Source organism: Gigantopelta aegis, chromosome 6, assembly GCF_016097555.1.
Source record: "Gigantopelta aegis isolate Gae_Host chromosome 6, Gae_host_genome, whole genome shotgun sequence".
Classification (NCBI taxonomy): Eukaryota; Metazoa; Mollusca; class Gastropoda; order Neomphalida; family Peltospiridae; genus Gigantopelta; species Gigantopelta aegis.
The window spans coordinates 38,150,418-38,210,417 of NC_054704.1; the positions used below are offsets into that span (position 1 = coordinate 38,150,418).

A 60,000-nucleotide genomic window follows, 5' to 3' on the forward strand; every position below is an offset into this window, starting at 1 on the left:
GACATTTGCACACCATTAGTGTACGAACAAACTGATTTTCAGCCTATAATTCCAATATGAACATTAATGTACGAATATAACTTAAGGAACTCTACAACAACTCTACGGAACTCGAACAAATGCAGTTGCAATCGTACATCTGAAACATCCCATCCACAAACTCCCTTCACACACAGTATTTACACAACGTCGGACCAATGCGGTGCTGACAGCAACAAACCAGTCTAGTGTCTACCAATTAACGTCTAGTGGCTCTTTAATTATTCCTAGATATTTATCTCACTCAATGAGAGTTAAATTCACGTGAAAAACATCTAACATGATTTGCAAAGTGTTGATTTACTCTGTATATGTAATAGTTATACCCACACTTTACGACGTATATCGGTGAATATCCCTACAGTTTTGGTCGTGGGGCCTCCGAGACGAAGCCGAGGATGTTCTCACAACCCAAACTGTGGGGATATTCACCGATACACCGAGTAAGAGTGGGTATAACTGACTTAAGGTCGAGTGAATTATTATATTAGTTCTATGGCTAATAAAATCAATAATGAAATGAAAATAACGTGGGCCAGACATCGTGAGCCTCACATTTTGTTCAGAAGCAGTGAAACCGTCTATTTCAGTTGTTCGCGTCGCACGTGCAAATGCAGTTTGGTGTAGTTTTATCAGTGTGTGTGTTAGGGCTGTTATGGTATCGGAATAATATATTAAAACTCAGGGAGGTAGTTTATATTTCTCGAGATGGGAATAGTATGGAGAATTAAGTAGTCAAATGCTATTTCCGAGAAGATTTTTATACTTAGATCGTCTAAAAGAAACCGTTTATGATATGTAGAACTGGAAATAATATTTAATGATTTTTTGTTTTTGAAGTTTGGGGAATTTGCTGGATATGGGGTGGTTGACACCCTTACCACACTAACTACAGCTCCGCACATTGCATGATTTTAATAGACGTATTGTGCTGTAAATATCTCAAGGGAACTATTGTGAATAAGTGCGCATATGTAATTAGATGGCTCTTTCTATTGGTTGAAATATTACGAAAAGATAATTTGAACTTTGGTATATGCAAATGATGTCGGCCAGCAAACTAATTGCTGTAGATGGCTTGTTCTATTGTTTGAAATATTACGAAAACGTAGTTTGAACTTTGTTATATGCAAATGATAAGTGTTCCCAACCAAAACCATTTTTTGTCTTATTTTGTAACGGCGAATTGTGAAAGACGGTCGTGGGTGTGAAAATAAACCAGCGAGAAAAAACAAAACATTTTGAACGCCAGAATGGAGACTTGTTTTGTTTAGTTAAATGGACTTCATTTTCGGTGTATTTTAATTTGGACAATCGAGAAGATTTTAAATTCTAACTGCAGGAGGAAAAATGTTTTTGGAGACAGTTACGCTACTGATTCCCACAAACAGGTCTAAGAACACGTGGTATTGTATAATACAGGTTATGACAACTGGACTTGTACCACATGGGGAAAATTCGCCTGCATTCCCCCAATATGGATACCTAAAGGTTTTAGTCAAGTGTTGACGGATTAAAAAGACAATGCGTTGCAACCGAACATCGCAAGTGTGAACATGACGGAAAGTGTTGGTAACGATCACGCAGTCGTGCTCTTCTCCAAATGCGAACACGTGCTCAACTAATATAAGAGAAACAACGGAAATACCGTCCGGATTTCAGTTAAGTTATGGCAATAAAAGTTCATTGTATTATTCATAACGTTTGTTTGTTTTTCTTGTTTTATGTTATATACAGGTGTAGTTAAATGAAAAGTGTAGGTGCATCGTGATACACCTGCACTATTAACAAAAAAAAACCATGGCAACGAGACCTGAAGTGGGGTATACCGATAAACATACGACAGGCGAACAAGGTGGAATATGTATTCTAGAAAAGGCCCGTAATGGGAAAATAAAACACCTGTAACACAACACGTAGATGGCTCCTAAATAGCTGTAGTCCGTTTGACATATAACTATACGCTAACAAATGCTAAAATTCACGTAAAAAATACTATCGAGTTTTAAACCCATGCAAAATACAGTATACTATATGGAATGGCCACATAAAACACCCGTAAATAATGTCTATGTAAATCAAAACTGTTTCTTAACAAATTGCCATCAATTTATACTAATATAGAGATTAAATTGTGGATGTTGTAGGCGGGGCGGGGGGGGTGGGGGGGGTGGCAACCCATATTGTATATGTATGTATATATATTAAAAAAATTAATAATACAGAAAAAAGGTTTGATTAGAGCGAGGGGCACTGTCCCCGTGCGCCCCCCCCCCCCCCCCCCCCCTGTTCGCTACGCCACTGTGAACAGCCAAGGTATCCAGTTTCACATACAAATCACGTTTGGTGTTACCTAGCCCTGAGCTATCTTGATCTTATAGGTTTTATTTATAGAAATCGCCAAACATGTTTAGCCAGGATTTATTTTATACAAATAAGACTCTGTACGTGCGACAAGCATACCTACTAGTAATGTGATGTTGAGTTTGAAAACAAATATTACTAAAATGTACTTTTATAACTTACCGAATGCAGCCAACGTCTGTTCAAATTTTAAAATACAACAACACACCAGAAAACAAGTAAATATGCCACTGGGAGCCATAGCTACCTTCTTGTACGAATCATAATCAACCAGGAAGTGTATTACCGAAATAGGGTTATCTTTTGTGAGAGAAAAAACAGACACCTATTTTAAGTTTCATTTAAATAAGGACGCTAAAACATTCTATGCATAGCAAATATTAGGCCAACTGGTAATACGTTTTGTCAATAAATACATGATACACATATTAATATAGTTCCTGAGGTATATTTGCGTTAGGTCTCCTGTCAAGAAATACCTTCAAGAACATCAAATAGTTCTATACTATAGCGAATGTTCTTGTTTATATAATCGTGCTTCTTCAGAAATCTACTTATATCATCTTTGTGAGAATTTGGTCGCCAAATGTAGTTACAAAAGCCCCACTAAACACTAGCCATGGTCCGTATATGCGCGATCCGACTTATATAGCTTCACTCTGCCTTCGATGTGTACATACGATTGTTCACCCGGCATGTACAGTAGCTTGAAACCAACGGAATTGGGGAAACTTGCTAACATTTGTTAGGTTGCCTGTTTATTTGTATGACACTGTTTTAATATGAATATAGTTTAGTTATTGCAACATTAAAAATATGGTAATGAAGGATTGTGTAATAACGAGGCCTATTGACCGCCAACATGGTTGGTAGAAATTAATTTTTTCGAATTTTTGAATTACTGACCGTCTTGATGATGATACGACTTACCATTTTTTTATGTTTAAATAAATGTTTAAATAGTGGATTTGTTTCTCTCTTTTTCTGTTATTGGGACAAGAATGTGTATCTGACCATGACCTACAACTGTGCAAAAGTTCATCTGTGACGACAGCAGGTTTCCCTTGTCAGTTTAGGTCGTTGTCTTTGTACTGATAGGGAAACGGAACGTAGCCTAGTGGTAAAGCGTTCGCTTGGTTCGCGGTCGGTCTAGGATCGATCCCCGTCAGTGGACCCATTGGGCTATATCTCGTTCCAGCCAGTGCTCCACAACTGGTGTAACAAAGGCCGTGGTATGTCTGTCGGATGGTGCATGTCAAATATCCCTTGGTGCTAATCTAAAAGAGTAGCCCATGGTGTAGCGACAGAAAGTTTAGTCTCTCAATATCTGTGTGGTCCTTATCGCCATATCCGTAAATAAAATGTGTTGAGTGCGTCGTTAAATAAAACATTGCCTTCCTTCCTTGTACTGATAGGTAATCTAGCGAGGAGCAGTGGCGTAGTGAGGGGTGGGGGTGGGGGTGGGGAAACGGGGTCATGGCCCCCAATCAAATTTTTAAAGAAATGTATTAATGTTTATAAAATCATGCCTACCTACCTACCTACCTACTCCCCACCCCCCACCCCACACACACATACATATTGTGGGTTGCCTTTCCCCCAATATCTGTTGGCCCCAAATATACTCTTCAAAAAAAGAAACGCAAAAGGGTACAAATGGGTTATAACTCCGATTTTATGTTTCCTACCGGTTCATGCTTTGTGAATATAAGGTCATTGCATGTCCCAAACACATTCCCACGGTTACATTCAATAAAACGCAGCTACTGTACAATAAAGTTCCAAAATGTGAATATTCGCAAAAACGCAGCCACGTGCAAACCATGTCACCACTGCACGTGCGTTGTCTGCACGTGCAACATGAACACCGACAGTATAAAAGTGCAGGGTGTTCGCTTGCCTGGCCTCTGTATCTGGCCGACAGTTGACAATCCAGGACATGCCACGTCTCAGTGAACCGCAGAGAAACAATGCCATCGGCCGACTAGACGCAGGCGAATCCAGAACGGCCGTTGCCAGGGCATTCCATGTGTCCCCAAGCACCATCTCCAGACTGTGGGACCGTTACCAGCAACATGGACCAACACGTGACCTCCCTAGATCCGGTCGACCACGGGTCACTACCCCCGGGCAGGACCGCTACATCCGGGTACGCCACCTTCGGGAACGATTGACTACTGCCACCTCCACAGCCGCAGCAATACCAGGTTTGCGCAGGATATCCGACCAGACCGTACGGAACCGCCTACGTGAGGTAGGAATTCGTGCCAGACGTCCAGTTCGAGGTGTCATCTTAACACCACAACACCGTCGACTCCGACTGCAGTGGTCCCAGATTCATCTACAATGGCCTCAACTGCGATGGAGACGGGTGTGGTTCAGTGACGAGTCCCGATTTCTGCTCCGACGTCATGATGGAAGATGTCGCGTGTATAGGCGTCGTGGTGAACGTTATGCGGCAAACTGCGTGCAGGAAGTGGACAGATTCGGCGGGGGTAGTGTCATGGTGTGGGCAGCCATCTCACACACTGGCAGAACTGACCTGGTCCACGTGCAGGGCAACCTGAATGCACACGGCTACATTGACCAGATCCTCCGGCCACACATCGTTCCAGTTATGGCCAACGCCAACGCAGTGTTCCAACATGACAACGCCAGGCCTCACACAGCACGTCTCACAACGGCTTTCCTACAGAACAACAACATTAATGTCCTTCCTTGGCCATCGATATCACCGGATTTGAACCCAATTGAGCATCTATGGGAAGAGTTGGACCGACGCCTCCGACAGCGACAATCGCAGCCCCAGACCCTGCCCGAGCTGGCAGCAGCCTTGCAGGCCGAGTGGGCCACCATCCCCCGGGACGTCATCCGTACTCTGGTTGCTTCAATGGGCAGGCGGTGCCAGGCAGTTGTCAACACACGCGGAGGCCACACCCGGTATTGACTCCAGATGACCTTGACCTTGGTGGTGTGTCCTATCACTTACTCACAATGGACTAGAGTGAATTGTGAACAATCCTGCAACATTTGGTAATTATCGGACTCACCATTCAATAATTAAATCAATTCTCCAAATTTTACGACAATGTGGTTTTGCGTTTCTTCTTTTGAAGAGTATATAACATTCTGGCTATACCTGTGGCGAGCGGAGTCGTCAAACAGAACAACTGTCCTGTATCTTAGCTAGATTAAAGTACGAAAATGGATTATATTATCACCATGATATCGGTACGGGCTGCACTCTCGACTATATGTTTTTAATATGTAAGGATTTAGAATCGATTAGAGACTTTATGCTTGTAACACCAAACACGTAGTTAATGATCTATAGTCCGTTTAGGTTAAAAAGAAACCGATGAAATGGCATATAACTTACACTAAATAATGCTAGAACTCATATAAAACATATTATTGTGTTTCAAACCCATGCGAAATACAATATACTATACAGAATGATAAGTTGGTTTGCGAAAATGACTCTCATAACGTGTTTACAAAAAACTAATTATATGTAAATCCAACATGTTTCTTAACAAATTGCCATCAATTTATACTAGATCAAATCTCATTTTGAATACAGGGGTAAAGACAAACTGGTAGAACAGCCAAGGTATTCAGTCTCACCTACAAAACACTTTTGTTTTGTTACCCAGCCCTGGGCTCTCAGGTTATAACGACCGGTCTTAAATTAACGCATAGGTTTTATTTATAGAAATCGCCAAACTGGTTTACCCAGGATTTATTTTATACAAATACAACTCGGTACATGAGACAAGGCTACCTACTAGGAATGTGATGTTGATTTTGGAGAAAAAAAAAAGACTATTAATAAAATGTACTTCTATAACTTACCGAAGGCAGCAAACGTCTGTTCAAATTTTAAAATACAAAAACACACCAGAAAACCAGTAAATATCCAACTGGGAACCATAACTAACTTCTTGTACACATCACAATCAACCAGGAAGTGTATTGCCCAAACCGGATTATCTTTTATGAGAGAGAGGAAAAAAACAGACACCTATTTTAACTTTCATTTAAATAAGGACGCTAAAACATTCTATGCATAGCAAATATTAGGCCAACTGGTAATTTATGTTGAATACGTTTTGTCAATAAATACATGATACACATATTAATATAGTTCCTGAGGTATATTTGCCTTAGGTCTCCAGCTAAGAAATACCTTCAAGAACATCAAATATTTCTATACTATAGCGAATGTTCTTCTTTATATAATTGTGCTTCTTCAGAAATCTATTTATATCATCTTTGTGAGAATTTGTTCGCCAAATGTAGTTATTAAAGCCCCACTAAACACTAGCCATGGTCCGTATATGCGCAGTCCGACTTATATAGCTTCACTCTGCCTTCGATGTGTACATACGATTGTTCACCCGGCATGTACAGGAGATTGAAACCAATGGAATTGAGGAAACTAGCTAACATTATTTTGTTAAGTTGCCTATTCATTTGTTTTACACTGTTTTGATACGAATATAGTTTAGTTATTGCGACATTAAAATTATGGTAATGAAGGATTGTGTAATAATATTTAATTGACAATGAGGCCTGTTGACCTGCAACATAGTTGGTAGAAATTTAAACAGCAGTTCCTCCTGTGACGACAGCAGGTTTCCCTTGTCAGTTTAGCTCGTTGTCTTTGTACTGATAGGGAGACGGAACGTAGCCCAGTGGTAAAGTGTTCGCTTGGTTCGCGGTCGGTCTGGGATCGATCCCCGTCAGTGGACCCATTGGGCTATATCTCCATCCAGCCAGTGCTCCACAACTGGTGTAACAAAGGCCGTGGCATGTACTATTCTGTCTGTCGGATGGTGCATATAAAATATCCCTTGCTGCTAATCGAAAAGAGTAGCCCATGAAGTGGCGACAGCGAGTTTCCTCTCTCAATATCTTTGTGGTCCTTAACGCCATATAACCGTAAATGAAATGTGTTGAGTGCGTCGTTAAATAAAACCTTTCCTTCCTTGTACTGATAGGTAATTTAGCGACCGGCAGTGGCGTCGTGAGGTGTGGGGTGGGGGGGGGGGGGGGGTGGGGTGGTGAAACGGCCCCAACGGTCATGGCCCCCAATTAAATCTTTAAAAAAATGTATTAACTTTTATAAAATCATAAAATACCATACAAACCTACCACACACACACACACCCCCCCCCCCCCCCCACACACACACACATATATTGTGGTTTGTCCCTCCCCCAATATTCGTTGGCCCCAAATATAACATTCTGGCTACACCCGTGGCGAGCGGAGTCGTCAAACAGAACAACTGTCCTGTATCTTAGCTAGATTAAAATACGAAAATAGATTACATTATTACCATGATACAAGTATTTAGAATCGATCAGAGACTTTATGCGTGTATATTTCGTATTAGGATAGTTCTCTCTCTCTCTCTCTCTCTCTCTCTCTCTCTCTCTCTCTCTCTCTCTCTCTCTCTCTCTCTCTCTCTCTCTCTCTCTCTCTCTCTCTCTCTCTCTCTAAACTGGACACCACAGGTACCAAGTCAAATGTCCGGTCATGAGAGATTATTAATGAATTATAATTACGTGTAATATTTGTATTGTCACTCATATTTTACTGTCTTTAATTTAAATGTTATCACCGATGTCATTTATTCATTCATTCGTTCATTCATTCATTCATTCATTCATTCATTCATTCATTCATTCATTCATACATTTGACACCCAGTAGCAGATTTGGTTTTCGTAAAATTGTATCGTTAAACATTCTTCTTCTTTTTTTTTGTCACGAGTTAAACAGAACGTAAAGAAAACTGGGTCACAGAGCTAACCTTGGGTAAACCCGTTGGGCGACATTTCTGCCGCTAGGTACAATAACAAATACAGCGCATTTACACAATGTTTGTACACGACTGAAAAATCAAGCTGTCAGGCTGCTATTGTGCGGTATTACCGATTTCACTTCCGGGTCTCGAAATCAGTGGACAACTCCAACAAAGAATACGTAACATAATGACAGTCTGGATGATACGGAAAGGAAACATTGCGGCTAATTCTGCAGCCTTGCCTCACCATAAAAGCATTACGGTAACATCGTGGACTAAAGGAGACACCCCACAATATGAGCGCTTCATACGAGAATAACTCATTGCATATATTATGTAGCAAGTCGCAATCGGCTATTCTCGTGGTTATTCTAATACGAGGCAGTCGTTTAGTGTGACGTCGCTTTAATGCAAACTACGAACACAAGAACACTTAATAAACCGGCCTGGGTGGTTTGGTGATTAAGTCATCGGACTTCAGGCTGGCTGGTACTAGGTTCGCATCACGATGCCGGATCCCATCCAGAGCGAATTTTATCGACTCAATACGGTGGCGTATCGTGGAGTGGCACGGGGGCCATGTCCCCCCACCCCCAATCGAAACCTTTTTTTTACTGTATTAAACTTAATAAAATCATGCATACATAGTGTGGGTTGGCCCCTCAATAGTGGGTTGCCCCCCCCCCCCCCCCCAATCTAAAATCCTAGTTACGCCAGTGACTCAATGGGTAGGTGTAAAACCATCATGATGATTTGGACGGTTAGTCCACCGAGAGCGATCGATTCTGCTAACTATGGCAACTTGGACAACTGGCGCACATCCCGCCCCGCATAAAAATAAATTAAATATTAAACTGAAATGAACGGGGAAAAAATAATCGTGAATGTCTTCATGTAAAATACACGTCAGTGAACCAAACAACATGGAAGATATTATCAATGGTACAAATGTACTTTTATTTATTTATTTTATTTGTTTTTGAGATTGCAGCTTTAAACAGTAAACCGATCTCCATGACACTGTGGCTAGGATATCGGTTCATATACATGTACGGCTCCATTCTAGAATGGGTACACGGGTCAACTGGGTGGGGTGAGGAACCGGGTGAGGCTTCTACATCGACTACAATCTAACTAATAACAACGGGATTCGTTTTCAGGGTTAGAGATGTTTTATGGCTGAGGAAAGTTCCAAATACAGCGTGCTTGAACCATAATTGGGTAGAAGTACAAGTATCTTGAAATAAATGAATGGATAATTGATTTTGCGTTCGCGGTAGATCGACAGGTAACGGATTTTATTTATTTATTTTCTTCAGTTCAACTGATTAGTTTATCTCACTCTAATTTTATTGTATATTATGCACTTTTACTATAACATACACTCCTTCACACCCACCCCCAAACAAAAGAAAAAGAAAAAAAAGAAAAAACCCACACACACACCCGAAAATGAAACAAAACAAAACAAGAACAACCACCAGAGTAGTTTCGCTACTAACAACAACCCAACAAAGGAATGGGTTTATATAAAATATTTACTTTTTCAGTGCTACATACTACGTATTACTACGTGTATATGATTTACTATTAATGTACATGTAGTAATATTAAAATCATGACTTACCGAACTCAGACAATGCAACTTCTGAATATATAAATAAGTAGATAGAAACAAGAAACGTAAAAAACGTCCACTTTCGAGCCATGTTGTGTGCTGTATGAACCAGGAAGAATATTCATTCAGAAACTATAGATGCTATCTTGCTTTAAACGAGGTAATAAAGAATGACTGATACTCGTTTAACAACATATTATTGAAGCCAAAACACACACAGTTCACAAGTACTAAAAGGCCCGTTACTTATTTAGGACATTCTTTGCGTTGTTTTTTATGACCAGGAATAAAATCCCATTTCAGCGCTTTACATTAGAAAGAGGGTACATAACAATTCGTTATTCACACAACACAAACATTTGACTATTTTTCATCCGTACATACACATGGTCAATTACTATCCATTATCCGGCACACGCACGCAAACAAACACACACACACACACGCGCACGCGCGCGCACGCGCCTGATATAATATTTGTTAGGAACGTTTTATTACCTACACCACTGACATTTCATTTATTTTAAAAGTAATGAATGAATAAATGAATGAACGAATGAATGAAAGAACAAAGTAAATCAGTATTTTATCTAACGACGTACTCAACATATTTTATTTACGTTAAGGATCACATAGATAATGATAGAACAAACTTACGCTAATCGCTTACCAGAAAGGGATACAAAACATCCCATATACAGGACAGTGCATACCAGGGCCTTTGTTACACCTGTTATGTATGTATATATATTTGTGTGTGTGTGTGTGTGTGTGTATACGTACATACATACATTAATANTCTTTATTATATATATATACGTGTGTGTGTGTGTGTGTGTGTGTGTTTGTGTGTGTGTGTGTGTGTGTGTGTGTAATAGTAATCCATGGAGCGTGTAGGTAGATAGAAACTTGAAACTCATAATGCTTCCTCTTTAGGGTTAAGTTGTAACCATGAACAATATTCATCGAGAAACAAGATATGCTATCTTTGAACAAGGTAGTAAATAATGACTAATATTCATTTGAAAACAGATTACTGACGCGAGAACAGACATACATATATATGTATATTACACGAGCTTCCATTGCGTATCATGATTATGTCCTGATAAATTTTCTTGTCAGCGAGAAACAATGAAAATCATTTGACGAGGGACATAAATTTTGAGAATGTGTTAATTATACCAACACATAGACCTATCTCCCAGCTAACTTTAGGGTACTTCTGTGCAAGTCGAATTTACCCCCCTCGAATACCCGAGTATAGATGTATAAATAGCATCAGTGTATACGCAGCACAGCTTGAACCTTAATAAACACGACACTGTTGAGCAGAATACTTGTGTTGATACAGTGTAGTATTACTCATCACGCAATCTTCCTGGTCACCAAAACACACTGATCATATAGAAACAGGACGCATTAAAACATAATGGGAGATCCTGTGCAACCAAGCATCACTTACATCTACATGCACTGCACTATGTTTTCCGGGTACGATTCGAACAGCTGCTGTTGATATTAATCAGTGACGCCGGTTTTTGTTGCACAATATGGATATCGGGTACCAGACTAGTAAGTACTGAGTTCGTATCCCAGTATTGGTTACCTCCAGCGCAGCTCTGAAGAATGATGGAAGGCTACAACGACCATTTCTCGTTCAGTCCACGACTAACGACTAGTCTCTCTCCTGGGAAAACATACCAGGCAGTTATGACACGTGCCCAAGGAAATGCTTGAATCGCATCCGAGCAGAAACACAAACAATACATTAAAACAGATACAATAGCGCATACATGGCATTGTAATCTGAACGAGAAAACTTTTATTGTAATCGGATTTGTGGGTTTTAATCTTCCAAAAGACGGTGTAAGTAAGTAGTCCCGTGAAGTGGCAGTCTCCTGTAGATGAAGCGCCTGGTGGGTTCGTGGAAACAATCATAACTTTGTCAATGTCCCTTCAACTTTGCCTTGCCCGGAAATACGATTTTGATCACCATAACGGTTTTCTTGTTCAAAGCCAGATCTACAATAGTTTATACCTACATATACAAACAATCCTTCCTGTTACTCTAAGAAGCAGACTATGTAACACATAATTATTCACAAACAAGAAACATCTGTTTTATTAAAGTGTATTTATTTGAATTTGTGCACATTAAAAAGCAACAGGCAGTGCATAAAATACAAAACATCCGAACATTTCAAAATGGAGAGTTTTACTAATCATCGCAGACAGTAAACTAACATTACATGAACACTGGCAGATAGACAATCATATAAAAATAAATGACTGATAAAATATATTAATGTGTGGATGAATGAATGGATGGAGTAGACATCGGGATCCTGTTCATAAGTGTCTGAAGTAAGCAGACCGCAACCGAGTAATGTATATCATACAATGAAGTACGCATTGTTCGCTCTATGGGTGAATGGGTCTGCATATCCTGTAACTCCATTCAACTCTAGGAGTCAGATTACAGATCCGCACCATGACGCAACACTGTGAAATACGCAACTAGCCGACGATATATCGGATCTCCTGTCGACTAATTTAAACAAGAAATTCGTTGTATTTCTGAAAATATTCACAACATTGGTGATTAATTTGACAGGTCCATATCCACTAAAATACGCCAGAAATGGTGCACATTCATTAACTGCGAGCAAGTGAAGATTTAATGTTTACAATAAAAGAATGATAACAACAAAATAATAATAATAATAATAATAATAATAACAGTCAAGATAACAAAAAACAAAACCCCCCAAATCATTTAACAATATATCTAGAAACAACAGGTTATGTCGCATATGGTTTAAAACATTATATACAATTATATATGTCAGGTCAATATAGTCCACCTGTTTTAATGTGTACATTTCTTGTGAAATATCAGCTGTTGATATTTGGCTATACTTTGCTAAACTTGGTTACATAGTGTATCTTAGACCTCTATCTTACTGTACGGAGATCCTTCACCATTAACATCAACATCCAGCCTGTCATAATTATTGTCATTCTCCTCGCTGCGTTCTGCCGGATGGGACGAGTTTTTCGTAATCATGTTGCGCACCATTGGTCTGGGCATTTTGTGTGTTAATAACACGTTCAGCTGGCGGAGAACGGACATTGGTTTCACCGTCAACAACTTCATAGACCGAGGACGTTGTGGCCGTAATTCTAGTGCTAGGTTTATTTGAAAACGTGACACTAGGTCCACTAGAATATATCTGATAAGAAGAATTGCGATTCATTTAATGGCAGAAAAACATATATGAATGCATTATTATTCTCAAATAGGAAACGTGTATCTAGTAGCCTGGTACTACTCATATAATCAAGGAACAGTAGTAATGTAAAATTATATTTTTCAGTTTTCAACGGTGAATGGGTGCATTTGTACGGACACTGTGATGATCACACACAGAGACACACACGCACATTACATCAAATGGAGTCAATTTTATAACATAATTGTCACCTTTTAGTATCTGCATTAAGGCTTTGTATTGGAATAACACAGATAAGTTATGTTTTTGCTTCTAACCCAGAGTTAACCAACGTTAAACACGATAACTGATTGTGAAATTCAGAAGAAACAAATCTATATGCTGCACGAACGTACAAAACTATTAATTAATTAATTTGTATTAGTTTAGTTTATTAGTTTAGCATGCCTTTCACATTTTTAAACATGCTAAATTATTCAACTAGGCCTTTATGTGGATATAATATATCAACATTTCTGAATTGTGCATACATATTAAAAGACAAAAGGTCCTACCCACTAGAATAGAATATTGAAACACCACTACAGCTGGACACAATTTAACAAAGGAGAAACATCCTACTAGTTACTAGCCATCCTCTCACCGCTTTGTTTGTACATCTGTATGTTAGGGTGGGGTATGCATTATTGGTAGAACACTCGCCTGAAGAGCACTGAGTCTCACTATGGAGTCTGAGTTTCACGTTCCCTGACTATGGGTAAGTAGATATCGAAGGACCATTGTTGCTGGTTCTTCCCTCTCCTCTCTTTATCACGAACAGAAACGAAAACAGTATTATGTTGTTTAACAAATAGTCATTCTATGTTACATTGCTATGCCTATGTTTTATAGTTAATGTTGAGTGCATTGATGTTTTGTGTACATGTTTTGTTATATTTGGCATATGCTACCTGGCATCCAGAGTTTCATTTGATACATGGTTTCAGACTATAGCAACATCTTTCTCTTGTTTCATTTTATGTGTTAAGGAATGATTACGCTGACATGGTCATTATAATTATTTACTTAATAATAACGATAAACTGTATAATCACAATTACGGATAGTACTCCCATAACCGCTGAGGAAACTACGGTTGTCGAATCGCTGGCTTTTTGTGGTGAAACTGAAAATATATTCCCGGAGTAAAAAATAAAGATTGTTCACTATATGATGATTATGTTGCTGTAATATTTCGTTTATAGAATTCCGTATTCATTTGGCTCTTTTTCGTGGTAGATAACCGCTTTTGAATGCCCATTGTAGCAGAAATCCACGATGGGGGCATAAATTACGATTTGGCGGACACAAGTAAGCAAATTTGAAAAAAACATATAGCTTGTAATATAACACTGTTTATGCGTTTAGGGTACCTAAATATATTACTGGAGGAACATTTTGACATTTCCCTGCACCATAATCCAAGACGGCTGCCCAATATCACTAGCTGTCTTCGGCAACAGATTGACAAAATCATGAATTACTTGAAATATAAGCAGACTCATTCATTTATTTAAACGAGTACAACAAATGTTTCGCAATTTGCATCCTAACGTTATCATAGTCCATTTTGAAATAGGCAGAGTAAGTGTCCACATGTAGTTTTCTATAGTCTTTCTTTAGATGGAAAATGTGACTTACGTTATGGACTGAACGCCCGATGTCCCTGGCATATCACACTTCTAGTTCAGTTTTCTACCTATTTGTCTACTTATTCGCTGGATATGAATCGAACAAGCACTAGACTGCACCACCGAGCTTATAAATCATTACCCTAAAATCTGGATCAAGCCAAAGGAATGTGATGCCCACATTTCTCCTAAACAGAATAAGTCTGTGAATCTGAAGGACGAAAGATTATGTCGTCATTACGCTATGACATATAAATTACCATTCACATTTTTTTTTTGACACGTCAATAATCAGATAACTCTTTTTGAAAACCTTGTAAGATGTTTTCTTCATCAAAATATTATATATTGCCGAAGCTCACATTGGTCTTCACTTATATATCTCGTTCAAGCCAGTGCTCCACGACTGATATGTAAAAGACCGTGGTATGTGGTATCTTTTCTGTGGGATGGTGCATATAAAAGATCCTTTGCTACTAATGAACATATAGCGGGTTTCCTATCTAAGACTACAGGTCAAAATTACCAAACGTTTGACATCCAATTGCTGATGATTAATAAATCAATGTGTTCTAGTGGTGTCGTTAAACAAAACAAACGTTTGTTCTTCACTTATCTGAGCCTTTTTCTGTAGTGACTACATCAACGAGTACCACATATTCAAAATGTATGCTGGTGTTCCAGCAATAATCTTACTCAAAATAAAGCTAAATAAAGTTGATATGCTGGACTTTAAATTTGTATCATTGGAAAGATTCCAACACACTAGTTAACTTGACGATAAATGCGAGAGACTATGGTTACGGTAATATGTTCTAAACTTTATGATATGTTATGATAAAGTTCTTTCCATTATAATAAACTATAAACATAGTAGGAAAAGTATAAAACAGTTATCATGTGATTCCTCATCCCAGCTGATCTAATAAGTCGTATGCCGGGCTCATTCATAATTTTAAAACCAATAGGCAGAATAACTGAAATAATGGAAGCGTTGAATAAACAACAAAAGGTTTGTGCAAGAAGGTCTTCAAGAGAAGAAACACTAACCTAGAGATACTGAAAACCATGGAAAGGTGTCCATTAACATTAAGCAAAGAAGCAAACAAATAGGTAGAGGACTCAGGTATAGACAGAAAGTGTCTGGATGTGCTTTATGCCAGAAATATCACACGTTCAGTTTCCCAGACAAGTCACATTTTCCCCTGACGAACATCTATAGAAAACTGCATGTGTGCACTTGCATTGCTAATCTCAAAGTGTATTTTCATAATGTTGCAAAGTTAATGTCAATCTATGTGAATTATTTAATCAAAACACGTATCTTCCTTGCACAGGTGCCCTTCAAATCCATCACTACAATCGTCTGTGCAATTCCCAGTACATTCTGAACAACACGAAAACAAACAATAAATAAACCCAAAAACAACAACGACAAGAAAGCAACCCCCATCCAAAGAAAAACAAAACAAAATACAAAAACAAAAAACACGAACAAAATAAAACAAATCGTGTACAGTACGGCGTTGACGATAGTGGTGACATTGAGTATGTCTATGAAATAAGAAACACATCATGTCATATTAAAACGTTGCACACTAAGAATGGATAAAGGTGTGTATGCCTACTCACCAATAGTGCATGATTGTCCTTGCCACCCAGCTTGGCATCCACTAAAACACTGGCGTGTTTGAAAACAACACGTTTCATTAGAATAGCATTGTCTGGCTTTACATTGATTTGACACACACACACACACACACACACACACACACACACACACACACACACAAACACACTGTATTAGAAATGTTGTAATATTGCCATTAAAAATATATTTTATGAAAACCAAAACATGTTACTCAACCTGTTTACACTAGGACCAGTTCTGTTATCAATCTTAGAATAATAATTTTGCCTAACAGTGGAATGATATTGGCATTCTAATAGTCTGGAGGCAGAGTCCACATTGTTAAGATTTTGGCCTATCCTTGAGTGTCAAAGCGACTCCATATCGGACGATGCGCTGCATCATATTCCAGTGGAGGGTACCCATGACAATTGTGTCTGGGTTCATCAGAGGTCATTAAAGATCAAGTGGGTACAAATTTGAAGACCCCCCGTCCCCCGTTAATTTTAATTTTCTTCATAAATATTATCTTCAAAGTCATACTTTGTATATGTAATTAGTTATAAACACACACAACTCACTAAATTAGCCAAACTGTTGCATTAAAATTTCAATTTGCTTAGTATTCAATACCAAATATGAACCAAATATGAACTTTAACCTCACTTTTCTCAGTTCAGCTAACGTTTCGAACCAAAAACGTCGTTTCAAATAGGATATCGTTATATCATTGAGAGACAAAGCTAGCACCATGGTTATTCCACGTAATGATGTGCTCTAGTGGAGGTCGCCTTGAAAAGTATGTGCGTCTCACCAGTGGTCATTGCATGTTAAGGGGTTACAGATTTGAAGAAAACAGTAAATTTTAATTTTCTTTATAAATATTATCTGCACAGACACACCTTTTATATGGGACTACTTATAAACACAAACAACACATTGAATTAGCCAAAGTGACTAAGATGATTTTCCATTTAGGATGACGTGTTGCATCATATTCCAGTGGAGGTCAGCTTTGAAAATTGTGTGTGTGTGTGTGTGTGTGTGTGTGTATGTGTGTGTATGTGTGTATGTGTGTGTGTGTGTGTGTTTAGCTAATGCTATGTGTTTTCTGTGTCTGTAGATGATCCCACAAAGTATAACTGTAGAGATAATATTTATGAACAATTGAAAATTTATTTGTTTCTTCAAATTTGTATCCCAAATTTGTATCCCCTTAACTCTTTTTTTTTTTTTTTTTTTTTTTTAAATTTTTATTGTCCCCAGAATTATTTGGCAGTGTCAGGGTTGAGGTGCCCTGAGCTCACTGAGGTACACATATTTTAATTATATTTCATATATATATATATATATATATATATATATATATATATATATATATATATATATATATATATACACACTGTATATACAGACTATTTACATATACACAATGTTCATGTTTAAAACATATACTGCATTAAAAAAAACTCTCTCTCATCCACTCACCTACTCACCACCACCGCCCTCCCCCACCCCCCACCCACCCACACACACACACACACACACACACACAGACACACACACACAAACATCCATGTACATCAGTTTTCATACATATCGGTAATTAGTGTTAATTATTTCTGGGAGCAAGAAAGAAGAGAAAGAAGAAAGGGGAAAAACGAAATATCACAAGTGAAAGAAAAGAATAACTGGTTGCAAATTTTATCTTTTAATGTTTGTCTCTAAACTACAGTTGAAAAATTTCATGTAAAATTGTCAATAAATAAATTATACCATTTCTTCCAATATGTTTCAAAATATTCGTATTCACAGTTTTTAAGCAGAATACACCTTTGAATTTCTAATTTGTTTTTAATTGTCCATTGTAATAATCGTAATCCCCTTAACTCTTAATAACCTATGGTGACACCTCACAATTTTTGTTTTCAAGTATATCTCCACCAGAAAGAACATGGTGGTCGCTTTGACTCTGTCGGGAAAACCCCTGCGTGTGCTGTAACCTCACCGTGGTGCAGGGGTGTAACATTCTCTTTGAGAATGGCCAATACAGCACAAAATAGAAGTGTTGAGTAAAATTCAGTATCCGTAAAATTCTGTGATATTTGTGTTTTTGCACAGTTCTTTACACTGTTTTTGTTTAAGTCTTGAATTTTTATATTGATGTTGATCATCACTTTATTTATTTGCATTACCATAGTTTGACACCCAATAGCCGATGTATTTTTCGTGCTGGGGTGTCGTTAAACGCACTCATTCATTCATTACTGTCGGGAAGAAGGCAAGTCTATTTGAAGCCTCGTTTTTATTCTGTCTCCAGAGTTAAAAGGACCTAATCATACTGACAAAGGAACTGGCATCAGAAAAAAACATTTAGTGGCGATTTATATCATACTAATATTTAATATAACTGAAGCTGTTACAAGAAAATTAAACCGTATACTACGGCAGATGTGTATACACGTTCTAGGTCAAGTATTATGACGTCACATGGAACCGTTGTCATAGCGTCGCTATGTTTTGACTGTTTTATTTTTTTTACAAATGAAAATGTTAATGGATAATAGGTGCATAAAATCCTCAAAGATATAGACAACTGACAGCTGAGAATCGGTGTTTATTGCACATTTTAAAAAAAACCCATAATACTAAAGATGCGTTTGTTTTTAATCTATGATGTTGCGGTTTTTATTCCATTGATCTAAATATCTTCTAATCTTTGAGCTTTTTTTAAAAACTTCTTTCCTGACCTTTTTATTAACAAGTAGTCTGTGTTCGATTTCTTTTAGATCGACAGCTGCTGCTTGCCCATTTCTTATCTCCTCTTTGGTTTTAGCTTGAAACCATTTTCGAACTGTTTTCCATAATGGAAGATAGTCTAGAGGTTGTGCCAGGTGTTGATCCTGGTCTTTCGTCCCAAGCACAAGCGAGGACGTTCCTGGGCTATCATTCCCAGAACGTACTATGCTTGAGGATAGGCCTCCGAGCGAATCGCCCAGGATTCTTCTCTCTGACGAGCACGGACCAGCCGCACGTCCCAGGTGTTCATCCCAGGATTTACCTGAGGTAATATTTTTAAAAGGGGAACGTGCACTTATTTTATTTGGCGACTTCATTTCAGTCTCATCCACACCATCCGGACTAATGCAGGATATTGACCCATTCCCATCTGGAACTCTTCTATTTTCAGTCTTTTCTGTGGTTCTTTTCATTCCTTTTCCATTTTGTCTGGTAATAGCAAATATCACTTATATTTCAACTCTGTTTCTTCATCTGTACATTTAGTATGGTTAGAAAATTATTTTCTTTCTTCATCTTCCTGACGTTCAAAATGTTTACATTCTAAGCATGGTCGTCGTGAGAATTCATCCGCATTTCCATGTTGCCGTCCTGGTCGGTGCTGTATCGCAAAATTATATGTTCCGAGGACCTCAAGCTAGCGAACTATTTGTCCTACAGGAATTTTAAAATTAAACAGCCATCGCAGAGACCCATGATCGGTGCGGATTACAAACTTCACTCCATACAGGTAATGGTGAAAGTGTTTTATAGCTAATACTATAGCTAGTGGTTAGTGACGCAATAATTACGTTTACCTTTACTCAATATTTTACTGTAGTAGACAACAACTTTCTCTTTATCACTTTCCATCTTGTTGCACTTGCATCTGTGTCTAAGATGAATGGTTTCTCTGTGCATGTGTATGTTAAGACAGGAGATGTGACTAGTGAATCCTTCAACTTTATAAAGGCTTCTTCACATTGCTGCGTCCACTCCAGCTTAACTTCTTTTACTGTTAAATGTTGTAATGGTTTGGCTATGTCCGCAAACCCTCTTATGAATTGCCGGTAGTACGAACAAGTTCCCAGAAAGCTTCTTATTTCTGTTACAGTCTTGGGTTGTGGCCAGTCTTTTACTGCTTGAATTTTTGATGGATCTGTCGCTATTCCTTCTGCGAAAACTATGTTACCCAAATATTGTACCTTCTTCTGAGAGACATAGCACTTTTTAGATGGAAGTTTCAATCCAGCTTGTCCGATTCTTTGTAATACTTCATTAAGTCGGTCAAACGTGCTTCCAAACACTATGATATCGTCAATATATATAAAACATGTATTCCAGTGAAGACCTCTTAATACTGTCTCCATTAAACGTTCGAATGTTGAAGGCCCGATGACGATCCCGAATGGCAGAACTCGAAACTCATATAACATTTGTAGTAGTGAAAGCTGTCTTTTGTATGACTACTGGTTTCATTTCTACTTGCCAGAATCATGACTGAAAGACGGCTGTGGAAAACCACTGAGATCCACTGTGGTGATATACCTGGAGTTGTGTGATTCGTGTCGAGCGGTGGCCACTGTGACTTACAAACTCTTTCCCCAATATTTGTACTCTCTTTATTCTATATAATTTATCTCTTTCCTGTACTATATATCTTTAATCTGTATCTCTTTCCTGTACATTACTTCTCTTCTCTAATCTGTATTTCTTTACTGTACTATATCTCTTTAATCTGTAATCCATATCTCTTTCCTGCACATTACCTCTCTACACTAATCTATATTTCTTTCCTGTACTATATCTCTTTAGTCTGTACTATGCATTTCTTTCCTGTACATTACCTCTCTACTCTAAGATCTATATTTCTTTCATGTACTACATGAATGTAATGTGTTTACTTACAGTGGCCTTAATTAATAACAGGTTGTCAACAGAAAATAATTTAATAAATTTGAGAAATGTATTCTCAAATTGGTAGATGGGAGGCACTCAAGATTGCAAGGAGTGCAAGATAAATCAAGAGTAATTATTACAGTAAATGTCCTGTAATATGAAGAAATTAAATGAAAGAAGAACAAAGTCAGGTGGAGTTAAACTCAAGAAATTTATTCTTGTAAATAATTAATAATATTAACAAGAGTATAATAGTCACAACATATTAACTACACAAAATACATCAATTTAGTATTTAGAATTAAATTATGATTTCATTAATAAACTTTCTAATACCTTATATGGTTCATTTATTTATACTTATTTACACAATTCTAAGTTTTATCCTACCCCGTCAGTCAGTTCATCAACCGTCACTACGTCAAGGAGAGGGACGTAACTTTAACGTGAACCTAACGCTGTGAAAATCTGTAATCTATGTCTGTAATCTTTAAATACTTTTTCTTTATCTGTTCTGTGTGTATGTGCTGTATCTGTGTGATAATATTTCTGTATTTCTTTATTTTCTGTTACCTTTGGAGCTCTAATCTTTATTTCTTTACAATCTGTATGGTCCGAGAAAATGAACGCCAACGGTCATGAAGTCGCGCTTTTTATACCCCGTACCAACCCCTTATTTGAGCAAAAAGGTCGGATAAAAATAGGAATATCCCATATAAGGTAATACAGGTCACGATAAAAATAACGATCCCTCCAATATGGCGAAGAAGGTCATGTTATAAATAGCGCACACTATATAAGGCAAATAATGTCAAGTTAAAAATAGCACTAAGTCGTAAATGCTTTCCACCAGATATATCTGCTTAAAAAAGTATGAAATTCAACAATGTGGTGATGTTCAAAAGATAATCCGAAAACGCAAAGATCAGGAAATGTCATTATGCTTCGTTAGTATCGAGGACACATCGCTACAGGCCATGGATGACGAGACAAGGTGATCATGGAGCTGAACAAAAGGAAGCTACCTCCGTATTTAATTTTATCTGCCAGAGAAAACAGAAGACGACAATTACCAAGGGTGTTGTAGTGAAGACCATCCTGTCATATCAGTTGCTGGACATCTACCTTTTGCACTACTGCAAAGTGACAATGAATCTCAATTTACTGTGCAAGATATCTTTGAGCTGAAGGAGTTGTGGCTTGGCTTCGTCATCATTAACGGGAAGCCGAGACACCCCCAGACTATTGACATTTTACTACACAATGACTGCAATGCAATAGTGATTAATATGAGTATTTCGGTGAATAAATGGCAATACAATCAGATTGTTTTGTCTTTGGAAGTGTCAGGCAATATGTATTAAGTAGAGGGATACATGTACACTGGATTAGTTGGATACGTGTAAGTTGCCTTTGCCATGTTAAACGACAACCTCGTTAATAGCATTCTGAAAGTTTCAGGCAATCTGTATGAAATGTTGGGACATATTTCAGGTAAAATGTATATTATCTTATTTTTTACGTAATATGCTCATTAACTGAGTGAATCAGGTAATACACATATTACCTGAGAAAACCAGGTAATATACATAATACCTGATTATACAGATTAACTGTAGCATATATACTAGTAAACCATGTAGTATGTAGGTAGGTTGAAAAAGGAAACTCATAACGCTTCTCTTCAGGGTTAAGTTGTATGCGGTATGAACCGTGAACAATATTCATCGAGAAACAAGATATGTTATCTTTGAACAAAGTAGTAAATAACGACTGATATTCATTTGAAAACAGATAACTGAAGCGGGAACAGACTTACATGTACATGTATATTACACAGGCTTCCATTGCGTATCAGTTTATGTCCTGATAAATTACAATTGTTAGCATTAGCGAGCAGCAATGAAAAGCATTTCACAAAATAGATAGATATATTTTGACATTTTATTAAATTATACAAACACATAGACCTATCTCTCATCCATCTTTAGGGTACTTCAATCCTAGTATACCCCCTCGAATACCCGAGTCTGCATTTATAGATAGCATTAGTGTATGCGCAGCACAGCTTGAACCTTAATAAACACGACACTGTTGTGCAGAATACTTGTGTTGATATTTTAGGATTACTCATCACGCAATCTTCCTGGTCACCAAAATACATTATCACATTGAAACAAGATGCATTAAAACATAATGAGAGTTCCTGTGCAACCAAGCATCACGTACATCTACATGCACTGCACTATATTCTTCCGGGTGCGATTCTAACAGCTGCTGTTGATGTTTTTGTGGCAGTGTATGGATATCGCGTACCAAGTTTACAAGTTTATTTATTGCCTTAAGTTTTACAACTCAGCTCTGAAGAATAATGGAAGGCTATTACGACCATTTCTCTTTCAGTCCACAACCACTAACCATTAGTCCCTCTCCTGGCCAAACATATCAGTCAGTTATGACACATGCCGAAATAAATGCTTGAATCGCACCTGAGCAGAAGCACACATAATAGGTTACATTACAATAGCACATGGCGTTGTTATCTGAGTGACAAAACATTTATAGTAATCAGATTTGTGAGATTTAGTCTTCCAAAAGACGGTGTAAGGAAGTAGTCATGAGACGTGGCAGTCCTCCTGTATATGAAACGCCTGATGATTCGTGGAAACAATCATAACCTCGCCAATGACCTTCAACTTTGCCTTATTCGGAGATACGGTTATGATCACCATAACGGTTTTGTCGTTCAAAGCCAGATCACACAATAGTTTATACCTACATAAAAAAAGCAATCCTTCCTGTTACTCTAAGAAGTAGACTATGTAGCACATAATTATTCACAAACAAGAAACACCTGTTTTATTAAACTCTATTTATTAAAAAGTGTGCACATTAAAAAGTAATAGGCAATATATATAATACAATATACCCTAAAATTTCAAAAATGGAGTTTTACTAATCATCGCAGACAGTAAACTAACATTACATGAACACTGGCAGATAGACAAACAGGCAGATATAAACATAAATGACTGATAAAATATATTAATGTGTGGATGAATGACTGGATGGCGTAGACTGATCATAAGTGTCTGGTGTAAGTAGACAGCAACCGAGTATTACCGTATATCATACAACGAAGTACGCATTTTTCGCTCCATAAGCGTACGGGCTCCCATTTTTGTAGGGAGGGGGGGGGGGGGGGGGGGGGACAGGCTGGGTTTTGCCAAAAATACAAGAACATTCCAGAACATTGGTTTCACCATCAGCAGCTTCATAGACTGAGGAAGGCGTGGTAGTCTTTCTGCTCTGGTTTCCAGAATTGTACGGTTTATTCGAGAAAGAGACACTAGGCCCACTCGATCCGCGTGATCTTCTCAAAACCAGAACTAACCTGAAAATAAAGATAACGAATCATTTGCAAGCAGACATATAAAGATATGTACGTATAAATAATATAATTGTTTGCAAAAAGCATATATAAGTAGTGGCTTGGGTCTACTCATATAAAAAATAAACGGTAATATTGTCATAACATATTTTTGTTTTAAATTTTGAAAGGAAAGTGGGAGTGTGTTTAAGAAGACGACGGCACCCGCATGTCAAACGCCAGCACACATAATGCTAATATATGTCTGTCCGTTGATGTACGTTACACCAAATGGAGTCAACTTTAGAACAAGGGTAGACGGGATATCACTTTCCAGTATCTCCTCTAACATGTTGTGTTCAATTATAATTTCACAATATGCACAAACTTGTGTCGCTTCTATTACATAATTAGACAGTTAAACACGTTTATTCGTTATGAAGTTCAGAAAAAGAATCAGTATACTGTGTTAACCACACGAGCTTGCGACCGTTCAGCTAGTCCAACTAAATGTATACAATATTATATTAAACTGAAAGTGGTCGTTATAGAGTCCACCCTGATGTTATTTTAAAACAAACATTTGTTTTCACCATTGTTGATAAAAGGTTTTCATCGGTGGTTATATAAATAACAGAGGAGCTTCATTCTGTTGGACCCCGGTTTTGTTTTTATACATATTGTATACATGTAGATATACTTGCTGAACTGCCGTGGAGATCGTTAAAAGTTCAAACGTACGTTCAGACAGACAAATTATTTTTATACGTCTCACCTTGTGTGTGTATGCACATAAGTATTAAATTATTTTAAAGTTAATTGTTTGTAACAACCACTTTTAAACTCCACTTCATCTAGGTAACTATGTATCTAAATGCATTCTGTATTGTCTAAAATTGCAAATACCTATCCGCTAGAATAACTAGATAGTTCACCTCTAAATGCCGTTCCTCAATGCTTATATGGGGTGGGATAACGCCAAATAGCTGTAGTTTATAAATGTTCTGATGTGTGGTTAAAATATACGTTTCCTTTCCTTACATGCTATGTTTTATAGGCCATTTTGAATACACTATTTTTGTGTACCTATATGTGTTTGATTTGGTATGCGCTAAAATAACAGCTAATTTTATCCCCAATTCAGACATATTGTATGTTGGTACCTATGTGCTCACCTGATATTCACGATAACCTGTATAATCACAAATAGGATGAGTACTCCAATAACCGTTGACAACGCAACTATTGTCGACTCGCTGTCCTTTTGTGGAGACACTGAAAATATATTTTATTTGGAGTAGTAAATTAACATACAGTTTACAGGGAAACATCCATTAGTGCTACAATTTTGATTATGAAATAGATGTTTGACAACTCATTACTAACATTAACTTTAAATATTTTGAGTAAACTAATTCACGAACGTATGCTCATAACTCGGTTCCAAGGTATTTAAACTAAAACATCATTGCCATGTAGACTTCAACGCTGAAGGTGTATAAATGATGACAAAAACCCACACTACAACTGTTACCAGTAGCCGTTAGAGTTTTAAACTGACAAAACGCTACCTGTCGTTAGATCAGTAGTTTTAACTTCGCTGCAGGACACTCCTTGCCATCCAGCAATACATCCATCCACACACTGTCCTGTTACTGGATCACACCGTTGTCCACCATAGCAATGTCTATCTATACATTCTTGAAGGCATCTCTCGCCGTATTTGCCGAATGAACATTCTAAAATGAAAAGTGATTCAAATTGTTGAAACTACATCAATCCAATAAGCTATTCTTATGATTTAGTTAGACAAATCACTGTACATGTTAGTTCTCTTCAATTTGAATAAAGAGCAACATTATAGTATTTTAGTAAAATTTAATGAATATAGCTTTAGTTTTAGCATATATTAATGTTATAGACACTTGTATACATGCACTCATTTTGTATTTACATTAGCAATATTACATTTTGTTACGACTAATTTACAGACTATGGCACACTATGTCACTCAATTTTCCATGGAAATATAAACTATGGTATATATATATATATATTTTCTTTCTGTTCGGTGATTGGGGGGGGGGGGGGGTATGTGTGTCAATTCCCTGTTATACACTGTGAATAAGTAGATTAATGGCAGCAATTAATATATGTTTTATGCAAATATATAGTCTTTATTCCTCTAAACAGATAGTTGTAACATATAAATACATTTCATTACAAACATACAAGAATACAATAAGTTAATAAATAAAAGTATGATAATGTGGGTAAGTAGAGCATGCATCGAACCATGAGTACATAGTGATTCAAATACGAGCACATACAATTTATGGGGTAATACAATTATCGCTTGCTATTGGTAGCTTCAAAGTACTGTGTACTTAGTAGATGAATGTAATAGATAACGGTTTCACAGTAAGTACTTTCTATCGAGTCATCAACATTAATTGGAGGTTCACAAGATAATAAAAACAGAATCGGGAAGATTGTGAAGAACGACGCTGAGTGCCACTGGTCCGATGTCCAGAAGAGATATCCAGAATTCGTCTCTAATTTCAGATATAAACTGACAATGACATATAACATGTACTGGCAAATCAGAATAGTTTAAGTGACAGAGGGAACACACTCCTTCACATGACATAAGTCGCCACGAAGCGCATACATTAATTACATGATGTGCGTGTTCTTTTAACAATGGGTTCACACGAGAAATTTGCCATGCTTTGTGGACATTTAAATTGGGATGAAGCTGCAGAAAATGGCTGATGTCTGGCGGAGACGAGATTTGTGTTTGCCACTTTAATTCTTCAAAATCAAACACGCTTTTCTTAACTAGTCCTTTCCATATATGTTTCGATGGAAATATTGACGTATTATAGAAATCAATCAGATGATTTAAAAGTTTGTATTTACACATAATATTGTGTATATCTGTTATAAAACCTAAAGGAGTTGTAACACATTTGTTTAAAAAAAATAGCAGCCTACTGGTTATAACTTTATGTACCAAGGTCCAAGTTGGGGTCCGTAGGAGCTGACCCAGAAAATATAACTTGTGCATGTCTATTATTGCTTCAACAGAAGTGATACCAATCAATCCCAGGCAGATGTCTATTCGAGTTCAAGTGGGCAAACCCTGAATATTCTTAATAGAGAACCTAAATGCATGTTCTAATGCTAACAGTTCATTCCTTGAAATATCGTTCGATAATTCGCATCCATATAGAGATGTTCCCAGACATAGCACGTTCACGCTTGTGATTGGGCTGAGACCAGATGGATGACAACCGGATTGCAGGAGGGCCATGCTTATATATTTTATTGTTTTACACGATTCCATTGTCCTTTCCCAGTGATCAAAGTGTTTTTGGACTGTTATACCAGCATGTGTAATAGAAGTTGTATTTGGAAGTTGTTTATTATAAAGAAAAACACACTGGATCAGGTTCTTTGGCAAAGTTGATAACTTGACTTTTCTGAGATGAGATGTAAATTGTCATTTGGAACTATACTGTTCATACATCAGAAGCATGTCTTGCATGTTACGAGGGGAAGGAGAAATGAGGGCAATATCGTCTGCTTGTGTTGGACACGATATATGAACATCCATAATCATTGATCCTTTCTTTGACTTACTTAATTTGTTTATTAAATCATTTATATATAGCACATACAATTTTGGAGCAAGCATGCTACCCTGATATGATGCAGCCAAGCAGATATCTTTAAATCAGTCTTTCACATGTGATATTTCGATGCATTATACAAAATACCAAACACAATGTTGTGTTTAGCGCCTGACGTCATATATGATTTACAAATGACGTCACATCGTATTTGAAACATTACACAAGGCTGCCCCTAGCCCGAGTACTCTGACTGTAAGAGAGCTAGACGGACATTTGGACATAAATACGCTCTCATTACAGTCAGAGACCAAGCTATGTATTTTTTTGGCAATTCCCGACAACCAAAAATTTGGCAAAGATTTCCGCTCTAATACCACAACAATCCTATGTTTGACGTCAAATACCTTTACATCGATTGTTTTCGAGTTAACTGATTAAAAAAAAATCCACATATTAATCGCTAATTCGTTTATTTTGCGAAAGAACATAACACTCGACCGCTACGCGGTCTCGTGGTATATATTCTTGCGCAAAATAAACTCGTGCAATAAATGGGAAGCGAAAACAACGTATGTGAAGTTCTGTATATATATATATATATATATATATTTTTTTTTTTTTTTTTTTTTTTTTTTTTTTTGAGAGGGATCCTCCGGAAATGTGATTTTTTGTGTATATGCATTCAAAGCTCTTTGTTCTGGTAAAGTTACTACAAGGTATATTATGTGCTTCCCCATTTAAGAAAATGCTATATTGCAATAGGAAAGTGTAGGTTACATGGGAAAGTGTAGGTAAAAGATTCCCTTGCTGCTAATGGAAAAATATAACGGGTCGCCTCTGGTGACTACAAGTCAATGTTTGACATCCAATAGCCGATGATTAATTAAAGCATGTTCTCTAGTGGTGTCGTTAAAGAAAACAAAATAAACTTCATATTGCAATAGGTTTACTCATTACTTATGTTTTCAAGGTGTTAGCCAAGTAAAGTACATCATACTGATTTAGTTTGCGGTCAATAATCGGACAACTAAGTTACTTGCTAACTATTACTAGCTACCTATTTTGTATTATTGAAACATAAAGTAAAATGAACCTAAATAATACCATTAAAACAATTTATTCAAGTCAAATTCTAATCAACAGTGAACTGTGTGTTTGAGGGGTTCGACACGATAATGTGTGTGTGTGCGTGTGTGTGTAAGGGTGGGGTGGGGGGTATAAATGCATACTATAGTTTTCACAATCTAGTTCAGTGTAAACGTATGGTGAATACTAATGAGTAAACAAATCCACATACGTTGTGTGCAGTCGACTCCCGTCCAGCCAGGTGAACATCCCTTAGTACCACAGTCTCCCGTGTCTGTACTGCAGGGTGCAGATGAAGAAACACAGTGTCGGTCACGACAGTTTTTGTTACAGTTAGCTCCATAGTTGTTTCCCTTTATACATGCTGGAGAGGAAGAGAAAATATTAGGAATTTTCGTTTCAACAAACAGAGAGTGTGTCTCGCATATTAGTTATCTTAGGTATAATGATATGAGCTTTTGCTAGATAAATACATAGAGGATTCGTCACGAGTGATTTGTAATATGGAACATATCAACCGAGTCTATGCTAATCGGCATTTGTCGAGGCTCTGCCGAGACAAATACCGATTAACTAGACGGGGTTGATATTTTACATATTAGAAAACACGAGTTGCGAATACTATTTATCCTATAACACTTCTAAAATAACATTTTAATTAAATTTTTAGTAAATCACAGTACTAAAGTCGCCTCCATGACGTCATCACGATTAGCACAAATTAGTTTGATGTCACGCATTTTAACTAAAGCTTGAAAATGTTATGCTCAGTTACACAGGTCTTGTTTGCTTGTAAGCAAATGACCCATATCCACAGCAACACATTACCTAAAAACTTGCCAATTTGCATACCATTATCAAGCGGGTTAATACACTAAAATTACCACATGGGTTTATGACATGGATATCATGGGTAAGTTATAGGATAAACTAAAAAATTATATTATGAAACTACATTCTAAGACGTGTTATATTTTGTTGTAAATATAAAAAAGAGCTGTTTAAAAATACAAATAATACCCTTTAATATTGGTTGTCATAAGATATATATCAGCAAATACCACGGCCTTTGTTATTAAGTCATGGAGTACAGGGCCCGTGCGGCAAACGTCGTGGCGTATTTTCATAATTGTCGTAACTCCAAAATATAGTAAATACATCGTAGTTTCTACGACAGATCCCTACCTAGGAACCAACATGACGGCTTACTTCTTATTTCATAATGATTCTGACGAAGATAGAGCTCCAGAGGATGTAAACAGAGGTTTTTTGTAGATAACCCTCGCTTTTTGGACTTGTTAACAACGATGAACTTGTATTACGGTATCGCATGCCATACCATGCGACTTTTCACCAATGAGACCGCGTTTGTATGAGTCGATAACATAACAAGAGTACTTGGGGCTATATGTAAAATATCCCAAACTCGAAATATTTTGTGGTTAAAACTTTAAAACAGTATATTCCAACCTTGACATTTGAGTGTTACACCACCTATTCCTGAAAATGTACCACTCGATATCATAGGGTCTGATCGAAGTTGTTGGAAACATTTGAGGCTGTTTAATGTGAAATGCACCTAAATAATCTATCGGAAAGTCTAACTAATATAAATATTACTGAAGTTAACCAAATTGAAAAATGTCCACTACTTACAGTAATATACATGAAACTTTTCCAAAATTAATATTTGAAATGACTATGAAAAAAGTAAAGAACTTTGTTTTATAAATAAAATGTAAACACAGACTCATAATATTATTTTACTCAACAATATTTATACTGCATTATTAAATGTTAAAATATATTTTGTGACAACCTCAACCTTAGGGCCATTCAAATATTACATAATGATCGAGGGTGTTGGTGGGTGTATGTCCAAACGTTATGCAGCGTGGAGGTGGGTGGGTGTACGGAACAGCATTACGTAACACACTTTTTATTACTAAAATATATTGATTTCATAATATGCAGATTACCAGTTGTTGACATTTCTAAGCCGATTGTTTTCTAAATTGCTCACAGTAATAGTATTGTTTCCAAAACACTTTTCTTCTTATGTCAAACCAAACTGAAATTATTTACAAAAATATCTTTTTTTACAGATAGATGGGACGGACTGTAGATGTAAACAAACAACAATGATTATAAATCGAGTTAATATGCATATAAGCGTTTTTCCAAACCGGAAAACTCAAATCAATTTATTCATAAATACATAAACAGCACGTTAAAATTATAGTGCACCCATAGCATGACTTGTTTGGAAATGTGTTAGTATTATTTTATTTTATTATTTTTTATTATTTTTTTATTTTTTATTATTATTATTTTATTTATTTATTTTTTATTTTATTTTTTTATTTTTTTTTTTGGGGGGGGGGGGGGTCTAGCGTTTACCGAGCGTTACAGGGGGTGGGAGGGTGTCTAATTTTGACAAAAATAGCGTTACGTAATATTTGAACGGCTCATACGCTGTATTCATTTTACTTCTTGGCTTTGTGTTTTTTGTTATTAAAGTATAACGTTAAAGTTTGTTTTGTTTAAGAACACCATTAGAGCACATTGATTTATTAATAATCGGCTATTGGATGTCAAACATTTAGTAATTTAGACATGTAGTCTTAAAGAGAATACCTACTACAGTTCTCCATTAGTAGAATGGTATCTTTTATGTGCACCATCCCACACAGGATAACATATACCACGACCTTTGATATATCAGTCGTAGTGTACTAGCTGGAACGAGAAATAGCCCAATGGGCCCACCGAGGCTATTGATCCCAGAACGACCGTGCATCAAGCAAGCGCTTTACCATTAAAATTTACACTTCAGTTTTAATATTCTTAATGTATCCTAATATATACATTTTGATGGCATATGCAAGATTAATATGGCTCATAACACTATTTTGGGCTAAGTTGTACATGCCATAAAATTAAGAAATAGCTGCAGGTGGTGGGGGGGGGGGGGGGGGGCAGGCTGGTCCTGGCCCCGAATTAAACGAAAATACCCGACTCTGGATAACAAGTGACTCCTGCCTCAAACGCTTATGTCTAGATGTGTTTGTTTTATATATTTTACTTAAAACGACTATCCGGATTCCTACAAGGCGCAGATTTCAATATTGTTATTTAAAAACATCCAAATGAAAAAAATAATCGGAATACATTTGTCAACTTAAAAGCCACATTCCAGAAACTACAGATATCTGGATATTCAACAAATATCTTGGGACCTTTTCGGTTAAATACGCACCCCCTCCCCCACCCGTAGCTCTTGGACTGTTAATGTAGGCCTGATATAGACGCACACTTTTCATGTTTTACCACAACACTGTAATCATAGGTTTGTTAATTTGTCGAGTTAAACACCGTAGTGAATATACCACACACAAATGACATTATTTCTAAAGATTAAATTTGAAACACTCAATGTGTCCCATACATCATATTGTTTTGTTACTCTGTCGAGATGAACACCGTAGAGAACATATCACACAGCAATGACATCATTTCTAAATATTAAATTAAAACACTCCCATGTGTCCCATATATCATCTCACAATGCTATGGTGATACTAGCGGGGACTAAGGGGGTCTTCAGTGCCTCATCCAGGAAAATGTTTGACGGCTGATTCTGCATGTACATTCTTTTAACCATCCACTGCATCTCGTTGTGGTTGATTTTTGGGAGCACTATCTCACTGATCCGCAAATTATTTGATAAAATTGTTGGAACAAGTGTAAAACAAGTTCTGGACACTCGTTGGTTTTGACAATTAGACGCTATGACTGCGGTGGTGAGCAACGTCAAGGTCATCATAGATACCATAGCTGCAATCGTCCAGAGTGATGATTTTGATGGTGAAACTCTGATGACGGCAGTTGAACTTCAAACTATCTTTCACAGACCAAGATTTGTTTACATGGCCGTCACTATAAAAAAAAACTATTCTTAGTGTGATGCGTCCTACTGATAAGTGTCTACAGTCAAGGGAGACAGACTTAATGCAAACGAATATCCTGCTAGAAATTGTCAGAGACAGCAAAAGAGTGACGACAAGTGGAAGCGCTCATGAACGGTGGAAACTGAACAACTGCTACTTCCTTACTTATCACTGACAATAAAGTCTCTCAGCCAGTTCGCCATTAACGTCGTCAGGCAAATGTTGTATTATTAATATTTGAGAAGAAACGAACAGCGTCAATGGGCGTCATTTTGATCATAGAAACATATTTTTGGGGGTCTATTAAAACATTTTATGTCAGTGAATTCAAAGCTATTTTTATATTCATCTGATCATGGCAACCATCTTGAAATTCAAAATGGTTTTTATATTCATCTGATCATGGCAACCATCTTGAAATTCAAAATGGACCTCATTTTAAGATATGTTTTTCTATCTTTACTCCCACTTAACATTGAAAAATAATTTTGGTATCAGTTTACATATATGTGCTCAGTTGATTATTTAGTAAAAACGAATAATTGTGTGATCTTGATAGCCATCTACAAATTTAAAATGCCTACCATTTTAATATATTTGTCAAATATTTCAACTCCCGGTTAACGTGGTAGCACATTTTTACCTGTTACCTATTTATACTGATTATATCACTCCATGTTGGTATATCCAGCAGGTCCCAGCATAATCTACTCACATGGCTTAGACGAGAATAAATACGAATTTAACCACGCACCTGTTGTAAGCCGCTGTCATTCCACAGCCACGCAGCCAGTGGACCACAACTAGTATATCAAAGGCCGTGCGTGGTATGTGTTATCTTGTCTGTGGGATGGTGCATATAAAATATCCTTTGCTACTAATGGAAAAAAATTAGCGGATTTGCTCTCTAAGACTATATGTAAAAATTACCAATGTTTGATATGCAATAGCCGACGATTAAAAAAACAATGTGCTCTAGTGGTCTCGTTAAACAAAACAAACTTTATAACGTTTTTCTCCACAGCCACTATTATACGTACACACATATTCATAAATGACGATAACGGACATGACGCGCATGTGTTAATGTGTGTGTGTGTGTGTGTGTGTGTATGTGTGTGTGTGTGTGTGTGAGTGTGACGTCTGGTTAGATAATACTATAAAGTAAATGCATTTCATTATGAACTAAGATACCTTGTGTACAGTCATCTCCATTCCATCTAGGGTCACATCCCCGAGAACATTTTCCAGTATCTGCAGGACACTGCGACGTGTATCTAGAATCACAGTGACGAGCAGCACACGACTTGATACAGTTAGAGCCGTACGTTACACCCTGGACACATGCTATACAGAACAGAAAAATACAAATTTAAACAATGTTTTACAAATGACATACATTCTACTACTTCTAATACTACTACTACTACTACTACTACTACTACTACTACTACTACTATTACTACTAGTATTATTATTATTGTCAACAAGACTCGGCACTTGTAAACCTAAAGAAATCGCCTTAATTGAATTTGATGAAATAGTTTCTACATTGTTTTCTGGTGACCTTACTGGCAGTCCTGACATCAGCATCGGTGTTGACTTTACCTGGTATGTATTTTATTACAAAAGCATACGCAGACAAAGCAACTAACCACCTATGACCCGTAGCATCGAGTTTAGTTGTGGTTAACAATATGTGAGTAGGTTATTGTCAGTAAGAACAGTAAAGCTATGTCCATAAAAGGTAATGGTGACATTTTTCAGTCACTGCCCACTTCAGGGTGTATACTACCAAATCAAATCCCATAGACGACAATAGTAACATGTGTGGCTAAAACTCCTACCTGCAACGTATCAATCGATATAAACGCCACGGATATAAATTCTACCACCCCTCACCCTTAAAGTGAATCAGAAAAAAGTGGGTGTGAAGCTGCTCATTTCTGAGATAACGGGTAGCGTCTATGACTACCATAGTTCCGCACAAAATTTGAGTACTTTTTTTTACAGGTACCCCATACATGTTCCAAGAGCAGGGCTACTTGATACAGTGCTCCTAGATGAAATAAAATTGCATACATTTTTAGACCAGATGAAACTATTTTTTTACAACCAACACACTCACATTTATAACCAATCACAGGACTTGTGATGTTCACTTCTCTATCAAAAGTTGGGTGCACCTCGCACTTTGACCCAGCCGGAAGTTATTTGGTTTAGTACTACATATAGTGCTAAAAATTCCAACTTGTGAGCTGGATAGTTCCGTTCTGTTTTGCTTAGTCCTCGGCTTGCACCTTTTTACTATCCTGTTGTTCTTGGTACAAAATGGCTCCAAAACCTTGATGACAGGCATCTGTGTGTACTTCAAAGGTCAGCGAGTAATCTGGATACCTCAGTACAGGCTGTGTTGTTAAAGTCTTCTTGCATAACTCAAAATCCCGCTGCTGATCTATTCCCCAACACAATCTAACCTCAGGCGTTGTCTTGTCTTTCTTGGTTGTCGGTGGTAACAGATCAGTCTGTGGTTGACAGATCTTAGACAAATGGGAATAAACTTCCTATAATACCCGCCAAACTCAAGAATTTGCCTGACCTGTTCAGAGGTTTCTGGCAGAGTCCAGTTCAAAACCTTGTCCGCCTTGGAAGGATCTGACTTAATACCATCATCAGAGACGATGTGTCCTATATATTTTACCTCAGACTGAAATAGTTTGCCTTTCTGCGGAGACAGTTTTAAACCATGCTCATGAAGTCTTTGAAAACTCGTTTCAATCTGTTAATATCATGACAGGACATGACCTAAAATGTCATAGGTGTCTAAAAAACCCACAATTAGATCATCTATGAAAACCATGCAAATATCAAAATGCAAATCCCCTAGGCAGTCTTCCATCAACCGTTGGTCAATCCAAATCCCATTTGGTTATATTCGTAAAAACCCAAAGGTCCAACAGTGAAGGCAGTACGAGGCTCGTGCTCTTCCAAAATGTCAACCTGGTGGTAGCCACCCTTCATGTCAAGGACAGAAAACATCTTTGAACCTGCCAACCGATCCAAAATTACCTCAGTTCTTGGCAAACCATATGCGTACTTGATAGTGTGTTGGTTGAGCATTCTGTAATCCACACACATGCATAGATTACCATCAGATTTCGTGGCTATGACCACAGGCGAAGCACTGGAACCAAAATACCTTCTAATTAGTCCACACGCCAGAAGTTGTTTCAAGTGCTGCTTTACTTCTTCAAACACTGAACTGAAATTGGCGATGAGGAATCTTGAATGGAGTTTCATTTGTCAAATCAATTCGGTGTTGAACACGTGGACTGAATCCAATGTCATCATCACCCCTGGAAAAGATATCTGTATACTGTAGTGACTGGTTGAAGTTCGCAGATCACAGCTCTCGGTGCTATCACTACCGTCCGAGTTGTTGTGTTAGACAGCTGAATATCTATTTCCTGGTTGTCTCTGTACCTGTATTGCACAATGATTGGTGTAATTTCAAGATCTGAAACCGCTGACTTGCTGCACGCCTGTACAACGGCACAGGAATCTCAAAATGGCAATCTCTTGTCCATATAGCCTCTCAATAGTACGGTTGAATTTGGCCCAACATCTACATTCTGCGTCTTAGCAAACCTAATAAAGCAAAGTCGACCCTTCATCTGAGACAGCTCTTTCTGCTGGAGAACCATGGATCTAAAGACCAAAGGATACCCTGTATGACAATCAGCTCACTGAAGACATTTATCTCCATACGTCCGGCGACAGCCTTGTAAAAGAGAAGATAAGATGTTTGTCCCAATTGAAATTGGTACAGACAAATTATAGGTTGAATGTGGAACAAACAATAAGAAACAGTTAATTGGTTGATCCTCTGAACTTACCTTTAGCAGTAGCATAGCCTAAATATGGAAGATTCTGTCCATCAGCACACTCAACCTCAAGTATATCTTGAAGTGAATGTAACTCTAAGCCAGGTAACGAATTCTTATAAAAAGTTGTTACTGACAGTTGAAACCATACTACCAGTGTCATTCACACTCACTTCAACCGTATTAGCATCTCCAACAAAACCATGCAGAATAAAAGTATTGTTAGTGGAGCTCGTACAACAAATACCAGTAGCCTGCTCGATTCCTGTTTAAATTTCTTCGGCTATGATCTAACCTAACCCGACATACAATTGCAATATGGCCATACTGGTGGCAACGGAAACAATGAATACCACGTGGATCCCTTTGGTGGCATGTTGGTTGCACATCTGGATAACTAAACTAAAGTGGAACATTCTTCTGCTTCTGGATGTAAGGAGATGCAGTATGACTTTCCTGGGTTTGTCGTGATGATGGATCATCTGTTCAACTGTTTCTCCATCTGATGAAACCTGAATTCCTGTTGATCAAATTTGGTATTTAGCTGGCTAATCATACCTTTGATATCAGCTAAGACGTCCAAAGATTCAGCAGGAGAAGTTACAAGTGCCATTTTAACCGGGACAGTTTTTTCAATGGAGGTTGATATCGTTCCTGGCGATCCTGTTCAATACTGCGGAGCTCAGTGACTAAATTGTCAAAGTGTCAAATTGATGCCCAGAGCAATCCTTTTAGTTTTGCCGGAGTCTATGCCAAAACCTCATCCGTAGCATACGATTTGTGTCACTTGCATGTACTTCACCCTGGAACAAAGCTTGACCCAAGAGGTTATCAAGTCGACAACTCCATGCTAATACACTCACATCTCCCTCTTGCCTGACATTATAAAACTGCGCTATCGGTGTTTTAATGGAAGCTACAATACTATATATCGCTTTAGCTTGTCTATCAACTGACATACATTAGCTAAAGAACCCAGTCTCATGTCCACTCGAGCAGCATCACCCTTCAGAGACTGTCGAACAGCTTGTGTAATAGCGTCATATGAAAACGACTTTGCCTTCAAAAGACACTCCACCTCATATAACCACACATCAAAATCTACATGACCCTTCGCAGCAGGGTTACCAGAAAAGTAAGACATTTTGAGTTGTGGTATGTATGAAGTGGTAGAAGACTTGACTTCCTCCTTTGGCTGTTTGTTTTGTGATTCCACACAGTGCTGCATCCATTCATGTAAAGCCTGGGGAGTATCAGGGTTTTTGTTTCCATCTCAGCAAGCGTTTGAGCCAAAGCTTCTATCTCCTCAGCACTCATAGCTTCTGCAATTTTGACAAACAACTATGACACTAATCAAATATAAAATACACTACTAATAACAATACAATACAACAAAATACTATTTAATAACACTTGTTGAGATCTGAAATAAATGCAAGCTGTGAATTAATAACCTGCAATGACGCCAAATTTGATTATTTCATCAAACAATCTTTATGCAGAACATATCAAACATCATTGCAACCATAACTATTCACATGTGTGCATTTACAACACAACAAGAACAGACACTAGTTGTGCTATTTCTAATGTATTAATATCTGAAAAGTAAAGCCAGCCATTCTATCAAATCACTTAACATGAATAACAAAATAATGAATATAATCAATGTTCAGTTCATATGCCAAGTGCAAGTGCTGCAAGTACAAGTCTAGCCTAATCCCAACCCAAATGACAGTCCTTCAGTCTGAGGCCTTCAGCTGTCAAAGGGTTTATAAATGAATAGTGCCACGTCAAGAATATCAAGACAAAGGTTGGAAGAAGAAAATTAAAATCTGTGCAAATGGTTAATACATGTACTAATTAATAACTATTTATTTATTATTTTATTTATTTATTTATTCAAATACTATATTAAAATTAAATGGTATAATCAAATTAACTGAATAAACAATCAAAGTAAATTAACTAGATAAAAATTCAAAATTAAATTTTGTAACTAAATTACCTGAATTAAATAACAAAATAAAATTTGTTTACCTAAGTTGACCCAAAATAAACAAAACAACCTAAATAAATATTAAATCAAAACTAAATAAAATAACTAAACAAATCAATAAGTCAAATAATTAAAACAGGTTAACTAACTAAATAAAACATTGAAGTAAAACAAATAAAAATAAATCAAGTCAACAAAATTAAACAACAAAGTCATTAAATCAACCAAACTAAATTATGCCAATCACATTAAATTATTCAAGCATGTTAACTAGTTATTAAAAATAAATAGAATTATAAATATGCAAACCTATGCTTAAAAAGAACACAAATGTGTTGTTATAGAAAAAGATAAATTAAACTGAAGAGTGTTTCCAAACAATTAACAAAACATTTAATTAAAACAAAAATACATGGACAAATTAAATATGTAAACAAAGAAAGATAATCAAAAAGAAAATTAAATATGTAAAATATGTATCTGTTTTCTAAAAGTATGCAAACAAAAACAGACAAATCTAACAAAACGAAACCAAAGAAAAAAACTAATTAATTAAACACGTAAACAAAAAACTCCCCAAAAAAACAACAACAAAAAAACAACAACCCAAAGCAATTAAATTTTGTAAACAGTAATCGACAAAACAAACTTTAAAAAACAACATGTAAACAACAACAAAAAATATTTAGAACAATACATTCAAATTAATTATTGTTAATTATATTATTAATTATATATATAGTCGTAACAAACCATTTAGCTGTGGGCTTTATGGCGGTAACATCATCAAAAACGCCAATGATCCCAGTATAGTTTAAAGGCAGATCGACGTAGCCTGTGCAGATCGTGACAGGTGAAAGGATGTCACGTGAGTGACAAAATGAATAGCCACCAACTGGGTCAAACACATCTGGCCAGTCTATTGGTCGATCGTCATTGCCCCTGGTCGGAGGTGAGGTTTAGATGCACGCGTTTTGTGCAAAATAAATCATTAAAACAATGAAACCCAAATGGGTAGATTATTATTACTACTATTATTACTAAATATACTACTACTACTGCTGCTGCTGCTACTACTACTACTCTACTACTACAACTATGACAACTGCTACTAATATTAATACTAATCCCTGTTGTATTATTATTTATTATTAGTAAACGCACATATATTTGCGCAGATACCTCTAGTGATATTTAGACATCCCTACCAGCCTGGGGCGGGAAGAAGCGCAGTGGTAAAACGTTAGCTTGATGCACAATCGGTCAAGGATCAATTTCCGTGGTGGGCCCATTAGGCTATTTCTCGTTCCAGGACTGGTATGTCACAGGTGGTGGTATATGCTATCCTGCCCGTGGGATAGTGCATATAAAACATCCCTTGTTACTAATGGACAAATGTAGCGAGTTTCCTTCCTAAGACTATATGTCAGAATTACCAAATATTTGAAATCCAATAGCCGATGATTTGGCAATCAATGTGCTCTAGAGGTGTCGTTAAACTAAAGAAACTTTAAGGTTTTTTAGAAACCTCCAGTGGAAAAAGAAACTAAAAAATTTGGGCAACAGCTGTCATACTACGATTCGTATAAAATAATGGATAACCACTTACACCACATTATTTAGTTTATGCATGATAGAGATCAAACGTCATGTTGAAATGAGAAATCGTAAGCAACAGACATTAAAGGTAGCTTGTACGTGTAATATGCATGTATATGCAAAGACAAAATTGGCTACCTTGTGCACAGTCAACTCCCATCCAGCCAGCTATACACCCACCAGCATCACAGGCTCCCGTCTGTTTATTACAGGATGAAGATGACAAACAGTGACGCCGATTACAGTATTTCGTACATTTCAGTCCATAGTTGCCATTCGAACATGCTGTAAATGCAGAAATTCGACATCTGGACACGTCCATATATAATATACAGTATTGATAACCAGACCTTTTTGAGAATGACAGTGGGCCACTTGTTCCTATTTATTTTCTGAGTTTATGTAGGTGTCATATATTTGTAGGCCCCTGTCGGTCACACCGGACGGGACTATGGGTTTTATCTCATTATTTCTCTGTCCATCCCACTGTCCCACATACAGTTTTCTAGATTTAGTTTTCAGAGTGCCTTGAGATATTGAGCTGACATTTTGTGTATAGCTTTATCATGTACTATCACAGATCAAGTTTGACTCTCATAGCAATTTACCTCTTTTGCACAAAGCTATGACCCTTGAACTTAGAAGATACAAAAAATAGTTTTCCTGACTTTGTTTTGTAATACATCAAAATATTGACCTGAAATTTTGTATGTAGCGTTATCATACTATTACAGATCAAGTTTGACCTCCATGGCAATTGACACATTTTTCACAGAGTTTTAGCCGTTGAACTTAGGAAATGTGAAAAATAGTTTTCCAGACCTTTTGTCCGGTCTAGTATTGTAATACAATGACATTCAATACAATACAATATGACAAAATATTAAAAACACTAATCGCATGTTAATGTATTAGCCCATAACCAGGTGATCCTTCCACTATGGAGATATTTTTCATTCATAGGTTAACGTTTTACTAACATAGCATGTCTTGTCTATAACGACGACAAACAAATGGGTGTACTTTGTGATGTTGGGAGACAACTATGTGTATTTTTATTTAAATACAAAACAATATATCAATAATTAACAAACTGGTTTTAATTTCTCTTTTAGACTATCATTGCACAACATGCATTGGAGTAAGTTTATTCATATCATTAATTGCTTGTTTTATATGTATACGACTATCGAAAATGACACTCGTATCATACTCACAATTGTGTAATGTATTTAGTCATAACTCTTATTACAATGTATTGATTACCTGTCGTGCAGTCAGTACTCGTCCATCCAGCCCGACATCCATTAACACATCCACCGGTTATGTGATCACATGTTGAGTCTCCCTCACAGTGTCGAGCTGAACACTGTAGAGAACACGCAGAGCCGTATGTACCTCCACTACAGCCTGAAAGTGAATGTTAGATTCTTTGTATTGTCAAAACGTATTATTATGATGAATAGTGATATTGAAATAGCCATCAGCAATATGTATGCATGCATGTATGTATTGATGCACGAATATCTATATACTGTACGTATGTCGAGGTTGACTATTCCATACAGAGATATTAACGCACAGGCGCTGGGGATAACTCAACTAAAAAGAATGTATGCATGTAATCAATACTCATTTATTTCATAAACCAGACGACATTTATGACAGAAATTATGGAATTAGATAACTACACCATTTAGGAGGTGTGTGGGTAGTAGTATCACAAGTTGCGCACGTGTTTGCTGCCAATGGACCATTACTCTGACCACCCCATGAAATAAAACTGTCAACAATTAAAGAAGGCATAGAATGAAGTCTCCAACATCGTAACTGCACCTGCAGATAAGTAGGACGTGTGTCCGCCCCTGGCAAAACATCGGCGCCTCATGGAATGTATAGTCCTGTTCACGGACCTGTTTTTCCAATCCTGCTCAAGGGCCTGCGTCTCCCTAGTTCATCCCACAAGTGCTCTATGGTATTGAGATCTGGCGACACTGCTGGTCAGGGCAACACGTCCACGTTGTGTAGGGTCAAAAACGTAGTACAAACTCTGGTCACATGCGGTCGAGCGTTGTCTTGTTGGAACATCATGTGTGGATGCTGTGCCATGTATGCAATTACTACGGGAACAAGGATTTCGTCCCGTGAGGTTTTGATCAATGACATGGAAATCAGTTACACCTCGGCAGAATATTCCCGCCCACACCATGACACTGCCTCCCCCGTATCTGTCAACCTCCATCACACAACATTCCTGGTGCCTCACGCCTCGTCTGCAATTCACTCTGATACGCCCATCAGCAACTTTTAAGTTGAATCGCGATTCATCAGTATCCTTGTCCACCAGATCCGTCATGGTGTCCATTTCAGACGGAGTTGACGATGGTGTGCGGTAAGAAATGTCTCCTCGCAGGTCGACGTGGCCGGATGTTGTAGGCTTGCATACGGTTCCTGATTGTCTGAACATGAATGCAGAACAAGAATGGTGGCTGTTTGAAACATGTTCCGGAGAGTAGTGGTTGCGATATACCGGTCCTGCGCAGCCGACGTATCTCGGAGGGCTGACATTGGTGAATCCAGTGGTCTGCAAACGATTGTTTAGTCTCTGTATAGTGACCCTGGTTACACAAAAACGTCTGGCCACGTCACTGACACTGCATCCAGCATCAAGCGTCCCAACGACTCGATGACGGTAATATTTGATAGGCGTGGCATTATCCAATTGTATTTTATAGGCTTTATTTCTTGGGTTTTCGAAGGTGTGCACTCGTGAGGATACTCTAGTGAAATATCGATTATATACATGTCGAACATCTGGCCCGCAGCGCGAAAATAATGTTTTCGGTCGTGACGGCACTCCGTCACGTGATATGCGGCAATCCAAAACGATTGGCACGTGCAATGGGTGCTATAGTGTGGCATGTACGCACAGTGGTTTTCGATTATTGTAAAATGGCACACTAAACCTATTCAAAATTTCAACACCCATACTTTCTTTTTTTGGTTGAGTATATATATCTGTCAGCCAGTCTGTATATATGAATGTATGTATATATCACAATATCAACTATTAACCTGCCTCGGTGGCGCAGTGGTTAAGCCATCGGACTTCAGGCTGCTAGGTACAGGGCTCGCAGCCCGGTACCTTCTCCAACCCAGAGCGAGTTCTTAAGGGCTCAATGGGTAGGTGTGAGCCCTACACCCACTTGTCTCTCACTAACCACTAACAACTAACAACTAACCCAGATAGCTGAGGTGTGTGCCCAGGAAAGCGTGCTTGAACCTTAATTGGATATAAACACGAAAATAAGTTGAAATGAATACAACTATTTTGAAAACACAAATGTCTAGGTAACACATAAGCGTAGGTACAGTGTCAGTGACGATGGTGAAAACTACGATCATGTATATTATGTCAAACATATATCGTACATTGCCCCAAACAGGTGAGGGTCTTGTTTCGGTGGATGCGTCAGTTCCGCCCAACATTACGTATATTTGGTAATTTCTGACATTGTTGACATTTGCAATGAATGAATGAATTTTTAACGACACCCCAGAACGAAAAATACATCGGCTATTGGGTGTCAAACTATGGTAATGCAAACAAATAAAGTGATGATCAACATCAATATAAAAATTACAGATTTAAACAAAAACACAGTGTAAAGAACCGTGCAAAAACACAAATATCACAAATAGATACTGACTTTTACTCAAAATTTATTTGTGCTGTATTGGCCATTCTCATAGAGAATGTTACACCCCTGCACCACGGTGAGGTTACAGCACGCGCATGGGTTGTTGACATTTGCGTGTATGTCACATTCGCAGAAATATTCGTACAAATGGGATAAAAACAGCAAAGAAAGCAACCCATTCGTAAAAACGGCACATTTCTTAATACTTTGTTTTCTATGATTTCCAAAGTCTGTAATTTGAAAGAAAACGTAAATTAAAAAATATTTTATCAGTCCTTAGCTGTACTGCAATCACGTTATTGAAGTCACACGATTGTCACGGTGTATACGAAGGAAGGAAATCGTTTATTTAACGACGAACTCAACGCATTTTATTTACGGTTATATGTCGTCGGACATATGGTTAAGAACCACACATATATGAGGGAGGAAACCCGCTATCGCCACTTCATGTGCTACTCTTTTCGATTAGCAGCAAGGGATCTTTTATATGCACCAATCCACAGACAGGATAGCACATACCACAGCCTTTGGTATACCAGTCGTGGTGCACTGGCTGGACTGAGAAATAGCCCAATGGGCCCACTGACGGGGATCGATCCCACACCGACCGCGCATCAAGCGAGCGCTTTACCACAGGGCTACGTCTCGCCCCGTCACAGTGTATACTGGCAAAACTATCTTTACAGATACATGCCAACAATATATGGTCCTTTTAGGTTTTAACATAAATATCTTTCTCGATGTCTGTTTATATATTTATTAAAACTCTGAATGTATCTTATATGTTTTAATCAAATAATAATTATTTTACCATTATAACCATTCATTTGCTCAAATTATAACACAATTCCAAGACAACAGAATTGATATATTAGTTTTTTCAAAAATGTTGCCTGTTAACATTGGTTCTTGGGGACTCCATTTCGTAATTTGCCTTAAAATATTAAAAGTAATTTATATAAATTATTATAAGTACATGTTTTGTGAAACAAGAGACAGGATACATATTTTGATAAAACACCGAACAATTTTGTTTTAGACATATGGGTATGCTATAAGCTATACCACAAAACGTAGTTACTACTATTTACGTCTAATGCATGCTACTGTTCTTGTCGCACGTGCGGAAAACTTTACTACATAGCAACCAGTAAAGTGCTTATTTGATGTGAACAAATACTAATAAAAAGGTAGCTATTTGGATAACAACTGTCTGTTTATAAATATTGATCAGGCCTTGTGTTTATAAACCTTAAAGTCTAGACTTTAATAAAGTCCAGACTTTAACGTCATGGCAACACCATTCAAATAGCATTACGTCAAAGTCTGGACTTTAAGTTTTATAAGCACGGGCCATGCTTTAGAACCGAATGCTTATGATCCCCAAAACAATCTCACTACCCTATATTTCAAAATGTGGAACCAACCACTTAATGTTTGTTTCCAAACTGCATATTATAATTTTCACACTCAGTTTAGCAGTGTGTATGAAACATTAAATATGTTACCACCAGAGTATTTAAAATATTTCTTCTGTTTAAATGTGTTTGCTAAATTTACGTAATACTAATTAATGGACAACATTACATACGTTGTGTACAGTCGTCTCCCTTCCAGCCAGGTGAACATCCCTTAGTACCACAGTCTCCTGTGACTGTATTGCAGGGTTCAGATGAAGAAAGACAGTGTCTGTCTCGGCAGTTCCTGTTACAGTTAGCTCCATAGTTGTCTCCCTGTGTACATGCTGAAGAGGAAGAGCAACTTTTAGACATCCCCATATTAACATAGAGTATGTCCCTAATATTAATTTTGTCAGGATCGTTAGGTGTTATTGCTAAACAAAATTATTATGAAATTACATGCATAATCTCCCTGGCACCGCCGATTGGACAACCATATCTTCTTGAATTACAAACTAAAATGTACTATCTTTAAGGGAACACCCTGAGTTTGTTGTCATTTTAAACGGTATTCGGAAAATAAAATATGTTTACCTTAAAATTATAAGTTACTTACATTGTCCTGCTTAGAATATGCATATTTCTATAGCTAACGCATTTCTGTGCATCGTAATGATTTGTAGTATCTTAATATCGATTTTTGTCTAAACTAATTTTGTACATAAGAATTTATTATTTCTTCCAGTGACCAAACGAAATTAATGAACTGTTAAGTCTTACATATAGGTTAATATTATGTTTATTATCAGTTATAACTTTAAGTTAGATGTTAAAACAATGTTATTACCAAATACCAATCGTGGTGCCAAAATATGTAGTAGGGTAATAGCTATGACAGTACCAGTATCCGGTGTCGGTCCTACACAGTGCGTACAATAATACTGTCTGTGTGCAGTTAACGTCCTCCCAGCCTACTTCATGTAAGTAAATTACTATTGCTGAGTCTCCAGTAAGATGTTTCCAACTAACAGAACCTTTTTAACAACTTAAATTATATCATAAATATATTTTCTAATTTATAATATCAGTATCTGTATGTTCAGTGTACTTTTGGTCGGTCTCATGGTTGTAATAACCCAAATCGGATTTGACCTCCGAAGAATTCCGTATGTACGGAAAGTTTGTTAAGAAATAAAATGCAAACTGAGCTGCTACAAAAATGAGGGCAATAATAAATAAAAAAACATCGAATATATACACTGATTGTTTAATGCATATATTTTGATACAGCCATCAACGTCTTTAAACCACAACACACACACACACACACACACACACACACACACACACAAAACAGTTTTAGAAGTTTGGATCAATTCGGCAGAAGCAATCGTCTAACTATATGTTTCGATTATCCTCGTATATCATCTCTCGAAGAAACAAATCTAATAGATATTTTGTTTGTATTATTAAGATCTAGGACTGATTTTGGATAAGCCGTATTTACATGATGTCCAGATTGAAATCGAATGATGTAATTTACTTGTTATTCTATATACCTTATTGGATGAATCTGTATCTGCCTCTGATTCATATTCCAGGATTAACCGAATCTCTACCGATGGCATATAGTTTAATTTTACATATGGATATCTAGATCATAGACAAAGACTGAGGCATGAGTTTGTGGTGCAGTCTGAAAAGGGCACTTGTCCGCTTGTCAGTTCTGGATTACTCTTTTTCTCATGGAGTCGATATTTAGGGGTGTGATCTAAGAAAAGTGGTAAATTTATTTCCCAACACTCACTACAATAAGTTAAGGTAATCTTTTCTCCGTCCTGTTGTCTCTTAATCAATTTTGTTTTTCAGCATTAACATACACGGACATCTAATATACATTTCCCCTGGAAAAGGCTAATCAAGATAATATAAATCAACTGGTCTCATTGTTCAATCATTAGATCGTTTTTTTCGGTTAATACATTCATTACATGTTTGAGTTTTATTATGATACGTGTAGCTTGGCAAGGGGTTGTACACAACCAGATCCTCTATTTCGATCCACCTCAGTCTACATAGTACAATATGTGTTAATTTATGGTGCTTTATGAACGGTAAAAGACATGCATACATAGGAGTAAAACGTGTTCCATAAACTGTTATATCATTAGATGTTCGTGCTTAACTCAAGAGGGTTCAAGCACACTATCGTGGGAACACATATCAGCTATCGGGGCCATCTGTCGAGGACAGTGTGTAAATGGTTAGCTGTTGTTAGTGAGATCGAAGTCTGTGAATCTCGCTCTGACATGGGTGCCAATACTGGCATTTTTTATCCACAGTCATATATTTCACGTCATTTTGAGAAAAAAAAAAAAAAAAAAAAAAAAATGTAATAAATATATTAAAAAATAAAACACCTAAAATGTTATAAAATTTATAAACACCTTTAAACGTAGCGTTACATTTAAAATTGGTTTCTTTGCATGCTTTGTCAAATATCCAAAAGCACGAGCTGAAAAAGAGCCCAACAGTACCAACCATCAAAACACTATTGGTTGATTACAGGTGACTACAATGCATTTATTTATTTGTTTTTAGTATGGAATATGTAACAGATTACCACATAGAGTGAAACCTGTCTAAACCGGATCATGTCGGGGACCTAATATTTATCCGGTTTGGAGAGAAACCGGTGTTTAGAGTGCGTGTGCGAATAATTTTCACTAGAGTTTCGAGCATGTCCGTCCCAGGTCCTGTGTCTGGATAGCCAGAGGCTTGTCCTGGGACAGAACAAAATTAAGGGGATAATTTTGAAATTTACATCCAAAAATTAAATAGTGGGCCTTTAAAATTTTGATGCGCATCTCTAATTAATATAATTAATAAAGAAAATTCTACTCATTAAATTTAGTCGCTAGATTAGATCGGGTGGTCAAAAAGAAATTAGATAAGATCGGTGGCCTGACTCGGGATGGAGGGTGTGTGTGTGTGTGTGTGTGTGTGTGGGGGGGGGGTAGAGTTGAAAATGGGCAGAATTTTGAAAATAGCAATTAGTAAAACAAGTTACAAGCCAAAAATAAAAAGAATTGACTGCTCGGTCGAATATTTATATAATTTGGAGCATTTTAGAAAGACAGTCCAAAAATAAATAAGAGAAAGAAGAGAGGATAGGACTATTTAATAATATTTTAAAAAAGAGAAGTAATTTCGACATGAACTTTTGAACGAAGGTCTAAAAGTTTAATTCCGATCTATATGTCCACGTGAGTGGCGCCGTTAAGGTCGTTAGGGTGCACAGCTTGTAGGGACGAGATGGGTTGCATCCCGTCAAGAAAACCCCTAGACTTACAGTCAATAGACGTTGAAGGTGTAGTGCTGTGCTGAAATACAGATCTTGAGAAGCAGGATCCGTCTGAACGAAAGAGAGAGAATCAGACTAAGGTATAGTCCAGTCGTCATGGGTTGGTCTAGTGGTGCGGACGGGCCCGACTCCTGGGAATACGAGATGGTATCACAATAAAACAAAGTAACGTCTAGAAAATAGATGGGGCCGGCGCCGCTTCCTATTTCTCTTCTTAGAGTGGGGCGGTCACTCTTCCAGTGCTGCTTGGACAGGCCCGGACATGTAGAGACTAAACGCGAACAATCGTGGCGTCCTGCAGAATGGCCGTCATACGAGTCACGAAAAAAACAAGTCAACATAGTCAGACGGAGAAATGACGTGGAGGCAAGGAATCTCGCTAAAAAAGAATCCAACCTGGTGGTGCAGACTGTCGAAACGAGAAGCGTTCCAGCGGTCAATCAGTTCCAATGGCCGCATACATCCCAGTAGACAACTTCACTTCGCTGACAAAAACAAGCGAAGTGAAGGATCCCCAAGTCGAGCCGCGAAAGTACATGCAGTGTGCACAAGCGAAACAAACACGTCTTACCGCGTCGAGCTCCAGACTGGGAATGGTATTTAGAGGGTCATGTTTTAGAGTTATTTCCCTTGACATCGAATTGCCGAATGAATATGACTGTCGAAGAGACGACTCATAATATTGTCACTATATCCCAATTTTGTTTTGTATCATTATTTATTAATTGACATTAAAACATAAATAAAAACAACAACAGATTTTAATGTAATTTAGTTTTTACCACAATTAAGGTTATTATCTATACCGGCACTTTCACCGCTGATCTTGACATGTCGAACAGAAAAGAGTGTCCTTTTCAAACGTTGCATTTCTTCACTGAATATTGGAGGTGCAATTTTTAAATGTTGCTTCCCATCCCTAGAAACTAATTCTGCATATGCCGCTGGTCTCAACTGAGGGAGTAACGTTTAAAGTGCCCCAAAGCTATTATCCTATATGCCATTTCTAGGTATCTAAACATTTTGGTGTAAGATAAAGGACATCAGTGTACATTTAACGACGCACTCAACACATGCAATTTATGGTTATATGGCGTCAGACATATGATTAAGGACCACACAGATACTGATAGAGGAAACCCGCTGCCGCCACTTCATAGGCTACTCTTTTCGATTAGCAGAAAGGGATCTTTTATGCGCAGCATCCCATATACAGGATAGTACATACCACGGCCTTTGTTACACCAGTTGTGGAGCACTGGCTGGAACGAGAAATAGCCCAGTGGGTCCATCGACGGGGATCGATTCTAGACCGACCGCGCATCAAGCGAACGCTTTAACACTGGGCTACGTCCGCCCCTTCATAAGCTTGGAATGCATGTTACTGATAACGTTTTCCCTCGCTTACTTACAGAGCTGATATACATATACTTCACGACCATGCTATAAATCTGTTATTGTGTTCTCTTAAATGTATGGCTATGAAAGTCGAATAAGGTATTATTTTATTAATTAAAATGTGTAATGCATGCCATATGTAATCACAGAAGCATATAATGTTATGTTGACTATTACTATATAAAAATAAATCTGCACTGTGTATTCACGTGCACTGAATATCGATTTTAACGCACGTTAATGCCTCACTAGCCTGGTAACTCTCTGAAATATTAAGGTGTATATAATGAGTTTTATTAAATACCTATTCAATCTTACTATAGTCATAACGGCCTTTGGAAACCATGTAATAAATTTACCCTGTATCCCACATATGTGCAATCTGGACCGGAACTTTTAAATGGGGAATTCCTTTTTTCTTTTTACTGCAGTTAGTGCCTTTTAGTTACTTACGTCATATATGATTTACAAATGACGTCATATCGTATTTTTGACCGGCCTCGGTGGCGTCGTGGTTAGGCCATCGGTATACAGGCTGGTAGGTACTAGGTTCGGATCCCAGTCGAGGCATGGGATTCTTAATCCAGATACCGACTCCAAACCCTGAGTGAGTGCTCTGCAAGGCTCAATGGGTAGGTGTAAACCACTTGCACCGACCAGTGATCCATAACTGGTTCAACAAAGTCAATGGTTTGTGCTATCCTGCCTGTGGGAAGCACAAATAAAAGATCCCTTGCTGCCTGTCGTAAAAGAGTAGCCTATGTAGCGACAGCGGGTTTCCTCTAAAAAACAGTGTCAGAATGATCATATGTTTGACGTCCAATAGCCGATGATAAGATAAAAAATCAATGTGCTCTAGTGGCGTCGTTAAATAAAACACACTTTACTTTTTCATATCGTATTTGGAACATGACACAAGACTGCCGTAGAGTATGATTCTTAACGTTAAATGAATCCATAAAAGGAGTTTTGTTCATAGATTTAATAATGTGTTGTTATGACGTTAAATTAAAAAACCGTTTTTGTAAAACATAAAAGAAGGTATGTAATAAATACAGAACTTAACATACGTTGTTTTCGCTTCCTATTTAATGCACTCGTTTATTTTGCGAAAGAACATACCACTACGCGGTCTAGTGGTATATATTCTTGCGCAAAATAAACTCGTTCTGTATATATACTACACAAAAATAAATAACCTTCTGGGAAACATATTGTACATACTCTTGCTAATGCATAAGATATCACAAGACTTTCAAATTGTAAACCCTACAAAACAAGAGATTTTAATTTCAATTATCTTGTGCATTTAACTAATCAGAATCAAAATCTTGTTAACGATAATAATGGATACCTTGTGCACAGTCAACTCCCGTCCATCCAGATTGACACATACCCCCATCACAAGACCCAGTCTGAGTATTGCATGAAGATACAGTGTTAGCACAGTGTCGGTTGGAGCATAACTTGGCACAGTTTGCACCGTAAGTGACACCCGTTTCACATACTGTTGCAGCTGAAACATATTAATCATTTATTATGAGGAACATACCCCATTACATGTGTGTATATGCATATGTGTGTGTGTGTGTGTGTGTGTGTGTGTGTGTGTGCGCGCGTGCGCGCGCGTACGTGCGTGCATGTAAATGTAAATAACAACAACAATGCTAATACTAATTACAATAATAAAATATAATAAAAATAGTAACAACAACAACACACATTCTGATAGTACCGCTAAAGCAATACACATCCCATATAGAGCACATCGCCAAAGTTCATGGATATCAACTCTCTCAAAACTGGATAAATTCCATTTTAACTGTTATGGCATGTAAATTCCTATGAAAGTCAAACTTGATCTGGCGACAACAATGTCAACTACTGGTAATTTGCACTATTATACTACAACTTTACTAAACCCAGATAGATGGATGAACAGACGGATATAATGAATGAATGAATGAATGAATGAATGAATGAATGAATGAATGTTTAACGACACCCCAGCACGACAAATACATCGGCTATTGGGTGTCAAACTATGGTAAAGGGAACAAAAACAGACGGATAGAGACAAAACCCGTACTCCTCTATTGATGGCCTACAACAACTACTGCTACTGCTACTACTACTACTACTACTACTACTACTACTACTACTACTACTCATAGTAATAAAGATAACATTTGTAAGGTGAGAAATATAGTTTCATTTATTGGCAATGTGTATGCAGATGAGACGTAACAATATTAAGCAAAACCGATATATAAATACGTATATATTATTTAGTACCTGTTATAATAGGTATTTTCCCAAGCTATTTATCCGTTAATTTTACTGCATGAACTAAATTAATTGTATTACCTGTTGTGCAGTCAGCTCCTGTCCACCCTTGCTGACATGTCCGACTGTCACAGTCTCCTGTCTGCACGTTACATGATGATGATTGTACGGCACAGTGGCGGTCGCTGCAGACCTTGTCACAAGTAGAGCCATATTTGACATCCAACTCACATGCTGATAAAAGTAAACAGTAGACGAGTTATAGTTATATCCCACAGATTATAATGCTTTCTCACAAAGGAATGCCAATACAAATTATAATACTGTAGTTGTCTTTATAGCCAGACATTTCTTTTCTGATAGTTATATTTGGCAATTTTGTTTTTCCTAAACACTTTAGGATATTTTGGTTCACTATGCTCCTCTTTTGAGAAAAGAAACGAGAGCAATAAATAGGAAGTATGTGAAGTTCTGTATTTATTACATACTTTCTTTTATTTATATATTTTGACAACCTCCCCCCCCCCCCCAAAAAAAAAAAAAAAACATACAAAAAACCCCACCCCAAACAAACACACAACAAAACAAAAAACAACAACAACAAACAAAAAAACACCCCCCCAAAAAGACAACAAACCCCCCCCCAAAAAAACAAAAAAACAACAACAACAAAAAAACAAAAACAAACACAAAATACAACCCGTCATAACTACACTTTCTTAAATCAATTAACCAATCCTCCTTTTATGGATTTACTTTATCGTTGAGAATCATACTCTGCGGCAACATTATGAAATATTTCAAATACGATGTGACGTGTTGTAATTATTACACACCAATGGTAAGACATTACACATGTCATAACAATTACTCAATATCTAACTAGACTAGTGTGATATTGATACGCGCAGACTGACGCGGTAGGTTTTTTTTTAATGACGTCGGTATTCGAATGACGTCACATAGCATATCCCTGCAATACAATAAACTGGGTGCATCACACGTCCTTTTTACGAACGCTATAAAACATTAAGTGAAAAATTGCCGTAGAAAATGTTTTGTTCAGAGATTATTAACGTATCTAACTGTGTTTGTACAAAATAGTTGTAATATAAATGGTTCCACACACGGACGCGTATAGCATTTTATTTATTACACTGCACATCAATGAACAAAACAAGACATGGAAATGCACAGATTAAAGACCAGGGAAATTAGGTCATTTAGCAAAATGACGTCATGTTGTGGCTACTACATTTAGCTATTTATCAATGGAACGTTGCATTCCTACGCCACACATCTATTAATGAAGTGTACATACACAATAGTATAAACATATTCAAAGCTAATGTAAATTATAAAAATAATATATATATATTTAATTAAATTATGCCGCTAACATTAATTATAAGAATTGACAGCAAATATTTTTTTCTTGATTTAAAAATGTGAATGGAAAGAACGATGTACACACTTTTCGCATAACATCTATGCTGAATTTCACTGTGTCAGACCGTTGCTCACGTGATCGGGGGTCATGACCTCTCAACAGTCGTATTTTCACATGTGGAGAGACGATAAATATCACATGGGTGTCGTTTCCACCACGGTGTAAAGAAATTTATCTCACAGTTTCAAAAATGTATTTATCAGTAATAACAAGTGTAATGACATAATTTTAAGAAGCAACGTAATAACATGACGTTGCTTTCCCAGTCCAAGCTCAGACTGTGCATATGAAATATGTCGTCATTTTGCTGACTCCTTCTAGTTGAGGTTGAAATATTTTGAGACTGTCCTTGTTAACGATTAAATTAACAACCCAAAACTATAATGGGTAATAAAGAAATTATTACACTAATTCAGCCGTACTGATTTTACGATACATATATTACTCTGGCTCTACCTCGGGCAATACACAACTCCTGACATTCATTTCGTAAAATACGTATAATACACAAGCTTGCATAATAATCTCTGTATGTCTGGCATCAAGCCAGACAACTTCACCCAGTGCTAATTCCCAATATGACGTGATATGGGAATCATTGCACCATTAACGCTGCGTAAATTGATCATTTTCGAGTACTGTCCGAAAGGTACGTCAATTGGATCCCAGAAATAATCGGTTACGAACATATGATTCCATCAGATTTCGTCTACCAAATATATATATATATATATATATATATATATATATATATATATATATATATATATTTCTAGTTTCATTCAGGTGATTGCACTCCACCAGAAGGTGGTCTACCATCTGAGAACACAGACAGTGCTCACACTGATGTGAAGGATCCTTGTTTAAAAATAAATGAATTAATCAAATATGTATGGTCGACAAGAACACAACAGAAAACTATTTCATTATTCCAAGGTCTAGCTTGACTGTATGAAGTAATTAGTGTGTTTTCTTTTCACAACTAGTTGCAATTTATGGTGTAATATTTTTGCTATTATATATATTTTTCAGATTTTTGTGAAGATGTTTGGAAAGGTTTCATACAGATGTGTATGGCATCGTACTCAGTAACTGAGTAAGGTATAATTGGATTGAATCTGATTTTTGTTCTTCAGTAGATGCTGTTCATTGTCTAACAAAATATTGGTGGCAGTAAATGGCGGATACTCATTTTCTCATATAACAATTACTAAATCGTGTGCGGAGCCAAATACTGAAGACTGTATCGTATGTACTATCGATGTCTTGTCTGTCACTTGGTGGTGCTCTCCGACCTACAAAATTGCTAACTGAAATCGCGTTCTGAACAACTATGACCTTGTTTAATTTCTGTTAATCATCTACATCAAAGGTTGATTTTGAATCATGGGAATTCTGTTATGACTACATTTTATAGCATACTATATATAGATAGATAGATGGTTGTACTGGGTCACGGTAAATACCACTTTTGTCACTAGTGTGTTGTTTTAATGCAGTATCTATCCGTTTTATTTCGCTATAACTCTACACAATGCAATATTGTGCTAAAATATTTTGATGAGAACAGACGTGATGTATTTTGTGTATGATGCCGACAGGCATAGAAACCTTCTTCTATCTCGTGCAAACCAAAGTATAAATAGTCTTCAATGTATTATTACACATTATGTTATTACAATATTTGGGACATGAACTGATGTTGATCAGTATGTATAGAAAAAATATATATGTGAGTTGGTTATGTGCCTGGGACAAAAACAAATCTGTTTTCAAAGTTGTCAAACAGGATTTGCTTATTTTGTATCCTTCCAGAATTTAAGTCACATAACGGAGCATTTTATCAATATGAAATTCCGCTATCAATTATTGGAATACGTCTTGAATCATCGTTATATTCACAATTATAGTAATTAATAAACTATCCTGCATTCCTTTGGTACGGTAAAATGTACATTTGGTGCAATTCCGACGGCTCACAGCATAATTAGTAAACATATACTATTCTCTTTGTAAGTGGAGCATCTGAGGCCTAATTCACAAAGCTCTCTTAGGCTCTGCTAGACAACACAGCATCCTCTTTGCAAGTCTTTTAGCATTGCAATGCGTGATGGCAAAGTTGCAAGAGTTTAGTGAATTAGGCCAGATCTGAAACTCATTTAAGTTATTTATTGCACATTTCGTTTACATATCCAAGGTGCAGAACGAATGAATCATCGCACACATTATGGATGACATCAGTTGGTGAAAACAACTCGTGTAAATATTTAAAATTAATATTGATGTGTGTAGGAATTATAACATAACTCAAAGGACTTACACTGCATTAACACTGTACACCATTAACGTACGTGTAATTCATCGTTTTGCAAGGCAGCTATATATCAGTCCTTCAGTTGTTTGCTGCTTCTATATGTCCTATGATTACATGTTTTGCTATGAGGAAACCAATCAATACATTGGGACAAGTTAATTCTTGATTTCAAGATGTCCGCCACTTGTGAAACATTTGAATTTTGAACTTTTATTTAGTATCCAGTTATGGTATGGTTTAGTCTTTATTAGACTGTATTCATATCTGTTGTGATATGCCGTGGAATATTGACGTGCATTTTGTAAAGTGGTGTCAACATCGCTCTTGGTAAGCTGTTTGAGGAACACTACGGTATAGCAGATGAACCCCCCCACCTCCACCCTACACATCCCAACCCGTTCAGTTGTAGAGTGTTGCTTCATTGTAAATCCACCAATGTTGTATTAAGTGCTCGGTTAATTCCTCTGTCCCCATATGCATACGGGTTGTTTAACTTGAGTTTAACTTAAACCATGTGTAACCTTTCTCTTGCACTACTGTTTATATTCATAGAGGTGGCTTTGTGTAAACCGGTTGTAAATATCAGTAGGCATTAAGGTGCTTTTGCGTAAACTCTGGTATAAATAACACCAAATTAGTTGATTAGAATAAACTTAATCATGGGGTGGTTTAAGTGTGGTTGAAAGTGAAAATGGTGACATCACAAGTATGTTTTTGTGTCGTTTCGTATCATCAATTACTCAAACACATAGTTTATTAAAGAAACCATATCATGCGATTGTCTGGTATATCAAAGGCATACTATCTGATGGATGGTGCATATAACAAATACCGTACTACTGATGTAAAAAAATGTATTGGGTTTTGTTTCTAAAGGTCAATTCATACTCTACTCGCTGACCTATATGTGGAACTAAAATTTAGATCCCCGCACTGTCTCCGGACGAGTCAAATGCTCACGTTTTGCACAAGCGCACGTTTGATACGTTTCCAATTAGTCAGAGATAAATATACTGTCAAACAAAACCCCCCAAAAAACAACAACAAAAAACCGCATAGGCGAAATATTCATGGAATTATGTCTTTAACAGAAAGTGGCATAATTTCGTTATTTATGATCGTATCACAGTCAAATTTGAGATGAGTATGTGACAATCTTCTTGCTATGGACTGACGGCAGTGGAGGCGTTTTCGTCACCAAACAGCGTCGCACGTGTGGCCACCAGCAGCAGCAATCACTGCGCGACATCTCCTTTATTTAACGACGCCACTAGAACACATTGATTTTTTGATCTTATCATCGGCTATTGGACGTCAAACATATGGTCATTCTGACACTGTTTTTAAAAGGAAACCCGCTGTCGCCACATACGCGACTCTTTTACAACAGGCAGCAAGGGATATTTTATTTCCGATTCCCACAGGCAGGATAGCACAAACCATGGCCTTTGTTGAACCAGTTATGGATCACTGGTCGGTGCAAGTGGATTACACCTACCCATTGAGCCTTGCGGAGCACTCACTCAGGGCTTGGAGTCGGTATCTGGATTAAAAATCCCATGCCTCGACTGGGATCCGAACCCAGTACCTACCAGCCTGTAGACCGATGGCCTAACTACGACGCCACCGATTCCGGTCGAATACTAGCCCATTCTTCCTGCAGTGCATGTGACAGATGCGGAAGCGTTTGAGGCTTCGGGTCACGCTGGCGTACACGTCTGTCCAGTTCGTCCCATGGATGTTCAATGATGTTGAGATCTGGCGATCTTGATGGTCATGGCAGCACATTCATGTTCTCATTCCGAAGGAAATCCATTGTTACACGTGCCGTATGCGGCCTGTCATTGTCCTGCTGAAAGAGTTCTCTCTGTCGATCCAAATTAGGAAGCATGTGACGGCGAAGAATTTCATCACAGCTGTGAGGTTGCCTTGTACGAACACAAGTTCACTTCTGCCAGTGTATGAGATGGCTCATCATGATACTCCCTCCACCGAATCTCTCAACTTGGGCGACGCAGTTGTTGGCAAAACGTTCATTGCGGCCTCTGTAAACACGTTGTCGTCCATCACGTCGCTGTAGAAGGAAACGTGACTCGTTCGCTGAACCATACTCACCGCCTGTTTCCCAAGTTCCATCCTTGTACATTCGCGCACCAGCGAACACGTAAATGTCGATGTTGACGTCGTAGGACGGGGCCAACATACGGTCTCCTAGCCCGTTAACCAGCTTCTTGAAGTCTCTTCCGAATGGTTTGAGCAGACACCCTTCTCAAACCAGGTATGCGTCCAACAGTGTTCGTTGCTGTGGCAGTTCGGTGATGCAAGTACAGAACCCGGATGTAGCTATCTTGTGCTGCAGTTGTTATGCGAGATCTTCCACTTCTTGAAACTGCTGGTACCTGTCCCAGAGACATGAAATGGTGCTCTGATGGACTTTCATGTGGCGTGCGACTGCAGACTGCAATTCACCTAACTGGAGGCGGCCTATTGCAATGTCTCGATTCGGCAGGTTTAGTCTTGGCATCTTGTAACTCGTCTACGTCGAAATGGAAATGAGGCATCATTGCGAACATTGCAGCTTTAAATACCCATCACTACCCCAATCTTTTTCCCAAGTTTCACGTGCATTCGCCAAACTCTGACCATTTCACGCCGACTTCCTGCAATTGTCACACAGCATACCACAACGTGCGTTAAATTTGTTTTAGGGTGCATTTGGGCATGCTGTCCCATTCCAGGAACATTAACAAACATGGTCATTCAGCAACACTGTACAAACAAATTCCCGATATTTTATAAAATCAAACACTTTTCTTCTTTCTCTATCACCTATGCGTTTCTTTTTTGAGCTGACAAGAAGTCAACTGTATGGAGTGTTTTTGTTTTGTTTTTGTTATCGATGATGAATGTTTACAACTCATTTTGAGGGAAGAATGATAGAAATACCTAATAAAAAGGTCTCAGGTTAGCACATTTTGCCCGAATATCTGTATCATTGTTACTTGAATTTGAGGTCCAACCGCCCCGCCCCCTGCCTCGTACGCTTTTGCCAGTGAATCAGTATAAATATAAATTGGATGTAGCAATGCAAACATTTATACATATGGCCAGTCGAATATTTTATGGGCATACGCTTATGGCCATAATTCAATATCCCTTGTCAGAAATTATGTAATGCGCTAAATATAGTAACATACGTAAAGTTAATATACGCATGCATATGTCTAAACCGGAATAGGAGGGCAAACAAACGGGTATATCTGCATGTAAACAACGGAAAACAAATTATATTAATGGTAATTGCGTCACTGTTTTTGTGCATTCTGTTAACCAGTGTAACCGAGGGCTACCAGCATGATGAAAAAACATGTAACATGTAATTAATTAGACAAGAAAGCAAGAGATAGAAAGAAAGTTTGATTTGTTTAAGTTTCAAACACCCAACACCTGGCACGAGTGCAGGAATTTTAGCAAGGGCAGTTGGGTGGGTTAGACTGGCGAGTGGAGTTT

The 60,000-nt window shown here is 37.5% G+C and overlaps 1 protein-coding gene across 1 annotated transcript; it reads right to left on the minus strand.

The window, feature by feature from the left end:
- Positions 1-23,928: 23,928 nt before the first annotated feature.
- Positions 23,929-52,939, minus strand: LOC121374521 (platelet endothelial aggregation receptor 1-like). Its single transcript, XM_041501624.1, has 11 exons — positions 52,808-52,939; positions 51,795-51,956; positions 45,870-46,022; positions 42,624-43,158; positions 41,841-41,984; positions 40,713-40,859; positions 34,287-34,439; positions 29,354-29,506; positions 25,990-26,157; positions 25,594-25,693; positions 23,929-24,442 (listed from the first exon to the last, which is right to left on the minus strand). Exons 1-11 carry the CDS (start codon positions 52,937-52,939, stop codon positions 24,178-24,180), a joined length of 2,112 nt encoding a protein of 703 aa, XP_041357558.1. The 3' UTR covers positions 23,929-24,177.
- Between the last annotated feature and the right edge of the window lie 7,061 nt (positions 52,940-60,000).

Coding starts and splice junctions, on each gene's coding strand:
- LOC121374521 (XM_041501624.1), bottom strand. CDS start 52,939: ATGGCTCTACTTGTGACAAGGTCTGCAGCGACCGCCACTGTGCCGTAC. Junction 34,440..40,712: donor GGGAGTTGACTGTGCACAAG/GTAGCCAATTTT, acceptor TGTTCTGTATAG/CATGTGTCCAGGGTGTAACG. Junction 25,694..25,989: donor AACTACTGATCTAACGACAG/GTAGCGTTTTGT, acceptor ATATATTTTCAG/TGTCTCCACAAAAGGACAGC.